This window comes from Protopterus annectens, chromosome 3.part1, assembly GCF_019279795.1.
Source record: "Protopterus annectens isolate FY-2018-M chromosome 3.part1, PAN1.0, whole genome shotgun sequence".
NCBI classification, from domain to species: domain Eukaryota; kingdom Metazoa; phylum Chordata; order Ceratodontiformes; family Protopteridae; genus Protopterus; species Protopterus annectens.
In genome coordinates, this window is record NC_056732.1 from 1,113,951,639 (window position 1) to 1,114,023,727 (window position 72,089).

Below are 72,089 nucleotides of genomic sequence, written 5' to 3' on the forward strand. Positions count from 1 at the left end.
AATATCCAAAGCCCAGGGGTGACAGGTGAAAGCCGTCCCTAGCGAAGCATCGTGGCTTGTCGAGCATGTCATCCCAGGCTGACAGGCATTGGATCCCCTTTGAATGACACCAATACTTAAGCCAATTGTTGAAATTGATAATCTTGTCTTCATACTGTGGCATCATTCTTGGTGAGGGTAAGATGCTACTCAAGGTCAGGGTCATACCGGCCTGGGCTACATGCTCAGAGAGTTCCTCTATGTCTCTTTTCATGTAGTCCAGGGAGGTACGTCTCAGGTCATTCACACCAGCATGGGCAATGACTGAGTCCTATTTGTACTTGCCTTGGAGTGACCTGAGTGCTTGTGTTATGTGGCGGATCCTAGCGCCCGACAGGCAGCTCACCGTGACCTTCTCCTTGTTCAGCCTGGTGAGTGGGACGTCAGTGTGCCTGATGATTGAGTCACCTATTACAAGTGTATCAGGTGTGTTCTTTAGCCTTAAGGGCTGTGACTGTTCAGCACACTGGCTTTGTGAGCTATGTGTTGCATGTGTTTTGTTTTGGGGGTAGCGGTTGCTTGGGTGTCTGCTTTGGAGGTATCTGCTGCTTAGGCAGATTTTTATTTAGAGCCTCCGAGTATGTTTTTGTGTGTTTATGTGTTTGGTTTGCTGTCGTTGTAGGTCTATGTGAGACTGGAATTGTAGTGAGTGTGGTTTCCTTCTCCTCCTGACTGGTTACGGCAGTACTGAGTTGAGAGAGCTTAGCCTCCAGTTTGGCGATATGGTTGCATCTCTCACATGTGTTGGAATTTAGCACACAAAATAGTGGCATGCCTCTAAAACAACACAAATTTATGTCTGTTTGAGTGATATAGGCAAATAGGTCAGGCTGCATGTATGTCTATGAACTGCTTTATTTGATTGCCCTTCATCTGTGCTGCCCATAGTTGTCTCTGATAGCTCTTGGCCATGACCTCATGTAGGAGACTATTGCAGGCTATGTGCATCATATTACTTCCCAGCTAAACATTGTGCTACCTGTGATTCATACATTTAATTGTTAGTACAGTTCTCAGGCTGACATATTACTACTTGTAAAAGTGACACCATTTTCTGAGGAGAATCAAGAGACAATGCCATCCCTGCTACTGCCTTCTGGAGGCTATCGTATGCTGTGTGAAGGAGAGCAAGATTACGCTCTAGTCCCTTCATGGCCAGTCCAGGGAGTCCCCACTGAATGCCTATGATGGTGCACTCAAAGAATGACTCGTCTGGTATGACTTGCCTAACTTTTGTTTAAACAACAAACATCTTTATTGACTTGCGTAATGCGTTGATCTAAATCACAAGCATTACTAGGAGGGGGAACAGAGCAAACATCAAAATAACTTCCTGGGGTGCTATGGCCATGATGATCCCTATACTTGGGGGGGGGGGGGCAAGCTAGGCTACATCTTCCCAAAGGATGTTGTAAATAGATAGCACTGTAACTTTTATTTTTTTTCTTGTTTTATGCCTGGGACTGTTCTTAACAACTGGCAGGCATTTTTCAAGTTCAGCTTAGGATATATGTGTAGACTGTTGTGTGGAGCTTCAGTGTCAGATGATGATGTTAGAGACACTTAATGAAATATAGCATCTATATTTAATATGGGTTTCTGAAGGAAACTGTTATGAGATACATGTTATGCTGCTCCAGCAGGGAGATTCTAAATGGTATGCAGGAATTAAGACAGTGCAGAACTTTGAAATGTTAAAGTGCCAAGAAATACACTTTTACTAGCTTCTTAGTTTAGCATTTTACCAGACTTCTTGTAGCAATTATTGTAGCACACAAAGTGCTATCAGCACTAAACATTCTACAAGGAAACAGCTCCAGTACTTATTATTAATGACCCCCCTCCAGGCATGTCTAAAGGTCAGTTCCCTGTGCTTTCTCCTATTAAACTGGTGAACTTGGGCATCTTGAGGCAATGTAGTAACTGCCTTATGTACACTGACAACCATCTCCTCTTACCTCCCAACACTCAGACTTGCAAGAGATGAAATTATATATCCAAATTGGAAGCCACACACTCTCCAGCCAAGACTGGAATAGCTCGTCAAGAGAAGAAGGTCAACACTTGCACCACACCACATGGAACACATAGCCCTCCAGAACACACACCAGCGCTGCCTTCACATAAAATCACAAACCACACACCAACCTTTGTGGAGGCTCTCAATAAAAATCTACCCAAACAGCAAACACCTCCAAGGCAGAAACGCACTCGACCACCACAACACAACACTAATCATGAGACAAATAACTCTCCTAAACAGTGTGCCACTCAACCAAAGCCCCTAAGGCAAAACAGCATGCCCAACATACTAGTCATAGGTGACTCTATAGTGAGACACACTGATGTTGCACTCACTAGGTTGAATAAGGAGAAAGTAACAGTCAGCTGCCTGTCAGGTGCCAGGATCCACCACATAACGCATGCACTCAGGTCCCTCAACAACAGGTGCAAATATGACTTTGCCATTGTACATGTGGGTGTGAATGACCTGAGACATACCTCCCAGGACTGCATGAAAAGAGATGGAGGAGCTCTCGGATTATGTAGCCCAGGCAGGTATGATCCTAGCCCTGAGTAGCATCCTACCATCTCCCAGAATGATACCACAGTACAAGCAGAAAATGATTGATTCAACAATCGGCTAAGTTTCTAGTGTCATTCTAAGGGGATCCAGTATCTGTCTGCCTGGGATGACATGACTGACAGACCTTGATGCTTTGCCAGAGATGGGCTGTATCTGTCACTCCTGCTTTCTGGACACTGGCCAAGGCTCTTGCACCACATCACATGGAACACATAGCCCTCCAGAACACACACCAGCACTGCCTTTACATAAAAACACTTATAAAACTATAGTGCCTTTTTTAGGTGGTGCTCCAAAGACCAAATTACCACCATAACAGCTACAAACAAATGCAATCTGAGAGTCATGCTGCTCAACAATAGAAGTCTAAATCTCAAAATCCACTCGCTTGAAGCACTCCTTAAAATGGAGAACATTGACATTTGTGCTGTAACAGAGACCTGGTTCAAGGCATCAGAAAGCACCCCTGCACTACCAGGCTATAACTCATTCCACACCTTTCAACCCCAGAACTTGGAATGAAGCTCCAAAGGCGGTGGTGTTTCCATATTCATAAAGGATGTGCACACCTCTACACTGGTAGCCCAACATAATGCATCTGAGATACTTCAGGTGCAGCTAACAATTGGGTAAGACAGAGATTCAGGTCGTAGCCTGCTATAGGTCCCCAACCATGTCCCAAGACTCACACTCCACATTCCTAAGCTCCCTGGAGAATATTAGAGTCCAACCTAACACTCTCATACTGGGCAACTTCAATTACCCCTCCATTAACTGGGAAAACTACTCATGCACCAATACACTTGCCCGGCGTTTCCTGGAATTCATTAATTCCAATGCCCTGGACCAGCTCATTCTTACCCCCACTAGAGGTAGCAACATCCTTGACCTGGTCATTACTAACATGGGCAACCATTGCTCTACACCAATAATCAACTCCTCCCTGGTTAGATCTGACCATAAACTAATCACCTTGGAAATCCAAATCCCTCCCACCCCTTCTGCAAAGGTAACCACCATGAAAAACTTCTCAAAAGCTAACTTTGGGTTCCTAAAAACAGAGGTGGCTAACTTCATGGCACCCATGCAAATGGAGAATAGTTGCATGACCACCGAATCATACACCAATGCACTGTACAAACACGTATAGAAATGCATGGATCTCGCCCTACCCAATAGAACCAAGACACTCTCCTCCAAAAAAAGCAAGCCAATCTGGTGGTCCCCTGCCATAAACAAACTGTACAACAGAAGGAGGAAACTGATGCGGACTAAGGTAAAGTCCCAAGACTGGAAAAACGTCCTTATCAGCCTCAACAAAAAGTTGAGATCCCTCATCAAATCCTCTAAAGCTAGCTATGAAAACAGAATTGCAGCAGATAGTAAAGACAACCACAAGACCTTCTACAGTTATGTAAAGAATCTCCACGGCAATACCCAGATTTGCTCTGAGCTACTGCACAATGGTACCTCCTATACTGAGCCAACAGATATTGCCAATATACTGGCCGACAGATTCAGTGCCAACTTTACCCCTCTCCCCCCCAAAGGACCAATCACAATACCAGTAGATTGCCAGGTACCCAGTATTACTACTGCACAGGTTAAAACAGCACTGTCCAAGGCCAAGAATACAGCTTCTATGGGACTTGACAATATCCCTGGCTGTGTTCTACATGAACTACAGAGTGAACTGGCACCTCACCTGTGTGCCCTGTTCAATCACAGCCTCACCTCAGGCTTTGTCGCTACCAAATGGCGCACTGCTATAGTCATCCCTTTCAACAAAGGAGGTGTGACTACAGACCCTGGGAACTATCTCCCAATTAGCCTGATGAGTCCAATATGCAAAGCTATAGAACGCATCATCATGGACTTAATAAACAAGGATATAGAGAATCTCCAAACTCTGGATCTTACACAGTTTGGTTTTGTGAAGGTTAGATTATGCCTGTTCAACATGGTCGACTTCTTTGAGTTAGGCACCAGAGCTATGGATGATGGTAAGATGGTTCATACAGCCTACCTTGATCTGGCCAAGGCCTTTGATACCATTCCCCACTCAGGAATCATAGAAAAACTCACTAAGCTAGGCATCAACCCCTATATCACTAGGTGGGTTGCAAACTGGCTCACAGATAGAACCCACAGTGTGAAAGTAGCTGGCTCCAAGTCAGACTGCAGACCAGTCACAAGTGGAGTCCCACAGGGTTTGGTCCTGGGTCCTCTCCTGTTTGATATCTACTTCTCTGAAGTCCAGGCCAACATGAAGGGACTCTGGCTGACAAAGTTCACAGATGATTACAAGTTGGGAGCTATTATTAACTCCCCAAGTGATGTTGGCATCCTACAGAAAGGCCTCAATGAGACAAACAACTGGTGTCAGAACGATGGCCTTAAGCTCAATGCCAAAATATGTGTCATCATCCCCTTGGGAAAAACCCAGTTCCCTTGAATTACCACATTGATGGTAGTCCACTGAACACAGAAGGCGTTATAAGAGATCTGGGAGCACAGGTTGACAGCAACCTCTCTTTTGACCACCACATTGCCACTGTGGACAGAAAGTCCTTCTGTGTGGCTCATCTCGTTACTCAGGGTTTTGCATCCAGGAAGAAAGAGGTTATTTTCCCCCTCTACTCTTCCCTCATTAGGCCACTCATCAAGTACAATGCCCCATTTGGCATGTACCTCACTAGACATCTGCAACAACTGGAGAGGCCGCAAAAGTACCTCACAAAGAAGATCCTAGACCTTAAACACTTGTCCTATATGGTCAGACTCAAAAAATTTCAACTGTTCTCTGTCTCATATCGCCTACTTAGAGGTGATCTCTGCTTGACTTACAAAGCTATGTCTGACCCAGCTCTTTTAGAAATGCTACATCTAAAGAAATCCCAATCCCTCCACACCACACACTCCAGAGACCTCAACCTCATTACCACAATCAACAGAACATGCTGGAGGGACAGGTTCATAACCCAGAGACTGCCCATGCTATGGAATAGACTTCCCATACACATCAAGCAGAGCACCTTACTGACCCTCTTCAAGAGAAATTTTGATGAGTATATGGGAAATAGAAAATTCACCCCGGGGATCACTCCAGTGGCTCTACTCAACAGAGGTACTGGGAACTAAGTTCGGGTGGCACGATGCCAGGGTAATCCTATGGGCTAGGCTTGTAAAGGTTCCAGGGCCATTAGCCTAGTGCACACCTATGAACATATGAACCTATCTCTCCATGTTTGCACATTATAGGTTCACAGGTTCATAGGCCAACGACCACAAGGGCCTTTGTAAGCCTAGCCATGCATCCCAAATCTCTGACGAGTTCTGATACCCTTGATAAGTGTACGCAAGGGCCTGGGAGATGAACCATTTACAGGTTGCTTGTGTCCATTAGAGACATAGGTGGCAAACCAGGGATGAATTTCCTGTTCCCAACCAACTGTCCATGTTGCACTTGAATTGGGTTAGGGAGGCACTCTGTTTTACATGGATGAGGAGCTTGTTCCAGAGATGGGGTAGTCTTTCGGATACATACCTGTCTCGCCAGCAGGTCCTATTTGTATCACAGGCAAGGTTTAAGTCTTAAGAATGGGTAATTCTGGTGCTGTTTGTTTTGTGGATATACAGGAGGTCCATCAGAGTGGTGTCTGACAATGCCCTGTATGTCAGGCATAGATCTCCTCTCAAAAGCCTGTAGGAAACAGAATACAGGGATAGGGCCTTGAGGTAGTCTGCACAGAAAATTTTACTTAAGCCCTGTATTCTTTTAGTTAAGAACCTCTGTGGACATTCCTGTTGTTGGATATGCCTGGTTAGGTACATACCAAAGGGGTCACTGTACTCAATGATAGGTCTGATGAATGCCAAATACAGTGGAACAATGACTTACTTGGACTTAGATGCCATATCTTTGTTTATAATTTGCACAACATAGAATGATTTCCTCACTACTGTAGACATGTGATGGTCAAAGGCTAGATTACTATCTATGTGTGTCCCTAAGTCCATGACTACTGGGTCAACTCTAAGGGGTGTGTTGTCAATATGATAGTTACCAGGAGTCGATGACTTTCCAAAGGATACTATTATGCATTTCTTGGCATTTAGCTTTAGTCAATGGCTTTGACACCAGTTGTTTGTCTGTGTCAGCCCCTCCTGGAGAACATTTGTGTCAGTATGGGATTCAATGACTGCTCCTAATTTGCACTCATCTGCAAAGTTAGTCAGCCAGTGACCACTGACATTGGTCTTGACTTCAGAGACATAAATGCCAAAAAGGAGCAATCCAAGGACTGATCCCTGAAGGACTCCACTTGTGACTGGCCTTTTTGTAGAGGTGGACTCCCCAATTCTAACTTCCTAGGTCCTGTCTGTGAGCCAGTTGGCTATCCACTGGGTGACATACAAGTTTGTACCTAACCTCGTCAGCTTGTCAACAATGCCCAAGTTGGGTATTGTGTCAAATGTCTTGGCCAGATCAAGGTAGGCAGTGTGAATCATTTTGCCCTCATTCATTGCTTTGGTGACCTTCTCAAAGAAACCCACCAGGCTCAGTAGGCATAATCTTCCCGTAACAAAACCAAACTGGGTTGGGTCCAGTGTCTGGAGGTTTACTATATCACTACTGGTCATTTCCATGAAACTTCTTTCCATGGCTTTACATATAAGACTAGTGAGACTTATGGATCTGTAGTTTCCAGGGTCTGTAGATGGCCCATCATTGTGCAGAGGAATGACTGTTGCTGTTCTCTGTTCATGAGGCATGAAGTCTGTTTGAAGGCTGTAGTTAAACAGCAATTCCAGCGGCCCTGATAGGTCATGTTTCATGCTATTTAGAAGGAATCCTGGGATATTATGCTTGTCCATTAATGCAGTGTTCTTGGCCTTAGAGAGAGCATTAAGGACCTTTCGTTATTTATATTGGGCCCTTTGTATGTGTTAGTATGTTAACATATGCACAGGGGAGAGCACATATATCTGTTGCCTGTCATGTAGCTAAAGGGATATATGTATAGGACTGTGACTTGTATCCACTATTCTGGCATTTTAGCATATACATACTACAGTTCTCTGATGTGTCCTGCCTCTTCCAGCAGGACACATCATGGTGTGTACCATATGAAGCAGGAGAAGCAAGTGGCTACCCATGGTTATGTCTACCTACAATTACTAATTAACATTTTAAATATATTCATTCCATTTTCAGGGTAGATTTAATTATGGAAAACTTCTCATTGTGTTTCCACCCTGCAGGTCCAGATGACAGCCTTTTCAGCAGACACTTTAACAATGGCCCATTCCAGCTGAGACTGTTGTTGAACACCAGAAGGGTGGTGAGGTTGGGAGAGACTAAGTAAAGGAGGAGTCTCAGCTTTCATTGGCAGACTGTCTGGCACTATTACCTGACATGGCACAGCCACACCTGGACCAAGTTGTGGAGGCTGCAGTGGTGACAGCTTTGAGCGAGTGTATGGCTCAGATATACAGATTCTTTAAGCAGTTAGATGATTTTCCCATCTGGCCAGCCCTTACCACTGGTTCACCAGTTGAGGCTGTGGACCATACCCCCCAGTCAGCCTAATCCATTATGTGATGATTGAGCACAGTAATGCCCCTCTGGGTCAGGGAAGAAGATAGCACACTGCTGCTCATATCCCACCCTATCCCCTGTCAGGTGTGCGCCCTTCCTCTAATCTCAAGCCCCATATTCTGTGTGTTTTCCAACCTCTCAATCACTATGTCTCTATCAGTCCCTCCTGTGACTCCTCATCCTACTATGTGTACATCAACCCCTGGGTGTCTGTGCTGTTCTACATATGTCTGTGAAAATTGAAACTCTGTTATACCTCTTTCCTCCTCAACTTTCCCTTTCATCCTTCCCCTCTCTTCCCCATCTGTATATCAAGAAACAAATGGTATACTATCAGCATCAAAAATGTTGCTCTGCCACCAAAATGCTGCATACTGTTATATGTTGTCCTTCTGTGAATCCCTTTGCTTGCTGCCTCTTATCTTTCTACTTTCATTTATAGTTCTTTCATCCTCTTTTATTTGTTAGATAAGTGTTCATTATTGTACTCATTTGCAAACACTGTATGGCTATGCAGCTTTATGCATTGCTTTGTGCTGTCCTGACAAGGGATGCATTATTGCATCCAACCTAGCTACAACATGTACTGATTTATTTTTGACACAGATCAATTCACATTTTTGGTTCTTGAGGTACCCATGTAATGCAGTGTGCAGCCAGACAATGGAATGTGGCTTACTGTTTTGTGTATTTTTTCATTGCATGGATGTGTTCACTTTAGTAGTTGCTGCACTATCCACTTATGCACCTAGCAACACAGCCAAATGCACATAAGAGCTGCCTGTCTTGATTTGGATATTTAATACCTCTCTATGTTACCATGGAGTTCCACCAGCTGCTCAAGCCTTGCACAGAAGTGCAGAGTATCACTATAAATTCAAAGCCATGTTACATTTTGCACCAGTGTCTAACTTAATCCGACTTCAGACCAGTGGCAAGTGGAGTACCACAAGGTTCAGTCCTGGGTCCTCTCCTGTTTGGTATCTACTTCTCTGAAGTACAAGCTAACACAGAAGGTCTTTGGCTAATGAAGTTTGCAGATGACTGCAATCTAGGAGCCACAATCAAGACTTCTAACAATGTGGACATCCTACAAAAGGGCCTCAGTGAGACAGATGCCTGGTGTCAAAGCCATGGCCTCAAGCTCAATGCCAAAAAGTGCATTGTCATCCCTTTTGGTAAAAACTCTGTACCCATGAACTACCACATAGGCAGTAGTCTGCTTAACACTGAAAGTGTGATAAGAGACCTTGGGACACAGGTGGACAGTAGTCTCTCCTTCGATAATCACATTGCCACAGTAATCAGGAAATCCTTCTGTGTGGCACAACTCATCACAAAAGGTTTCTCATCCAGGAAAAAAGAGGTCATTGTTCCCCTCTACTCATCATTCATTAGACCCATTATAGAATTCAATGCCCCTTTTGGTATGTACCTCACAAGACATCTACAACAACTGGAAAGGCCACAGAAATACCTCACAAAGAGGATTACTGGCCGCAAATAGATGCCTTATGCAGACCGTCTCAAAAAACTCCAGCTTTACTCTGTTGCATATTGCCTACTCAGAGGCGATCTCTGCCTAACATACAAAGCTATGTCAAACCCAGAGCTGTTGGACATGCTCCACTTTAAGAAATCCCAATCCCTCCGAGCTACACGCTCTAGGGATGTAAACCTTGTCACCACGATAAACAGAACATGCTGGAGGGATAGATTCCTGTCTCAGAGACTTCCCATACTCTGGAACAAACTACCTATCTATATCAAACAAAGCTCCTCATTAGCACTCTGCAAGAAAAATCTTGATGATTGGATGGGAGATAGGAAATTCACCCCGGGGATCACTTCTGTGGCTCTGCTCGACAGGGGCACAGGAAAATAATTTTCTTGGGTGGCAAAAGCCAGTGTACCTTTTTGGCTAGGCTTATATAGGCCCTAGGGCCAATAGCCTAGTACCTACCTATGAACCACTACAATCTAATTATTTATCTTAAGTTTTCCTATCTAGAGGTCTGACTTATTCTCCTGTTTTGATGAATGCTCATTTTTACACTATATTCTCTCTGAATATTTTAGTATCCACAAATAAATGTTTTTTTTAGCTCTGGTCTACCCACATATATTCTTTTGAGTTGCAAAATCATTCATATTTACGCAGTCTTGTAAAAGAAATTATTTGTCCACACCTTTTTATATAACTGAACTAGTGCAGAACACTTCATTTTTGTGGCATTTAATATCCTATCTCATGCAAAACTTGTTACATGTATGTTTTTCATGCCTCTTATTTCTCATTTTCTGTTTACTCTTGTCAAATTACTTTTAATGTTTCTCATAGCTTATTTCTTTCTCATCTTATTATATCTCTGTTACTTCCTTTCACTTACTATTTTACATACTTCTAACTCTTCTGTTAACAGTTTAATATTTTTCTACATACGACTTATGCTTTATTTAATGTTAAATGTGCCTCTCAAAGAAATCTTCAAATCAATTGATAATTTTGAGTACCACACACTTCATTCTTGTTCTAATGAATCTTGAAGCTTACCATACTATCTTTATTTGTCTGTATTCTTTAATTCGGGAACACAGTTATCAATATTTTTCGAAACAGCTTGTATCATCATGAAGAACCAAATTCAGGTGTGAAGCAGATTTTATAATTAATCTTAAGAAGAAAATAATAAGAAATGACTATGACAGAGCTAGGGTAGCCCCTTATTTTAAAACAAAGTGAGCAAAAATGAAAAGTGAAGAGATATTAATAGTTATGTAAAAACTACAGAGAAAGAAAACATCAGTGGATATTCTAAGCCTGCTAGTGTTTGATGCAGACTGTGATAGACATGACATAGGGCCATAATGGAAGTGAAGGGTGGCCAAATTCAGTAGTTAAAAAAGTGTTTCTAAGGAAAGAACAAAAAGCAACGTATAATTTTTGAGATGAAAGCTACAGTAACTAGAGAATACTAATAAAGATATCAAATAAAGAGGTGAATATGATAATAGACTCAGGAGCCTCTCTAGCATATAAGCTGGTGACATTTACAGCAAATTATCACTACAGCCTCAGCTAAGAATTCCATTACCACAGTCTGTGCATATAATCCATCAAAGCTGAAGCACAGGTCAAAGTAAACAAGAATGACAGACTGACAAACTCAATTTTCCTTGTACTGCAAAGAAAAAAAATCTTATCATTTAAGTTATTCCATAGCAGAGAGACTTGAACTGATAAAGATATCCAATCAGATAGATACACAAGAAGGAGAGGAAAAGGATAACGCAGGAGACAAATTTATATATATATATATATATATATATATATATATATATATATATATATATATTTATATATATATATATATATATATATATATATATAAGAAGGAACTATGATAAATACATACAAATATTTTAAGCATGGACATTAATGCTCCTCTAGCTTGCCAATATACCAAAACACTTGTTCCCATAATAAGTGCCCTGGCTGTTTTTAAAATATCTAAACTATTACTTGCTTTAATGTAATGTGGTAGTCTGTTCCATGCATCAGCTGCTCTCTCAGAGAATCAATTAGTACAATTCTCATTTCTATAGAATCTTCTATATAGGTTGTCTGACAATTATCTACTAATTTTTGATAGCCACAAACATTCCCAGAGGTAGACGTCTCTAAATGCCCTATATACCTGAAGAAAATTTCCTCTTAGAAATATATGAGACACTGTACAAGTTCAGATATTTTAGTCTTTCATAATAACTTAAATTTTCACATCCGTGGATGACCTTGGTATATTTCTGCTGTACTCTTTCCAGTTTACTCATGCTTGTTTTCTTATAAGGTTTCCATATTGTAATTCCATATTCAAGTTTGGGTCTAATGTAACTAATAAACAACGACTTCATCATTTCTGATTTCCTAGATTATATAAATCTTTTTATATAACATATACTTCTATAACTATCATTAAAAAGTTGGTGGATATGGCTAGAAAAACTCAAAGCTGGATCTACCTATATGCCCAGGTCCTTAAATGAATCTAAAGTTTCAATCAATGTGTGCTGTATTACATATTCAACTTTTAATTTATGTCTCCCGCATCTCATATGTTTAGTTTTTGCTGTATTTATCAGCATATTATTCTCTTGTGCCCAAATGGTCAATTTGGTCAAGTTCTTTTGCAGACATGCCTTATCTGTAACATATTTAATCAGTTTATCCAATTTCAGGTCATCAGCATATAGACTGTAGAACACCTCAGATGAAAAGGTTAGGTCTGAAAGATACAATCTAAACAAGTAAGGGCCTAGGACATAGCTCTGTGGGATACACTGGCTGTAACCAAGGATTTCACCCGTATAGTTGCTGTATGATACTTGGCATGTCCTATTTATAAGCCATGCAGCTATCAATATTATCAAGAGTACATTGACGCCTAGTTGTTCTAATTTATTGATCAGCGTTTTGTGTATGATCCTATCAAATGCCAAAGTTAAATCTATATAAATTAAATCACAGCACAATTTTTCATTCATAGCTGTTATTATATTGTTATAGAACAACATATTGCAGGTGGTAATAGATCTATTGTCAACATATACATGCTGATGTATGGTTTAATTTCTCAGCCTATCCAGTTCTGATAATAACGTATCCAATACAACATGAAAGCAGACTTAAGGGTTTATATGACTTTGGGTTTGTCCTACTCCCCTTTCTCTTAAAGGCAGGTTTAATAAGCATGCATCTCCTCTTCTCATATTTATATGACATAATAAATAATAGATGTAATGGTACTATAAGCTGTGGCTGAAGTGTGCTCAGGTTATTGTTACTAATTCCATCTCCTCCCTACACTTTGTTTGGATCCAGTTTATGCAGTTCTTTGTCAATATAATCTAATTTGATACCAGTATCTGAGGTTACCTGGATGTCACTAGGACAACTTATCACCCTCTTTGTGGAGCCAAACTGTTTTGCATAAGATTATGTAAATATATCTACAATCTCATGTGTCTGAGAATAAATTTAGAATCTGCACACAGTTTATCAGTTTGTAAACCTTTACTCCTTCCACATCTTATGTATCTATAAAAAGGTTTCCTATTATATTCAATATCTCTATATAAACGTTCTTTAAAATTTTCTTGATCTTGTCTCACACTATGCTTAATTTGTTTCTCCAGCTTGTTTATTTCAGTTTTCAAAGCTGTACTTTGAACTCTCATTCATTTCACTTTAGTCACTTTAGTCAGGTATGTTGTTCTTATGGAAATATATCCAATATCTCCCTGACATTGTATGCCTAGATCCTGATGTTAAACATTTCTTGATTTTTTTTGTACTCAAACAATTTCTCTTTCAAAACTTTCCACATTCCATCTGCAGTTTTCCCACCTAACACATCACTCTAGTTATTTTTACATACTGACTGTTTTTCTTCCATATAATCTGTAATTAATCTTCCATGCATTGGTTTAGATTTCAGTTTGGTAGAATTATTTAGCAACAAATTAACCTTTGTAACCCCATGATCATTGCACATAAACAGTGGTAAAACTTGATTTGAAGTAACAGTAATTTCTTTAGTAACACAAACAATTTCTAGTATGTTCCATTCCCTGGAAGTTTTTTTTATAATCTGAAGCAATTGTTGTTCCTGAATATACGTTGTGAATAAAATCCTCACTAATGTTGTTGAATCAATATTATTTCAGTCTGTTTCAAGTAAATTTAAGTCCCCAGCTAATATTATTCTCCCCTCCTGTGTTTCATGCAAGAAATGTATGAATTCTAGGTCATCAGCACTCAACTTTGGTGGTCTATACACTCCAACAATTGTTATATGTTCCAGTGTTGTCTTTATTGTTGCAGTTACACAGTCTATAGTATTGGTGTTATCAGTGAACATGTAATAATCACAGGGCTCATAACTATCTTTAATCCCTACTATAATATCTACACCTGATTTTTTTTGTTAGAATGATGGCACATGTCATGACTTTGAAATAATTTGAAACAAATAAATACTGTTAATCACAGCAAAACAGTGTATAACAAAGGTGTCTTAATCCCCTAAGGTACATGGCAAAATGTCAGCACAGACTTATGGACCTGTGTACAATGAAGACGATTTGCTAGTGTTAACTGGTGACAAGGGTGTGTCCAGAAATGTATAGTTTATGCTCCAACCTTATGCTGTTGTCATCATCACCCATCTCTCATTTAAAAAAATATACTCAACTCTCAGAATTCTGTTCTATGCTCTTCAGAAAGTGACACTTTTTCTTTTTGGTTGTTGCCACTTGTAACCATAAAAAGGTTATTTTCGAGGTAAATTCTCCTTAGGAAACTATGTTTTGTATAGCATTGTACACTAGACAGTAGTTCTGTTTGAATTATTAAGTTTCTGAGAGATGTTCAGAAAAAAATAAATTACTTAAGTACAGAGAGTATGCCTAACTATACCCCTAGTATTCAGGATTATCTGTTCTGAAACCTGTCATTTCTACATCAGTAAATGTTGTATTACATGTACTTGTCACTTTTGTAGTCTTACCCACTGTATCTGTGGTGCATTCTAAGTGGGTCAAGCTTCAAGGCCCTTAGGGATAAGGGTCTACACATTAGAGAGCATCTTAATAACATTAGATATAAAAAAATGAATATATGCTCTATATAAACACACCTAGTTTACAGTATTTACAGATACTTAATGCTAGTGCAAGAAGAACTGTCAGTATATTGTTCAAATAATTTATATATTTGATTGCATTTTTTTATTTTTTGCCACTTGCTGTTGAAATATATGTATCCCATTACATCTGATTGTTTGATTTAATACATCAAGAACGTCTGAGTTTACAGTTCTGATTTATGTGGAATTATATTATATACAATAAAGTAATTATTTGTTACATATTCTTAAATTAATATATCTGTTGAAGACTAGTAAAAGTTTTGATTTTAATATGGAGTGTCGGTGGCATTATTCTTTTGACAGTTTAAATGATGGTTATGGTGAGTGGCTGTTTTGTAACTGAAAAAGACATTTTACTGATGAAATTGTTCTTACTTAGTTACAATCATTTATGTATTTTATTACATTATTTTTCTTCCATATTTTGTGCTGGTATTTTACTTGTTTGGAGTTCTGTTGTGATGTGGGCAGTGAGAGTGTGTGTTTTGGTCCATGTAATTCTTCTGTTTGTTATTTTTTTTCCCCAGAATATCAGAAAACCACACAAAACAATGGCTTTAAGAGTACAATGATTTCAATGTCTATTACAGATGTGCTCTTTGAACAGACTGCTAGGCACACTGTGGGAACAATAGTAACATCTAACAATGTTTATCAGCACCTACTAGTAATAATGGACTAGTCTATAAAATTTACAGAAGCTGTGTCATTGCATAAGCTTAATGCTAAGGCTATTGTCAGAACTGATATTGTTACTCCTTACAATGGACATCTTTAAAGTGATGCTTACTGACTAACCACACCTTTTATGTCAAGGGTATTGCATTAGTTGTGTTAACACTTCACAGATAAGCAGTTAAAAAATCAGTATACCATCTGCATTGATAAAGAGCTTCAATAAAATGCAGGTGGTAAAATGGGGTATAGTTGTTACCTTACTTGCTGTTTGTGATGAGAGGTGAATAAACTTCAACTACAGCCACCAAATTTGAACTCTTATATGGCAGGTCTCATAAAGGTCTGTTTGATATTGTTAAAGAGACCTGGAAATAATAGAACATTATGTTAATTTACAAGATAGACTAATGCTCCTGGGAAGGAGAGACATGATTTAAAGGTGTGATGGAACAGTGCATCACTTTACAGGATAGAATATAGCTGGTTGTACCCATAGTGAAGGAGTACACTCAGAAAACTCAAGAATTGCAACAGTATGTCTATAATAATAATGCCCAACTTAGAGGATTTAACCTAGGGAGTCAGGTATTACTATTAGGATCTTCCAAACAGAAAATGTTCTGGTCAAGTGGCAAGACTTCTTTGAGGTAAGTGAATGGCAAAACATAGTGAACTACAAGGTCAGACAACCAGGAAACACAAAGATTGAGAAACTCTATTACTTTAATGTAGTAAAGCCATGGAGAGAAGTATAAAGCTCTGTGACTCGCTTGCTAGCTGAAATTCATACTCAAGAGACCAGAGGATCTCTATCTGAAGTACAGTTACAGGAATCCTTGTCAAATGATGAAAGCAGCAAATAATATAATTTTAGACATAATGAAGTGTTCTTAGAAATGCCTGGAAATATTAAACTGATAGAACATAACACAGAGAGAGCACCTGGAACGAATATTAAACCAAGACCTTGCAGAGTGCCAGAATTACAGAAACAATTAGTAAAAGAAATTCAAAGGATGCTCAAGTTAGGAGCAATACTAAGGTCACAGAGTGAAATAAACAGGCCAGTCATTACGGAACTTAATAAATTCTGTAATGAAATTAGAAAACTGAATACTTTTTTAAAGTTTGACAACTATTCCACAGCCAGAACTGATGGGATGATAAAGGAAAATAAAGATACGTAACTTTAGACTGGCCAAAGGGGTTTTGGCAGATACTGCTTTCCCCCCTCTGCTACAGAAAAACAATCTTTGGTCACACCTAATGGTTTATTTCATTACACAGTGCCACCATTTGACATACGTGGTGCTTCAGCCACCTTTCAGAGTCTGATGGATAAAATAGTGAAGCCACAGTCACAATATGTTGTGGCATACCAAGATGATATTGTCATTCATTTAGAGGACTGCGAGTCTCATTTACCAAACTACTAGCTGCGTTGTAGTCTATAAGGCAGGCAGGCTTGACTCTGAATGCTAAGAAAAGTAAGTTGGGGATGGGGGAACCAACTAACTAGGATGCCTTACAGAAGGAGGTGACAAGACCACAACTACAGTAAACAGAGGCTATTGAAAAAAATGGCCTATACCTATACTTAAAGACAGGTGAAGGCTATCCCTGGAATAGCTTGATACTACAGAAAATTACCTAATTTTGCAACTATTGCCTGTTCTTTCACATGAATCAGAAAATTAAACGCTTCTCTCAAAATGCAATAGTTTCTACAGGCAGACAGAACATTTAACCGATTGAAAAGAATATTACATTCTGAATCAGAACTAATAACTCTTGATTTTAGTAAGAAATGTACTCTGTATATGGATGCACCAGAAGTGGGTTTGGGAGTTGTATTATCCCATGGTATTCAAGGTTAGTGCTACATAAGTTAGAAGTTAAGTAATAGTGAGAATAGGTACTCAGCTACAGAATAAAAATGCTTGGCTGTGAAGTGAGCTTTCTGTTCTCTGAAATATTCTTGTTAAGTAGACATGTAAACCTAGTGACCAATCATGCATTGTTACAATGGCTGAATAAACAAGAAGGTGGCAAAATGGTTTATCCATCCACCCCTTCTAATGCATTATTAGTCACAGACCTAGACTGACTAATAAGAATGCTGATTGGTTGTCCAGGTCTTACAACTTATCAATATGAGTCCAAAACTAGTTGATATGTGATGGAAGGGTTTATCTGTGACATCTTGTGTTTGGAAAATAGGGTATATGACTTTAAATGTGCCATGTGCCTGTAAACTTCTCACAGCAATCTAGTTAGGCAGCTAGCAGTATTAGCAAGGTAACTGATGGGGATTAGTTCTGTGTATAAGGCTGTGGTCTGAAAAGCCAAATGTTCTAAATGCATGCACATGTTGATAACTCCATGCAGTTAAGTGCAAGCATTATACAAGTGCTTTATATAGGCATTCCATTGCAAGGTTGGATATCATTAGATATCCAATTATTACTGATCATATTTCCATATTTAGTACTCTAAAAATGTTAGAGAGATGCAAAATTATGAAAGTTAATATTCTATTTTGTATACATTTCATGTGTATTTAACTTATAGTTGCATGCTTTATAGATATTTTATCATGGTTTTAAAATAATATTGAATAGTTAACGAGTTTTATGGAAGGCTTTTTAAGTGTGTTGTTCCTTTAAAAAAGTTTAACATGTTTACTGATCACATGATGCTGTTGTTTCGTATAATGGTGACATACTCCTTGTTACAACTTATTCTACAGATGTCCTGTTATAAAATAAGGATGAAAGCCATAATTAAGTGTGATTGCTCTTTACTGCCTATGTCTTTATTTAAATTTGAAACTGTGTCGTTAAATTAGTGGATTATTATTGTTCTTTCAATTTTTTGAACTTGCTTATAAACTTATATAAACGAAAGGGTGAAAAGGTCATACAGATAAACCATTCAGTAAAAGCTAGCAGAAAGACCCAGCCATGATGGGCTGTAGAGGAAGCCCATGAGATATACGCAAATGACTCCTCAAGGACATGCCAGTTCCTCAGCTGCAAGTCTTCTGAATGCCCATGACGTCTTACTTTTCAAGTCTCTATATGCACACACAGACAAACAAGGCCAAACCTCACTAGCTGTGGGCATGCATGTTTTGGCTTTTTGTTTTTTTAACCTCATCAGTACAGCATAAGTGGATTGTTTGCCTACACTTCAGGAACACAGAGTTTAAAATCAAGCCTGGTGTCCATAAACATTACAGTGCCTGCAAAATATCCCACATAACATCCAAACCAAAGGGTAGAAAGATAATAGACAAAACATCCATTAAAAACTACAAAAAAGACCCCACCAAGCTAGAGTCTTCACTATGTAATACCTTAAACCTCTTGTAGTGGAGGCCCAGGGGATATATGCAAATGACCCCTCAAGAGCATACAAGTGTCTCAACAAAATTGTTTCTGAATGCCTGTTACTCCTTACTTTTTAAGTCATTATGGGCACACTCAGACCAAAGCCAAACCCCACTGTCTGTAGACATACATGTTTTGGCCTTTAAAAGAAAGGGCCAAAGCATACATGTCTACAGCTAGTGGAATTTGACTTTATTGTCTTCAGTGTGCCTATAAAGACTTGAAAAGTATGTCATAGGCATTCAGAAGCCAAGTAACTTGTGCACTGGTATGCCCTTGAAGGGTCATATGTATATATCCCATGGGCCTCCAGTATAGGAGTTTTAGGGTATTATACAGAAAAGATACTAGCTTGGCTGGATCTTTCTTGCAGGATAGACAGGATATGAACATGAGGTTATGCCATTCAAGGTTCTTGACAGGAAGTAGATTGCAAACTTGACAAATGAACTTATAAACCTATGTTAAATCTCTGAATGACTGCTTGGCTTTGCAAATGTACATATTCTTCTATTAAGTTTAAAGCATTGCTTCAAAAACAAATTTGATTAGTTCCAAATAATAATTATATCAGTGTAAACTCCATGCCAAATTAATGTCTGTCTGCCAAAAGTGTATGACTTAATAACTGCAAGTCCAGACATGTCAAAAATATAACTGCAGTTTTGAAAAAAAAGTATCAGTGAATCATGGAACTGTTACACATTTAAAGCAGGGAGGGCTTCACCACACACTGTTTAATGTAGGGAGCTGTACCCCCATGACCTGCTGTAGATATATATATATATATATATATATATATATATATATATATATATATATATATAATATACACATATATATATATATATATAATATACACACACACATATATATATATATATATATATATATATATATATATATATATGTATATATGGATTCACTTTAGAAACTCAAAATACTGAAATGTCAAAATTCAGTATTTCAAGCCCATAAAGTGGAATCCTGAAAAAAGCGAAAGCCCAGAAGTGCGAAATTCAAAACCTTGAATACCGGAGGCTTTGAATTTCGTGCTTCTGAGGTTCTGCTCTGGTTACATATTCAGGTAAGTGTGTGTGTGTTAAGGGTTTTGGGTAGGGGCTGTGGTGTGTGTTAGTGTGTTTTGTTGATGTGATGTGTTTTTGTGCGAGCAGAATGTAGCTTGTGTGGTGGTGTGTGTGTATTTGTAAATTGTGTGTAGTGCGACCTCGGAGTTAGAATATTTAAGTAGGGGAGGTCCCCCCACATGGGATGTGCAGGGGTGCTTGCCCCCCTGCTTTTATGTAATAGAGAGCTTGTGTTTGTGTGTGGGGAGGATGATGTGTGTGTGTGTGTGTGTGTGTGTGTGTGTGTGTGTGTGTGTGTGTGTGTGTGTGTGTGTGTGTGTGTGTGTGTGCAGTAGTAGCGCGAAATTCAAAATCTCAAGTTTGCGAGATTTTGAATTTTGCGGTTCTGAGTTTTCTATGTTTTAAAGATTCGTCTTTGGACATTTCAGTATTTCAAGGATATAAAGTGAATCTATATATATATATATATATATATATATATATATATATATATATATATATATATATATATATATATATATATATATATATACACACATATACATACTAACTCCATGATCACATGATCACTGTAACTTGGAGTAGTAAGAATATTATAAGATAACTCAGCCTTGGAATTAGTACGCATTCCCCCATTTGCACTTGAATTCTCACTGTTCTGATTTTCAACAGCATCTTGTTGAAACATACTGTTTTGATGCAATTTTTAGATGAACATGTTTGAAAGTTTTAAAATGGAGTGATTTCAAAAAAATTCTAATGGACTATTTTGAAGCTGAAGGTAAAGCTAAAATATATCTGTAGAGTATATGTGAAGAAATGTACTTGAAAGCAAGCATGTATTTTTGCCCTGAAAAAACGGGGTGATGTGATGAAGCCAACAAGCCGAATCCCTTAAAAGGATGCACATACTGCTTTAATTTAAAACTTAGTCCAAAGCAATGTTTACAGTAGCACTATGGCTGGGCTGGGGCTGATCTGTCACTGGTTTAAATGACAGGCACCCTAAATCAGATCCTACGTGATGGAAAACGTACTACTGGCTTTAAAGGACTACTACTTCCACAGTGCAGCACTGCAGTGCTTTGACTGGGTGAGATAACCTACTGTGAGATGTTGATAGACTGAGCTGAAAAATAAAGTTACAAGGTGAGGAAAATGTATGATTCATAAGCCTGTTGTCCCCGAATTACAAATATGTTATATTCTGTAATGGAATCCTGAAGTCATATGAGTAAAGATTCTGTTTATAAAAATGTAACAATTGTGCCTTTGTGTGTTCTTCTTTGTGGCCAGTTACATGCCTGTGTGTTTTTTTTTTTTTGCATGACTCCCAGTGGGTATGAAGCCTGCCTTCCCACCTATCCATGCATACCATTCATTCCTCCAGGAGGCATGACTGCTATGCCCCATTCATTCCTAGCACATATGAAGACCGTGCAGCAGGGTTGATGCCATAACAGGCAAATCATTGTTTTTCTCTTTCTAAGATCTCACTGGTCCGACTGCACATGCTCACACGGTCCTCTAGGGGCAATGTGCAATGGGCATCTCTCCCACTTTGAACAAAGATGTCTTCTTAATTGCCTTGTACTTCTTTGAAAGGCTAGCACCTCTAGTGAATTTCATTTTCCACTGGAGATTCTACTCAGCACATGCACTATGGGGTATGTATTCTCCAACCCTCACTCAGAGTGAGGCGAGAAGCCTTGTCATTCTTTCCCCCTCTCCAGCCACCTCCTGGTGGACCTGAGCTGCAAATCATGCTCAGGTCTGATGGGTCATAGTCAGGGCTTTATCTCTCTGTGCCAATGGAATTGTATGGTTCTGCTTTAATAAACTGAAAAATGCTATTTAAGCCTGTCATAGCCTCATGTGTAATTTATTACTGAAAAAAAGTGATTCTTATCTATGTGATCCCCACATATCATGCGATAATTAATATAATGCTGTTGTATCTATGTTTTTCATGGCCATCTTTGTGAAGTGAACTGCAGTGATTTATTGATGTATAAGTTCCCCTGTGTGTAACAGCTAGCTTCTAGTCTACAGAAACATTGTCAAAGTTCATTAACAAACTACACATCAGTTTTTCAGGATAGGCTTACATAGCAGCTTACAGAAGATTGTGAACAAGCTTTTGGGCAGTCAAAAAGAAGAAGTCTGACATATTTTATTACGAAAGTGGTGCCATTTAGTTGCAAGAAATTCCAGATAGTATTCAAACCCTCATCAAATAAAAAAATTCAGTTCTAACTAGAACAGGCATGACATATCACAGACCATCACTATCAAAGATAAAATTTGATTTCATATGCTCCCAGCTGCTTAAAATGTAAAACAGAGTTTACATGATGATTAACCAAGTCACAGTAATATAAATATTTAAGAAATACATAAATCGCCATCTGTAATATCATGCCTTCTCCCTTAATTGACACATAGAAAATGCAAAGTAATCTTTGTTGACAAGTAACCATTATCTACTGTCTTTAACTTACTTAATGTATAATTGCAGAGTGGGTTTGCATTTTAAAATAAGTAGCACAACTGCAGTGGTGGTGCTACGGTAGCGTTGTCTCACTGTAAGACGTTGTCCTGTTCGATTCTCAGCGAGAGCGTCTTCTGTGTGGTGACATGCATGAATGGGCGTACCTTCGTTGAAGGTTGTGCATCAGGGCTGGCAACTCGGCACATAAAAATCTATTGCCAATCATTAGAGGACCGGAGTTCCACTGTGGCGACCCCTAACCGGGAAAAGCCGAAAGACACAACAACTTTGTTAGGTCATATATACACTGAAAATAATTAAATACTGTGCATTTATAAAAATGATAAAACATGTATTTCAGTGACATTTTCCACAAATTCTACCAGATCAAATTATTTTTGAGTAAACTGTCATATTTTCCTTGTAATGATGAATGATTATTTGTCTTTAATTTTTACGTAAGTTTAATATGAAGCCAATGTAGGTAACTTACTTTTGAGAGCTATGAGCAGGCTTTTAGAAGTTTCCCACAACTTGTGTCTTAGCAAATCTCTAATTATATAAATATTTGTTTTAGAATTGATATGTTATTGTCAGAGCCCCATAGGCAAAACATAGCTGGTACAGAACGTTTAGGGGTCAACAATGGACATTTAAAAAAATCTAAAACAGTATATTAAAACACTACAAAGAAGTCATGAATACTTATTGTTTTAATGCCAATTAACACATCCGGATTGTTCTGAATGGCTAAAAATATTTAACATTTTGCCTAATTCCAAATGTTGTTTAATAAGGTTATGAACATTTCTAATTATATCTGTTAACAATTTAGAAATTGTTAATTTCTTTACAATTGTTAAAAAGAAAAATAATTATGAATTACATCTTGATTCTTTATTTCCTCATACATACATCCATAATGGCTTCTAGTCATGTTTACTAATAAGGTGGTTAAGAATTCTAAATAACTTTGATGCTCAAGCTATCCAATAGTGGTTTTTAAATTCGGAACTCTTAAATCTTCATGCAAATTTATGGGCATCTGGCTTGATACTGATGATCATATTAACTTACTAATTTCAGACAGTATTTACCCTAAATATAAATCTGGGATATTCTGAACTGAACCATTAATATAAAATCATTTGGGGGGGGGCTACATTAATGTTTGTACTTTAATTAATAGCAAAAACCATTGTAATAACCATATTTTAAAGTCAAGTTTAAAATTATTTAAGACATGAATTATATTTCTGTACTGAAAAATCTATGTTATTATGTGTAAACATAATCACAATTTATTTTAAATTCTCATTTGTCTTCAGAGAAAAAATATGTTGGAATTTAAATGTTAAGTGTTGTAGAGAGAGAAACCACTGAGTTATCCATATCGAATCTATGGGTAGAAACCTTAGCATCCATTTGAATTGTTTTAAGATAGTTTAATGTCGTTAGAAGGACACTGAAAATAAATATACTACATCACTGTAAATGTCTTGAAAGTTACTTAAACCTCATTAACTAGAAGAAATAATATACTAGTAGTTTAAGTTAAATAAAAAAAAATCGGTATAAATATTAAATAGGTTGGTAATAATGGGCACCATTGCCTATTCCCATATTTAAATCTAATTGGTTTAGAACTATGTTAATATACAAAACTGCTGACATTGCATTGTATAATCCCTTCATATTATTGGTTACTAGCTCTGGAATGTAAGCTTTTCCAGAACCTTGAATTAAGTTGAATATCCCACACAGTCACATAATTGCATGCATCTACTGAAACTGAGAAGAATGAATTATCCTTTTTTTTGTTTAATAAAAATAATAAAAATAATGACTCTGTATTAACTGTTTGGTCTTTAACTTGACTGATCTGCATAAATACAGATTGAAAGAATGAAATGATTGTCAGATTGAAAGGATGAAATAATTGTCACCATCATAAAAATAATCCTATTAATTAACACTGTTGCATAGGTCATAACAGCAATATTATTAAAGATATTGGGTCTACAATTTGCCAGATCTGTCACACCTGTATTGGGTATTTGAGTTAAGATAGTTGTGATGGATTAAGTTATTTATCCAAGTTATCATTCAAAGAAATAAAGTAGAACTGCATAAGATGTACTTACCATAGTAATAGATGCTCAAATTCCTCACTGCCTCAGTAGCCTTTGTTTATTTACATTGTATCATACACAGGATGCAACAACTGGCCAGTCTTCAAAAAGCTCTGGTTATCTCACCACCTTTGCTTAGACAGAAATCAGCAGTCATGGTGTAGACAACCTCAGGACTTTCTCATCCAAACACAAAGTGAATGTTTACTCATCTTGACACCTCACAAAGATATAAACATATACCTTTTTACACAATAACTAACTATATACAGCAGAAGGAGGATGAAGGATAGGTATGGCTAATACAGCAGCAAGGAATTTGAGCATCTACTGTTCCATGTATAACTTACAGAATTGTACTATGTTTATCATTCACATTGCTGTAGTAGCCCTTGGCTATTTTGGTTGACTACCAAAGTGTCTCCAACTTGGGGGGAGGAGGGATAAGGGTCCAGGAACCCCTGTAGAATTGGTCTAACAAAGCAAGTCCTGGACCTGGAAAAGGAATCTGCTATGTATTGCTTTGTAATGACTCTATTACAGTGTACCTTAATCCTGTCTGAAAATGTTTTACCATGGTGGGAATAACAAGAAAAGGTATAGTAATGACCAACCAACTGGCATTGTCTGAACTGACTCATTGTACTTTTCCAGTCCCATACTAGCAATTCCAAAGCTGTACATACTTCCTAAAGGACATAGTACTGATAAGATAATACCCAAGTTGCAAAATCATGACCAAAGTATATAGAACATATTTCCCTGTCATTCAAATTCTGAAAAAAATGAGGGAGATAAATGGCTAGATTCAAGTTATGCTCTGAAAGTAGTAAGGACCCATATAGGGATTTTTTCTACATATGACCCTCAATGCAAAGAAAAGCAAAACATTTAGCCCACCATGAATGACTGCAACCTGGATGCTCTCTTGTAGATGTCAGAGTAACAAACAAGTTAGTCAACAAGAAAAAAGAACAGCTGGAATAGCCAGTTCAAACAATGACAGAAATAACTTACTCAAGAAAAAAAAAGGATCCCAAGGAAGTGTCACTTGAATAATAGATGACCTTACATATCAACAGAAAAAAATCTTTGTAAAACAGCTTAAGTAAAGTTTGAATAGAAGAAGAAGATCCACAGGCAGGCATGCTGAAATGATTGATAAATATCCCTTGTCAAAGGAGTAAACTGCCCATAGAACAGTAACTCACACAAATGTTTAAGAACAAGAGGTAATAATCCTGGATAGGGCCCTAGCTATAGGTGAAGCACCAACTAGAAAATCTCTATGGTTAACCTATGATTTCTTACCAGCATGATGTCTTACCTCTAGTACCTGCAGTATATCATCAAGGAAAAAGGTGCATAAAAGGTATTAGAACTGAATCATCTGGGGGGGGGGGGCACTGTCAAGATGGCTAACTGAGAGAAGCAATTGATAAAAGCTCTATGAATGAAACCTTGTCTCTGACAGAAAATATAATCAAAAAGTTAAAAATTTGAGATTCTTGTTAGCTATTTGTATTCACTGATAGAGGAAAGATTTATATCTTCAAGTTCATCAAAAGCTGTAATTTTACTGTAAGAATTTCAACTGCTTGGTTAAGAGAGAAGAGACTTTGACAAGAGCCACTCAGGAAATGGCACTCAGGATTCTTGTGTTAAAAAAGACATTCAGTCACTAATATCTAATGTGTAGGATGTATTACTTAAAATGGACAAACTGAATGCCAAAACAGAAAGTTTCAAAGAAGAAACCACAAAGAAGATGGAACATTTAGAAAATCTTATGAAACAACAAAGTATACATAGCAGTATGGAAGAAGTTTTAAATGATCATGAAGGGAAAATAACTGAAGGTGAGTCTCAGACTAAATTTCTTTTCAAATAAAATAAATGACTTATAGATAAAGTTGATGATTTAGAAAATAGACTGAGATGAAATAGCATTAGAATTTAGAGTATACCTGAAAAGTATGACGAAGACAATATAATAAACGTCTTAACAACCTGGCTGCATAAATCTACCTGAAATGTATTGTTTGGAATTGAAAGTGCACATAGATCCCTGAGATCACCTTTGAAGAAAGAAAACTCACTACCACATTGAATTATAATTAAGTTTATGTCTAAAAACAGCATGGTCCAGCCCATCTATTAAAATAGGTGAACATGTAGTCAGATTTGACAATGATTATTCTAATAAAGTAATAAGTTAAAGAAAATCATGCTTACCACTGATCAAGGAACTTGAACAATATTAAAGGCACTTTGGCGTTTTTGAAGGAACTAAAATATTTGATACATTGGAGGAGGCATCCAATGTTGTCAACAAAAATAAAATCCTTAATAATACTGAATAAATTGACTGGAACAGTATATACCTCAAGAGACAGAGTGTGCTGAATTTCTGGAAAACTGCTTCTAAAATTAAAAAGCTTAAAAACAAGTGACTTTTATTCTCTGATTGTAGGAGTTTTATTTTCTGAAACAATAGATTTGCCCTTTAAGTAAAATGTTTGTATTGGACTTTAGCCTTCAAAACATATGCAACTGTGTATTTATATTTTAAGCTAAAACATTTTCATGATAAGGAATATAAATGGTTACTTTTACTGTTTTACTATACTTACAATGAAAAACTTTTTATATATATATTTAAGTTAATGAAACTTATAAATGTATTTATAAATGTTAAACAAATACTACCTGTAAGATAATGCTTATTTTGTGCATTTCTGGGTTTACTGTATACCAGATCTAAGTAACATGCTAATTAGAAGTGTTAAAGTGCTGGTGATTTTGTTTTATTTGTTCCTGTGTAACACATTCCTTTTACAGGTTATTTATGAAGAAGGTAACACTTAAAAAAGCTTGAGAATAAAAGAATGTTCCAGTTGTGTGAGAATGCTAGATTCTTGCCTTACTTCTTGCCTGCTTCTTGAGCTATTCTGAAGAAAATCTAGGTCAAAGTTCATCACTGATGTTTGCAAAAACAGAAAGGAACTTTCTTTTTCTTTCTTTTTTAATTAATTTATTTATTTAACATTTCTTTACTGGGAAAGTTTGACTTGGAACAAAGCCAATTTTCAGTGGAGGCCCGGGGAGAAATGCTCCAGACGTATGTCTTTGAAACATGGGAGGAAACCAGAGCACCCAGAGGAAACCCACATGAATGTAGGGAGGATATGCAGACTCCACAAAGAAGGCACTCCGGCTGAGAATCAAACCAGAGAACCTCTTGCTGTGTGGCGACAATGCTACAGCTGGACCACTGTGCCATCCAAAGTATATTTAAGTATAAGTATTTAAGTATATATGTGAGATATTTTTTTCTTTTCTTAGAAGTGAAGAATTGATCAAACAAAAGCTATAGTAATGTTTTACATTGAGCTGTTGCTGACATATAATTCATTTACATTTTTCTGAATGTTAATAACTTATGCTGTAGTGTTATTAACTCTAACTGCACATATTAATGGAAAGAAGTAAAGTTAGATTTTGCTACTGATTTGAACAGTTTAAAAGAATTAAGAATTAGAAAAGGACAGAGGCTTACAGCAGCTTCTGTGCTGTAAGCTGTCATTTTTACATACTGTAATAAGATTCTAATGTAAAGATGTAAAGCTTAGATCAGAAGAGTAGTTTGCAATGGCTAAAACACACATTCAAATTAAACAAGCAGGAATTCTTTTTACATATAGTTAAGACTGCTGGAAATAATAGAATTAATTAGAAGAGTAAACATCTTAGTAATAATATGCATATGCACAAGGAAAGAAATATCTACTATGTAAGATTACTAAATGAGAAGTATCAGTACATTAAGAAATATATACACACACTGTAATCTCTAATACAGAGCTGGTGAGAGTTTAGAAATACAAGTTATACAGACTAAGGTAGAATATTACTGGGCAAATAAGACAGAAAAACATATTTAAATAACAAACTGCTTATAAGAAAGATATGCATTACATATACCTGCATAATGCAGAAACATGAATGTACAAGATCTCATGTAATTTACATAGAAAATCATATAAAAATGTTTGAAAATATCCTGAAAGCTGAAATTTGAAGCTTGGTCATGTGAACGTTGACGTTTTTGCATATTGTGTGTTATTAGATTCACTAATACTACCTGAAATAACTCATTTAAGAAGTCAGAGTTGAAATCTGAGTGTTATATTGCTAAATAAGTACATCCATTTTAACAGAAAGAAAAGTAGATTTTTCTGTATGCTTGAACTCAGGAAGAGAGAATGGGATTTTAATTAATCACACTGTAACTTTTGAATACAATATAGATTGTAATTTTTTTCACTCTATAGAAATAGTAAAACATTTTCTTTGACCTCAATAATGTGCATATTTTCATGAATTAGTTTAATAAGTTAAAGGATTTGTAAATATTTTGATATTTATCGTATTAAGAGTGTTACACAATTTTGAGATATAGATACTTGTACTTTTAAAATTAATTCAGAGCATTTCTTAGATCTATAACATATGTGTGCATCTTTTAGCATGATAAATATATATGTGCATTGATTTTCTTTTTGTAAAATAGTTTAGTATGATAAGATTACCTGTCATCTGTAAGTTAACAGATATCTTTATCTCTTCAGGACCCATACTATTGAATGAGTGAAGAATTTAGGAATATTAATGGATAATCTATACCGCTATTAGATAAATAATTATACAGTACACTATTTGTTGGATGTTTTAATATTTGTGATTAATAGAAGAGGATTGTTAAGCTTTTAAGTAGCAATGGGGCAATAGTTTTAAATGACAACATATATAACTAAATTAATAGTCACATTATTTTTAACATATATAATATAATATTAACTATTTGTAAGTCACTGTAGCTTTTGGCTAGTTTTTTGATGTATTGTTATGTATTGTTAGGTAGAGAGATAATATAGTAGTTTGTCTATTTGATAGGTAAACTAGGAACTTTGGTATCCAAGGCAAGTTGTATTTTATTAGTACTATATACAGTTACAGTTGCAGATTTTTTATTTATGAGTTTTAGTAGTTTAATTTGTAGAAAGGAGTATTAAAAAATATGGAATGTTAAGATAGTGGAGGAATGCATTAGTCGTATATATACAATTAAATTAATATGGTGGATAAATATTTTATATTATTTTTAAAAGAAATCTTTTTAAATACACAGTATAGATAATTTTAACCAAGTATCTATTAATGTAAATGGATTAAATAGTGGCAACAAAAGAAAATAATTAATGACATATCTAAAATTAAATATAGGAGACATTATATTCTAGCAAGAAACTCACTTGATACATAAAGATATATAATATGTCTAAGGTCAAGAAATCCATTAATGATCCCAAACCACATGTATACATTTGTAATAATTAAATATATTGGCAAACTCTATATACTAGCTATTTTTTCCAGATCCCTGGAATAGGTCCCAAAGTGGCTAAAGATCACTTAAAATTACTACAAAGTCATTGGAAAGGTAGTTTATTTTTAGCAGGGGATTTTAACTGCATATCTAATATAAAAGATACAAGTGAACAGAAGAAAGCTAAAATTCTGGAATTTTATAAAGCATAAAACAGATGGATTAGTAATAATAATGTAGTTGATTTAATAGCAAAACCAGAAGTCATTGTTCTTCACTCATTATTGTTATGCACACAGGAAGCTTGATATACTTTATGCCTCTACAGATTTACTTAATAAAGTGAATTATTTTAAAACTATTCTTTGTCCTTTATCTGATCATAATGTACTAAGTATTAATATATTAATGGATATAAGGAAATTTCAGATTATTTATAGAATCCCAGTATATATATGATGACATTAATAGAATTTAAGAGTTATCTTAAGGAACAAATCAATATTTTTTTTAATCTTTGAATGATAATGTTAGTAAAGTCATACCATGTGACTCTTTAAAATGCATATTAAAGATTGAATGGGAAGATGGGCTAGTAATAAAAATGGGAGTGGAATAAAGAGTTGTTAGAAATACAAGATGAAATACATAAAGCGAGGTCTAAATAACAAAGACATTAGATGATACTAAAGTCATTAAAATTAATAACAAAATATCAAACGGTTTTAATGCATAAAATGGAGATAACTTTAGAAAACATAACATTGCACACTTATGCAATGACTTCAAAAATCTGCACAGATCAACTGGTAAAAGTAAGATGTTAAGCAAAAAGGCACAGATCTGTAATATCCAAAGTCCTCAAACTAATAAGCTTACTTCAGGCATAGAGGAAATGCTTAATATTAAAAAAAATCCACGAGGATCTTATTAAAGATAAAAATAATAATACTGATGATTACAAAACTGACAACTATTTAAGAAGAAAATGTTACTAATAAACTTAATGGCCAACAAATAACTCTACTGAATAAGCCTATTACACTAATAGAAGTTAAAGAAGCTTTTAAAAAGGGAAAATGGTAAAGCTCCAGAATTAGATGGTTTAACTATGGAATTATATAGTCTGCTTCTGTTAAATATTTTAGAATTACTGAGTGACATTTTCAGGAAAATTCACAGTGACACAATAATCCCTCCCTCAAGGAAAGTTTCTGAAATCTCACCAATACTTAAACAAGGAAACAATAATAAGTGTTCTTATATAGACCTATTTCATTAATAAAGGTATACTACAAAATATTTGCTTCCATCTTCACTGCAAGATTAACAGATATAGCAGATTAATTAATAATGATCAAATGGGATTTATGGTCAACATGGTCAAAAGATTAGTGTATTATGCTATAAAAACAGTAGTAACTTAGATTTAGCAAAAGGAATAACAAAGAAATTGGCCCTAATTAGCTTAGATATTGAGACAGTTTTTGATAATGTAGATTGGAATTACTTATTTAAAACTTTAGAAACATTTGCATTTCCATAACAATTTATTGGAATATTTAAAAAAAACTGTACAGCGATTCCAAAGCGTATGTAAAAATTGGATCTTACACTTCTCAAGGAATCACCTTAAACAAAGGCACAAAGTAAGAGTGTTCCTTGTCCCCTCTACTGTTTGCATTAGTTATTAATTCTTAACTAATAGTATAAGAAGCAATGAAAAAAAATGTTGGATTCTCAATTAACAAGGATTGTCAATCTAAAATATAGCTTTTTGCAGATGATATTTTGCTAACTATGGGAGATTTAAATTATTCATCTGAAGAACTAGATGAAAAAATTAAAAAGTTACAAGAAGTATTGCTGCTGAAATTTAATAATAATAAAACTGAAACTTTAGTGTTAAGTCAATTACTAGATAGCAAGGTTAAAGATAAAAATATAATTGAGATGGAAAAGAACTAAACTATTTAGTTATAAAAATCTATTAAGATATGAGTAAGATTATTAATAATACGTTTGAAAAAATAATTGAAGAAGTGTTCCTTCTTATTAAAAATGGAATTATTTTTTTTACTTTATAGGATAAGTTAGTACTTATTAAAATTATTATATTACCCAAGATTATACTCATATTGCATTCAATAGCTTTAATACCCAGCAAAAAACTATTAAAGAAAATGGAAAAAATGTTAACTTCATTGTTATGGCATTCTAAAAAGCTGAGAATTGCTGTTAGAAATCATACAAGATTATGGGAGTATGGTGGTATTAGTTTCCCAGATGTAGAATCTTATTCTGTTGCTACAGATTTTAACACCATTATGTTCTGAATAGACTGCGGTGGTGGTGCTGCGGTAGCATTGTTGCCTCATAGCAAGACGTTGTCCCGTTTGATTCTCAGCTAGAGCGTCTTCTGTGTGGAGGCATTTGTAAATGGGGCATGCCTTCATTGAAGGTTGTGCATCAGGGCTGGTAACCCGGTACGTAAAAATCCACTACCAATCATTAGCGGACCGGAGTTCTGCTGTGGCAAGCCCTAACTGGGAAAAGCCGAAAAACACAAACAAACATGTTCTGAATAGACTCAATGTATGCTAGTCAATAGAAAAATATTCAGAAGCAGATTTTACTAAATTCTTATACATTTATCAAATACGAATATGTAACAAGTCTTTCATCTGGTTAATAAAATTTACCTTAGAAGGAAATTTATTTCAATACTTTAGACTCTGCATATATGAAATCAATTCTTAAAGCAGTTAAGAAATATGTTTTTAAAACTCCATTATTATAAAAATGGAAATTTTTGTGCTTTCCCATTGCACACATCTCTAGATTTAAGGAAACGTTGAACACTGTTAAAATGAATTTACTAAAAAGAAATGGATTAATATTATGGTCTGATTGCTTTAAAAAAGGAAAAGTTAAGTCACCAGAATATTTAATGAAAGATTATAGTTGGACAAAATTGTAACCTAGTTAATACTATCCATCGGTAAGAAATTAAATAAATTGTAGATAATATAAGTGAAGAGGAACAGAACAATATTACCCCATTATATGAATACATGAATGATATCATCAAAAGTAAATTGACCTACAAAGGAAGCTTGTTCAAGTTATATACGTTAATTAATACAAAAAAAAAAAAAACACATCAAACCAGCTGAAAGTAAGGTTAGCGCTTTTGTTTACTTTATAAGCAAACTTCATCAGACAAATAATTAATTACAGCAAGCCTTTTATATATCCCACCAAAACACAGTAATTAAGACATTAATTACATATTTGAATTGTCCTTAAAGAAGCATAAACAAATATATATATATATATATATATATATATATATATATATATATATATATATTTATATATCACATTATTATTAAAAAATGCAAACATCAATGCTCATACAGCAAGTTAAAAAATAATGAAATCAATAACCTCCCATTAAATTCAACAAATCTAAGACATGATTTTAATTTCAACAGACATTTAATAGATAAGTTATCATTCAGCTCAGGAAGGGAATGTGCATTAAGCCTCAACTGCCAAATTAATTCCCTTTCATCTATATTATATATGTTAATTATAAATAATATTTTGATCCAAAATTCAGGAACTTTTTAGGTATTAGTGGACTGAGTAGATAGTAAGAACAAAACTTTGCTACTTAAATCAGTTAGTTAAACTTCTTCAAGTTTATACTGGAAAGATTTATGTGGAAATATATATATATATATGTATATATATATATATATATATATATATATATATATATATATATATATACATATACACACACACACACACACATATACATAGAATGTTTGTTACTCCCTATAAAATCTCTAAGCTTAGTAAATTGACTTCTTCAGTCTGTTGAAGATGTAGTAAAGATGTAAAAGCTGACTGGACACACATGTTTATAGGTTGTGAAAAAAATAAGTATATACTGGGAAAATATAATTATGTTTTTAAGTGGTTATATTCTGATAATTGTTCTTTAACTAGATCAATAATACAAATGAATGTGCCACTTCCTTTAACTGTAAAAGCCTAACAATAAAACAAGGTCTGTAGTCTCCTGGCAGTGGCTAGAAAAGTTATTACAAAAAAATTGGAAATTGAATTCAGCTCCTACATTCAAAGAATTTTTAATTTAACAGTAATACTACATAAAACTGAAAAAGAAGTGATCAGAATAATATCTATAAACCATACTAAGACTTGTAGTGGTTGGAATAGCCTTGAAATGTTGTTATTAAAATACCAAGACTCTTAATGTGTTAATTGTATAGGATTATTTTGATGATTCAATCGATTGCTAATATTTTATAATAGTATGCAATGCTGAATTTCTTCCTTTCTGTGTGTGTGTATATATATATATATATATATATATATATATATATATATATATATATATATAAAATATATATTGTAAATATGCTAAATTAATAAAAAATGTCTTAAGAAGTGAATCATCCAGGCTCCTGGCTAATTTCATATGAAGGGAGAACCAATGTTACCTGGACCAGAAGGGAGTTATCACAATCATTTTTTAAGAGTCCTTCTGAATCTTCAGCGTGACCCTGGAAATTAGTGGAAATGCATACAGGAATATTCTTCTACTAGGGGAATGAGAATATATCTGTTTTCCAGGACTGTCTGCAAGGAATCCTGGTGCAGCATTTACTTGGTTGTCCATTTTAAAAGGAGACAAACAGATCTATTTGAGGTATTCCCCAGAGCTGTATCCATTCCTGGTAGACAACCTCTTTCACTTTCATTAGTGAGGGTCTGTCCTGATCTTGTTCAGCTTGTCTGACTCTACATTTTGTTCTGATGATAAGCAAGATGCTTGGATGGTTATACAATGCTGCATAGCTAACTGCAAAGCCATCATAGCCAGACTGCACAATGTGTAGACCCAGTTCTCCTCTGTTTGTTTATATTCCACATCACTGTAGTACTATCTGTAAACACCTGTAATGGTCCATCGGGATACAAGTCATAAAGAGATTCTATAGCATAGATCACAACTAACATCTCTTTGACATTTTGTGCTTTGCTTTATCTGAACTGTCACATCCTACATCTTTACTCCAATAGAAACTGCTCCCCAAGCATAAATGAGGCATCGTATTGCTCCATCAATGCAGTTCTTCTTTCTTGATAAAGCCCCAAACTGGAATCCAATGATCAGAGCATAAGAGTGATGAGTCTGTATATTAAAAAAAAGAAAGAAAAAAAGAACGCTGATTTTTTTTTTTCTTTTGTATAACCTGGCAAGAGCAGCCACAAGAATCAATACATGCCATGAACCCTAGAATCTTGAGGTATTCTTTGGCTGATGTCTCAGACTGATCTGAAAAGTTCAAGAAAATTTCTAGATATGAACTGACATTTTCTTGTGTTAGCCACATTAGGAATGCCTTTGAAGAGATGCATCTAGAAGACAGTATAAATGTGCAATCCTGTGTGATGGAGTCAATGAGGATTTCTGAATGTATAACTGTAAGCCCAGATTGGTAAGAAGTGAAGAATCCCATGTTAAGGACTTCTGCCATCTGGCAAATGACTCTGCAAAGATCAGTAAATCAACTTTGCTTGTGACATAAATAGAACATGCTGGCAAGGCAGATATATGTTGCAAATGATCCTCATGCTGTGGAATAGGCTCCAGCCTTGGGGCTGAGTTTCCCTCTCTCTCTCTCTCTCTCTCTCATTCTCTCATTCTCTCTCTCTCTCTCTCCAGGGCCCAAATCAGACCCCACACTGACCACAGCTGTAGAGCTGAGTCCTCAGCTGAGTGTTCCAACAAAGTCCTACACTGACCTCTATGTGAAACCAGTGCTCTGTGTCCCTACTCCAAGTATCTGACAAACATACTCTTTGAGATTTGAATTTTACACACACACACACACACACACACACACACACACACACACACACACACACACACACACACACACACACACACACCTGGGAAAGGCTGGCACATGTTTACAAGCTATACCCCCTCTGCCCAGTCCAAAGGTCCGTACTGCTACCAGAACACTCCAAAGCCAGCTACTCTGAGGCTCTTACCAGGGAAACCAATTATACTAAGTAAAATTAATACTAATACAAATGGGAGTGTTTGACCAATGCAGCAAGGTTTTCAGGAGTGGCCACAGTGTCACCTAATAAATAGAAGTACTCTCAAAGGTTAAAATATTCTCTAAAAGACTATCCACAATGAAAAGTTTAAATATATTTCATAATAAATAATAAAATAATATGAAAATACTAGTTGTCTATTTACAATAAACAAAAGAGTTTGAATCACAGGAAATATTAAAAATAATACAGATGGAAAGATTCACAAAGATGCAAAAAAACAATACTTAACTAATCTCACTATATTTTCCTGACTGACTAAAGAATTGCTGTCCCCAAGTTCACTTACTAGAGCAAGGCAAGATGAGGTGGGTGAGCGATTTTCCTTCTTGTCAGGTTGCACAGAGTACCCTGAGACTTCTGTCTTATCTAGTATTAAAACATCATTTCAGTGCTGGATTACAGAATGACATTACAAGCATCTGTTCATCTGACTCTGATTGCCACAGAACCCCCTTTACTAGAAATTGAACCAGAATCTATCATGTGTGTGGCATAATACACACACACATAGAACTTTTATAAGATGTGTTATAGCATCTGGAAGCTATAAAACCATTTCAGCAATTTCCATCTTCCAAGGTAGTTCACCCCTAAGGAGAATGGAGTGAGATTAATAGTCCTGGTTTTTACAGACATTTTGTCTCCAGCTGTAAACAAAACTGTGAGATACAATCTTTATGGCCTAAACCAGGGAATTTAATTTCAGACTATTTTTCAAAGTTAGCTGGACTGAGATTAACCTCTTCTCTTCCAGTATATTCTGTTACAATGTATTTATTTCAACAGTTACAATACAGTCTGACATACAGGTGTATTTTTTTCTGTCCAGCAGGACTCACTGCTGGTACATTTTTAACACAAGCAGCTTTACAAATACATTTTCAACACAAGCACCTGTACAAATCAGTTTGATATACAAATGACATAAAATTCTTTACAAAAATCCAGCTAGCTTTGCTGGCATATGGTACACATCCACTGCAATATTTCTCCTAGCATATCTTGAAATACCTCACATCATCACACCCTCCCCTTCAAGACTCAAGCTAGTTTTTCAAATGGCCCTTGAGAAACATTGCTTGAAGGACATAAGCCTGTCTGGGAACATATTAATCCATACTCTGTCTTGATAACCAATCTGCATTGCCATTGCTGACCCCAGTACATTGCTGCACTGTCATGTCATATGCCTGCAACCCTAGGCTCCACCTTAATAACTTGGTATTTTGCTGGCTAGCTCGATGTAGCCATAGATCCCCCTGTCTCCAAGCTTGACTGTGTGTAACCATGCACACAAGGTACTGCATTATCAAAGTCATTCCTATAAGGACATCTACAGAGATGTCCTCAAACACACCTACTTGTTTGCTTCCTTTTCCACCCTCCAAGTCAAGATGAACCCTAGCCAAAGACATTTGGATTTGGGTTCTTCCTAAAGCTCTGACTGGAGTGGACTACCCAAGCAAGTACTGCTCCTCTTTAACCACTGCAGGCTTCACAATGATTATGTCACAGGCTGTGTCTCTCTTAGCAGTGGCCTTTTTCCATCCACTAAGATAGGATATAAGCTCCAGTGACAGTCTGGTACTCCTGTTGTCTCCAGACAACATACTACTGGCATTCCGTTATTCTTACTTGCTAGCTCCCCCATCTTTTGCTCCCCACCTTGCTTCCTTGCACATCTGTATGCTACATGACCCCACTGGTTACATTTAACTCATTCACTCCGGAGCAGCAAAGGAAAAGCTGCCTGCTTAATTCCACCATAGGAACAACAGTACAGCCTGAGCTCATTTTCAGAAAATCCATTTGTAAAACCATACAGAAAACAAATGCTCATAACTCTTTAACTATAAGAGCTAGACTAAACATGTAAACGCGAAAGTTGTTCAGCAGACACTGATCTTTCCAACAGTGTAAATGTTGATAGTGTATATCAAAGTCATTATTAAATATTTGGCAAGGAATGCTGATATTGTGCATATTTTTTACCTTTTTGGAAAAACAAAGCATAATATCTTGGTCAATGTACCATGCAGACCCATACAATTTGAATGTAATTTATTTGTATGAATGTCAGCTTTAAAATGATACATTAACCATTACTGTGTGATGTTCCTTTCTTGAGATATTCACAGAAATATGATTAATATATTATTTTTCATAATTGATAAATAAACAAAGCATAATATCTCACCACCTGTAACAGATAGAGCCTACATATCAGTGTAGAAGTTGTGCATCTGAATGTCAACTTCAAAATGATGCATCATTTGTGTGATCACCATGCTCCCTTGCAAAGATATGGGCATAATAATGAAAAGTATTGTAAATGTATAATTTTCATAATTGTACAAGACTAAATAAACTGTGATATCTGTACATGTGTAGAGTGCACAGACATAGTTGTTTTACCATGTTGTAAAGAGTAACACTGTCTTCATAATTATGTATTACTTGGCACACTGATATGCTCCCTTGCAAAGTTATTTACCAAAATATGAAAAAAAATCATAATTTCCATAACCTAATTCCAAACAAACTTTGATATCTGCCTATGAGTACAACATACAGGCACCATTCTTTTACCATGTTAGAACTATCAGTACTGTCTTCAAAATGAGGTATTACTTAGCACATTCAGATGCTCTCTTGCAAAGTTATTTACCAACATATGAAAAAAAATCATAATTTCCATAACCTAAGTCCGAAACAAACATTGATGTCTGCACATGTGTACAACATAAAGGCCCAATTCTTTTACTGTGTTAGAACTATAAATAATCTTTTCAAAATGGCGTATTACTTAGCACATTCAGATGCTCCCTTGCAGAGTTATTTAGCAAAATATGAAAAAAAAATCATAATTTCCATAACCTAAGTCCGAAACAAACTTTGAAATCTGCACATGTGTCAAACATACAGGCACAATTCTTTTACCATGTTAGAACCAGCAATACTGTCTTCAAAATGAGATATTACTTGGCACATTCAGATGCTCCCTTTCAAAGTTATTTACCAAAAGATGAAAAAAAATCATAATTTCCATAACCTAATTCCAAACAAACTTTGATATCTGCCTATGAGTACAACATACAGGCACCATTCTTTTACCATGTTAGAACTATCAGTACTGTCTTCAAAATGAGGTATTACTTAGCACATTCAGATGCTCCCTTGCAAAGTTATTTACCAAAATATGAAAAAAATCATAATTTCCATAACCTAAGTCCGAAACAAACATTGATGTCTGCACATGTGTACAACATACAGGCCCAATTCTTTTACCGTGTTAGAACTATAAATAATCTTTTCAAAATGACGTATTACTTAGCACATTCAGATGCTCCCTTGCAGAGTTATTTAGCAAAATATGAAAAAAATCATAATTTCCATAACCTAAGTCCGAAACAAACTTTGAAATCTGCACGTGTCAAACATATAGGCACAATTCTTTTACCATGTTAGAACCAGCAATACTGTCTTGAAAATGAGATATTACTTGGCACATTCAGATGTTCCCTTTCAAAGTTATTTACCAAAAGATGAAAAAAAATCATAATTTCCATAAGAGTCGTTTGCCAAGCTCAGAGAAATGAATTTAACACAACACATTTCATAATAGTGTTTTACTTACTATACTGGTCTGACTTGGTCATGGGTGTTTTCCATTCATCTCACAAGCTGCATGTTAGCAATCTTGCATGGCTCTCCTCACGCCATTGTGGAGGTTGGTCAAGAACAACGCAATGCCCTCCTCAGTTAGGTGAATGCCATCCATTCTGAACAGGTGAACACAGACGTGCCAGTGGAATATGATCGGCATCATAATAGTCATCCTCACTCTGGTTTGCCTTACGTTGTGAATCAAGGACCAATTTCATTTCGGACCCACTGGTATTACTGTCAGAATCAGTATCGTCCCCCAAGTAAACGTCGGTTGACTTCTTAGCAGATGGCATCTTCACTGAGGGGTGTGATGTTGGGTGATGTTGGGTGAATGCAAAACTAAAATACACAATGGTATAAAACAATATAATGTTACTCACCTGCACAGAGGCAGCTGCAAAGCAACACAACATGCAGTATGTAGTGATAGTTTGAGACATTCAACTGTTTCACATGTGGTTCAGTTACATTAATTCACAAAGATATGAACTGCATTAATAAAATGGATACTTGCATCTGTATGTTACTTGTGAAAAGACAGACTTACAGATATATAGAGATATATCTTTTTAGAATGAAGATCTGTAAATCAGGTCAGGTAGGTATACTTATTGGTATCACTGTATGCTGAACACCTTAGGACAAGATACTTCTTCCTAACAGTACAACATGTTTTAGCTGTGTAAACTAATATTTATGTGAGGAATCTAAACTCATACAAAAACCCAATCTGGCTTGTGCATTCATCAATGTGATAACGAGTTGTACTTATGTGAATAACAGTGACAGGTCCTGATAGTGTTACCTGAAAAGTGAGAATGACTCAGTGCTATATTGTAACTGACTTATTGCTAAGGAGATAATGACATGCCTTTCATTACTGCAAAGTTATGCATGCTCAGACACAGGTGATAACTGCTGCACATAACCTGTTGAGTAGGGATTCATTATATTATACCTTGTGCAGCTGTTATTTAAAACAGACTCATTATCATCGTTAAGAAGAAGACCTGAGTAATTCAGTAAAATAATATAACACTTAGCCCTTCCTCCCACCTAAGTTGCACAAATTACTGACAAAGGCCAGAAAAATTCCCAAAATATAACATAGCTCCATGCTGGTAGTAGTCAGCAAGTAATAACCTTTATCTCACTCAGACAACTACGGAGTATAATCAGAAATGCAAGAAGCCTAGACAAAATCTCAACCTGTAAGTAATAAGAAATACAGCTAATAGCCATTCATATAGTTTGGTAAGAGAAACGCATATATATCATATTCATATCATGATACAAGCTATTTACAAAAATAAATCTTTATAGTATATATATATATATATATATATATATATATATATATATATAATTAATGATGGAACCACAATGCGGACTAAGTTGTACTAAAAGGAACTAATGAGTGAGTCTGTTTACCAGCAGGCCTGCCAACGGTGGGGTCCCACAAGGGTCAGTGGTGGGCCCTTGGTTAGCATATAGTTCTCGTAAGTGCAGGCCAAAATGGAGGGGCTGTGACTACTACACTATTTTCATTCTTTTTTGTTGGCTTGTCAGCACTTGACATTATGAGTGCCAATATCTCAATAGGGAGCCATTTATTTTATTTTTTATATTTATCATTTGTTGACCGGGAAAGTCCGACTAGGTTCCACATAGCCTGTTTTCAGTGGAGGCCCGGGGAGAAATACTCCAGATGCATGTCTTTGGAATGTGGGAGGAAACCGGAGTACCCGGAGGAAACCCACGCGAACACAGGGAGAACATGCAAACTCCACACAGAAGATACCCCAGCCGAGAATCGAACCGGAGAACCTCTTGCTGTGAGGTTACTTGTTATTCAAGTTTCCTGTATCTTGAGTGTTAGCTGTGGCTGCACCATTAGATCATATACTAAGTTTATTATTGCTTTAGTTATTTTTATAACTTTGTGTAATCGTTATGTAATTATTGCCAAATAAAATTGTTTCAAAATAGCAGAGGATTTATGGGTAAATGACTGTTTAGCATCACATCAAACCACAAAGAACAAAAATGCTGTTAAAGCAAAGCAGTGCAACCAAACTGGCTGGCTCTGTCAAACAACCAGACTCAATGCTCTCAAGGCCACCTTATACAATAGCTGATTTTAGTTCCACTTCTAGCCAATCTGTGTTCCCCAACAAACAGCAATGTAAGGCCCAGTCAAAATATCGTGCCAACCAACCTTAGTTGCTTGTGCCTCTGTCAAGTAGATGCACTGGAGTGATCCCTGGGGTGAATTTTCTATTTCCCATCCACTCATCAAGACTTCTCTTGAAGACGGCCAGTGAGGTGCTCTGCTTGACATGTATGGGAAGTCTATTCCATAGCATGGGCAGTTTTTGGGTTATGAACCTGTCCCTCCAGCATGTTCTTTCTCCAGTTCACATGCCTGTATCACACTCCCTCATTAAAGCTTACCCCTGCACGAATTACATAGTTAATACTTCTATGAAATATTTTCCATACAGACCCACACACCACCTTTAATATATCTTGTTGCTTCTCAGAAAAAATTTGGGCTGCGACAAGAAAAATGTAATTCCATTACACCTTCAGTGCAACTTGGACATCCCCTGTATAGAAACAGCAACAGATACCAATACAAAACTAAAACCACAGCAGGTAATCTACTAAAGAACACACAGAAACAATTAACCGGTAATTTAAAGTGAAAAAAAAATCTAGTATTGCTAAGCGTCTCACCTACCAATGATGCCAGGCTGTTCAACCACCAGGTGGTACCAAAGTCACACACAGTGATGGCACTGTATCTTACGGTACACAGTTTTTGACCAAAACACTAAGAAAGCTGTGTCAACATGACTAAAACCTAGTACGACACACTAGCAAACACTTTGCTACCATATGAACGTTTCTAGTGCGACTTTTTTTCACCATCCATACACCAAGTATATGTTTTATTCATTACATAGTCCAATATGACTCTATATAGTATACTCTGCCAAGTGAATTTTTACACTCATGCTTGTCAGTAAAGAGATTAAAAGAAGTAGCAGATATTTTTAATTACATTTTCTCATTTCACTGTTAGCTGAGATAGGCTCCAGCTTCTGTTATCCCAAAACCCAGAGCAGGATAAAGTGGGTAACAAAAAGAAAGAAATGACTGTATAAGCAAGTTATGTAAACCATAGCTGATATTAGTACTTTTAAGAAATATAAAGTTTTCTAATGTAAATATTGTTATATTCTTCTTTAGTGCTGGGCTAGTGGCCAAAGAAGTAAGCAATCATAAAGGCCTATTAAATACCATGTCTATGTATATACTACAATGGAAAATGTACACATTCTTGAGAATTACTCTGCTCACGTTCGCCCACTCTAAATAACAAATGCAGGCTTTACTCCACTAGAATACACACACAAAAATAATGTATAATTAAAATTTCCTAAGCTAAATGGCTTACATGTTTTCCCATTTACTGTGCTTATAGAAAACTGTAGTGACAGTTTACAATCACCTACAGCAAATATAAGGAACTGCTGGAACCCCTAGTAAATAAAAAATAATCCTTTCACTTGAACCATAGCAGTGATCGCAGATGCAGCACTGGTGGTGTTGATCTGGTTTCAATGAATTCTGGTCTTGGCAAGTGCACCATGCTCGATAACAGTTGATGCCCTGGTCAAGTCTAGTGAGGGACCGGGTTAGCTACCGCGATTTTCGGGTTGACTATGCTGCAACATCACCCTTTTCACATCAAATTAAAAAAATCAATAAGTAACACGAGTAGACTTAACACGGTTAGATAAAGTCTCAAAAAACATCCGCTTGTAACAAAGAACACTTTATTCCATAAACCAGATGATAAGCACTTTCGCGTATAAAACTATACGCTTCTTCAGATCAGTATTCTAAAAAACATTCAATCCATTTATATATAAATCCTACCAACTCTAAAAAGATTAATCAAATGATTATTCAATTAATTAAGTCAGCTCATTAAAACGCATTAAAGTTACAGCACATTTAAAATCCATACCTCACAGTAATAAATTAAAGCAAACGACGTATGTATAGCTAAGCACAACATATTCAAACTTGTCGTAAATAAAATAAAATACAAGCGAATATGTGACAAGTACATATGTACATTGTTCTCAATGAGGTCTTACTGGTCATTGAGCCACATACACATTGAAACACAAGCTAACCAACACCATGGTTTCTTAATCCTTTCATACTCTGCTTACCTTCATCTTGGTCGAGACATGAGGACTAGGAGTCAAGTTGACCGATCTCTTTTCCTCCACCAACAGATGCACCCAGAATTCTGCAGGGCCACGCCATGATAAGCAGTTAGTGCTAACCACAGAAAGTTGATAGCAAGCAGTCTTACACTGTGTGCCCAGGCAGTTAAAGTAAGACTTCCACAATCCCCACAAGCTGCCCACAAGTTGGCATTTGGCAGCTGTTAACAACTAAAGTTTCTTTTTTTTTTGAAAGCTCCTGCCAGTCTCGCGTCATGGTGTCAGGCAGTCAGTACTGTTTCACAAAGCTGATGTCATGAATGCCCCTGTACTCTGGCAATGCATGCTGACATCAGTGATCTGAACAGCCATAAATTTAAAGTTGTACATAAAAAAATCGGGAATTAAAGGGGCAATTTGCCGTCTAGGTCCAGAATTTCTGAGCCTCAGAAAACAAAGACTATGACCGTGAAAACTCCTCCTAAACCCTCCACAACCCCAGTTTCAACTATGCAGACAAGAACCACTCGCACACAGCACCTCAGAGCACATTTATGAAACATAACACAAGATAAGCATATAATACAATTTTGCAGCATTACTTACCTAATAATGTCCAGCACGAAAAGAAAATCGTAGCAAACCAATTAGGTCGTAGTCCCAATTCTGTAGGCTGAAATACTTCACCGGGAAAAGCCGGTATCTGGTGCAACAGGAAATAGAGGGATCCAGCAACAATACAAGTCTTGCAATGTTAATAAAAAAAAAGGAGAATTTCTGTTGCTGGAACCCTCTATTTATTAATAAAAAAACAATAGAAATAGCACTGGGGGTGGAGGTGTTATGCAAGTGTTGACTTGGATTTTCGTACTCTGATTGGTTGCCAGCACTTGCTTCAGGAAATGCAGATAGAATAGGCTTGGTGTCAACGGAGGAAAGCACAGTACATTCTAAATGTGTTTACTCAAAATATTTCAATACAAACATATGCTTACTGCGATGTGAAAGCTAAGTTGAGAAGGCAACTGACAAAGTTAAATTACTTTCTCAACTTAGTTTTCACATTAAAGGACTGAAATGGGACCGGGAAATAAGTTGCGTTTGTGGAAGGCACTCGGGGGTAATGTCATGAAATTACAAACGTCTCATAGCGTGCTCGGATGTAACCACAGATGCACTATGGGACGTTAGTCGGGGTTAATGAGTTAAAACATCTAACCACCCACCTATTAAAATGTGTGTTTAACTCAGAAATATAATCACATACACTTTCATCTGCCTTGCGTATATGCTCATTAAACTTTTTTCCTGTAAGTTCAGGTGTTAACTTAAAACATTCCAATAAACATTGTTTACCTTTTTCATAGTTTAAACAATAATTATTAGACAATTTAGAAATAACAGATGCAGCTTTACCATGCAGCAAGGGGTCAGGAACCATACCCAGAGCCCTTGGTCAACATTATACTGTTTACATACTCTTTCAAATATATGAATAAAACTATCAAAATTATCACCCTCTTAAAACTGTGGAAGAACTTTCCTGACCTTTGCTTCTGGAGTTCAGTTATTCCCTTCACCATTACCTCCATGACCCTGATGAAGAGTCAGCATCTCCCTCTCATGTTGGAGCTGTTTTTCATTTTCTTTGGCCTCAAAATGCCACAGTCTCACTGCTGATTCTAATTCCAAACATTTGGCCTCAAGTTCAAGTCTCTTTAACTCCAGATGTATTTTTAAGACCTCTGAGGAAAAGGTGCACTGTCCTGTTTCTGAGGGCTGCACACCCCCATCAACAGGCAGGTTGTCTTCCTGGTTGCTGGTCTGGGCTACAGCTGTGACTAAGGCTAAAATCATTTTCTCTTTAGTCAGGTTGGCATGAACCATTCCTTTGGCTTCATACACCTTGGACAACTAGTTCTTTGTCAGCTTAATCCTCTGCTGACATCTTCGCCTGCTTTCCCTGACCAAACTAAACTAACAAAAAAATAAATAAAACTTTTGTGAAAATGAAAGTCAGTATGTTTACCTTGTAGCTGCTGAGAGTACACACACCTTCAGTGACAACTGCGACAGGCTACAGAAGTTCAATTAATAACCACACCACTGCTCACCAATATGTGACATCCCTTCTTTGTGCCAATGATCAAGGAGTTTCAGTCCTCACCACAGACACCAGTGAGGGATGTTCATTTGGAACAAAACTGGATACGCGCAGTATTTTCAGACGCATCTCTCTGCACCAAGCACAGTTTCCCTTAAGAGCATACATGGAACACACTCCTGTCCTGGGGCTGGGTTTCTCACTGTCTCTTACCAGGCCCCAAATAAGACCCCCACACTGACCACAGCTGTAGAGTTGAATCCTCAGCCGAGTGCTCCATGCCAAGTTCTCCACAACCCTCGCTGTGAAAGCACTGCTCTGTGTCCCTCCTGCAAGTAGCTGAAACACATGCACTCTTTGAGATTTGATTTACACACACACACACACGCACACGCACACACATACACACACACACACACACACACACACACACACACACACACACACACACACACACACACACACACACACACACACACACGCACACACAGGCACACACACAGTGTCACCAAATAAATATATGTACATTCAAAGGTTAGAATATTCTCTAAAAGACTAGCCACAATGAAAACTTTAATATATATTTAATGATAAATAATAAAATGACATGAAAATGCTAAATATCTATTTACAATACACAACAGAGTTTTATTCACAATAAATATTAAAAATAACACAGATCAAAAGGTTCACACAGATACAGAAAAACAATGCTTAACTAATCTCACTATATTTTCCTGACTGACTAAAGAATTACTATCCTCTAGTTCACTTACTAGAACAAGACAAGATGATGTTGGTGAGTGGTCATTCATCTTGTCAGGTTTCACAAACAGACTGTCCTGAGACTTCTGTCTCATCTAGTATTAAAACATTATTTCAGTGCAGAGTTACAGAATGATATCAAATTATATAGATCTGGTCATCTGACTCTGGTTCCCACACTACCCCCTTTAGTAGAAACTAAATCAGAATCTAGCACATATGTGTCATAATACACACACAATATAGCTTTTCTAAGATGTGTTATAGCATCTGGAAGCTGTAAAACCATTTCCTAAACTTCTACCCTTCCAGGGTAGCAATTAATTCACCCCTAAGGAAAATACAGTGGTATTCCTAGTCCTGTTTTTTACAGACAATTTGCCTCTGGCTGCAATCAGAACTGTAAGGTACGATCTTTATGGACTAAACTAGACAATTTAGTTTCAGACTATTTTTCAAAGTTAGCTAGACTTAGATTAACCTCTTCTCTTCCAGTACCCTCTGTTACAATGTATTCATTTCGACAGTTACAGTACAGTCTGACATACGGGTATATTGTTCTTTTGTCCAGCAGGACCCACTGTTGGTACATTTTTAACACAATTAGCAGCTTTACAAATACATTTTCAACATAAGTACCTGTACAAAGTTTAATATACAAATGACATATAATTCTTTACAAGACTCAAGCTAGCTATGCTGGCATATGTTACACATCCACTGCCCTACTTCTCATGGCAGAGATGGCAATACCTCACATCATCATAGAAGTTTTCATCCCTGTGGTCTAAAGGCACTGGTAGTATGACTCCTAGGGTAAGCATGTGCTAAAGAACTTGAGTACAAAACTGTGTTTGATTCTTAGGTTAGGTAGGAATGCCTCTGATAGCAGGTATGTGCATTCAGTGCCAACTTTAACCCTGCTGAGCCAGTATTACTAATCAAGAGTTTGAAATAATCTGTTGCCAAAGGGAAAGATTATGAACCAGTAAACTACACAGGAAGGAGACTGGGGAAGAATGCTGGCATAGTCATTCTGAAGAATTAGACAGGAATTCAATAAAGGCTACAAAGAGTAATTTTTCCATATGGTCATAGTGGCATGGAGCTTACATGGAAGAAAGCAGCTGTGGGATCCAGTAAACAGAACAGAGGGGCGTGCATGAGAGTGCTGACACAGAAGTGTCTGTGGTATGTAAATAACCTTATAAGCAGGTGAATTGCATGCAAATAAGGGTGCTGGAGTGATCTAGCAAGCAGATAACCAGTCATGCAAACCCTGTTTTGGTGTTCAAAGTGTACATGGAAAATTTCTGTGTACAACAAACGTAAATATGGAACAGGGGCTGTAAAGGCCCATTTAGAAGGTCATAAATTGCACAGTAGACACAGGTATGTGCAAAACTATGCCCTGTGTGTCCAAAACATAATGCAAATTAATGTAATAAATTATTTTTTTAATACCCATATTACATTTGTGTGGTGCACAGCAGCTCGCAAATGTGCTGTTATGCAAAAAAAAAATATTAAAAAGTTTAAAAACTAAAATAAGAAATATGTGAGAACAATGCATTATAGGGCCCTGCATAGTATGTACACTGGAGGATTTCAATATTTGCTAAGGAGGCAGGCCCTGGAATAGTGAAGTATCCAAGTTGTGTGCACAGATCTGTATGCAAATGAGCTGGGGTTACTGAATAGCAAAAATTGGCTACTGTGTCTGTAGATAAAATCTGTGTAGCCACAGAACCATGTTGGTGTCCACAGAAGAGCTAGCTATTATCAAAAGGGGGTGTGCCACTATATGTTTAAGCAGATTGGAGCTTAGCTGCACCTGTTTGCATGGCGTGCCACACAGCTAAGCATGGGAGGGGTGTCCAGTGCTGCTAAGCTTTGTTTAGCTGTGGGGTGGGTGTTTTAGCTGGTTTGAGCTATGCTAAGCATGCCCGTGCATGGTGGTGTGTCCAGACTGCTGAGCAGTGTTTATACTAGTGCCGTGGGATTGCACATCGTGCCACAGTGCTTAGCAGGGAGGGCAGTTAAAAAAAAAAGGAAATTGCCTGGGAAAGCCAACCATGTATAAATTACTGATAACCCCTGTTCCACTTACACTGGGTCATTCAAACATCTCATTGATGTTCCTGCAGGTGGAATGCATCATAGTTATTCAATCACACAGGCTGCATCTTTGGCAGAGCACTATAAAGTATGCATACACCTTACAATCTGATTTTTTCCCCCATACTCTGCACCATTGGCGTACAGACTTGGGATTTTAACTGACAGAATGCTAGGGGCTGCTGCTACATCTGTATGTGGTAGAGGCTGAGGTCAGTGCTGATGTTGCCACTGGAAATAGGCCTAGATTTAGAAGGAGAAGAGTGTTCAGGCCCAGGGTAACCTTCAAGGAGCTACATGAGCTGGAGATTGTAGAGTGCTACAGGGTGGACAGGGTCATATTACAAGAACTCACAAAGCTCTGCCACCCTCAACTCAGACCCAGAGCCACCAAAGGGGAACCCATCCCAGTGGAAACAAAAGCATATGTAGCCCTTAGAATACTAGCTACAGGTCCTTTTCAAAGACCAACTGGGGATGTGATGGGTCTCACAGGCATCTGCATCCAGGGTACTCCACCAATTCCTGGCTGCCAGGCAAACACATGCCAGTGCACATTTATTTACCCCACACCCTTGAGGAGAGGGCCAGCAGTATGCATCTTTTCTACCATGTAGCACACTACCCTGAGGTACTGGATGCCAAAGACTGCACTTATGTACACATTATAGCACCGCCCAGTAAGGAGGGTAGAGTCTATGTCAACCACAAGGGATATCCCTCCATCAACTGCCAGGTCATGTGCAATGCCCATGGCATTATTATGAGTGTGTGTCGGCAGCCCTGGCAGTTATTATGACTCCCATATCTGGCATGCATCCCAGCTGTACCAGATGTTTGCCAGGGGGACATCCTGTATGGCCATCTACTGGGGGATGCTGGCTATGCACTGGAACCGTGGCTGACACCCATCAGAAATGCATATACACCCACTGAAGAATGCCATAATGAGGCACATGCACAAACTAGGAACATCATAGAGCGTGTGTTTAGGCTGCTCAAGTTATGGTTCCAGTGCCACAATATATCTGGTGGAGCCCTGTAGTACTCTCCAGCTACATGTGCACAGATGTTCACAGTATGTGCCATGCTACCCAATATGATCCTGCAGAAACAGCTGCAACAGGATCATCATAGAGAAGGGACACACAGCCCCCCCATCAGTTCCAAGATCCCCACAGCCACAACCACAGGGAGACTCAGAGGAGGGGGCCTCCTGAAGCTGTCCCTGTAGGCAGATGTAGATATGCCCAGTGTACCCTGGCCTTGGCAAAGAGGCAATGCATAGCACATGCACTGACAACCTGGGGTCCTAGGAACTGACACCTTACTCTGACTCACATACATAATAAAAAGGATGTCAGCTACATCACACAACCTGTACCTTACCATGTATTGACTGTGTACTGCATGCATCAGACAGAATCAGCCCTGAAGCACTGTTGTCTCAACTGCTGCGTTCATAAGGTAATTCACTCTCCTTTACAACAAATGTATGGGGTACAAGACTATGGTAGCATATGTATGGAGCTGCTGCATGCATGCAAGAGAATAGAGTGCTACTGGGCTACATGCAGAGAACTAACAGCAATATGGGACAACAGGTACTCTGTTCAATATTGGCTGCCCCATAATATGCAGTAGGTTGCAAGACAGCAAAACCCACTGCAGTATGCAAGGGAAATGCCAAACAGTGGGGTCATAGGACAGACACATGACTTTCAATGCTAGAATCCCCTACCCCCAACACAGTCACATTCCCATACACCTGCAGTAACAGTATGTTTGCAAGGATATAGCAGCAGACCATACAATCCCAGGGCTGTCCCAAACAACCTGGCTACATGTTCTATTTCCATAATGTGCAGGGGTCAAAGTGTATGTCTGACTGCTCTTGATAGTGTGAGGAATTAAACCTCACTTTCTGGTGGCTGGTGTGGCTCAGTGGGCTAAGTACATTAGCATGATTGATAGTGTTCATGATTCAAAGCTGGCTGCATCTACAATTTTTGCATGTGAGGCACTCCTATGGTAGGAGTCCCACAGACTGTGAGTATGTCACAATCTGTTACTGCAAGAAAGCTGGACAAAGCCAGAGACAACGGAGGGACAGAAAGCCAAGCTTACAGACATTATACATGCTCTGAGTAGCCTAGAAGGTAGCTAGTATAACAGCAGGTTGTAACACGTCAGAGTAGCAGCAGGATCTAAAGGCCATCACATAACTCTGTCAGTACGTACAGCAATTCAGTGGGCTCCTTTTAGTAGTATATCACCAGAAAACACAATTGTCTGAGGAGTAGAGCAAACATATGGGGCAGAATGCTAGACATCCTGCAAAACATGAACTAATGTCCACCAATGAATTGGCAGCTATTTAAACTAAATGACAAAGTATTTTTCTCCATTAAAAGCGTTAGTTAAAGCAAAGTAGTAAACACATGTAATCCACATATAAAACTTTCAAGTTTTCAATACTAAGCGCTTTCGCCCAATAAAAAACAGGCTTCATCAGAGTAAAATACCATACTAATTAAATTCCTGAAATAGTAAAAATAACAGTCATGTGACCTCTTCCACCATTAAACATTTAAAGACACATAATTCAATGAAATAAATACATTAATACTTTCATTCACTTTATACTGACAATACAAAATTATATACATAAGTACAATGTTTCATTTCTATACTTTTCTATATACATCTAAATCCCACTAAACCCACTGTATTGAACCTACTATCTATTGCCAGTGCTGTTCTCATAATCCTAGTATTGTCAGATAACTTGCAATTTAAGTTTTAAAACATTCATAACTGTACATGCCTCATTAAAGCCAGGACTCAGCATGACATTTAATCTTAGTTGCCATACTAACTCACTTTACTCTAAAATATTTTTTATGACCCCAACACATTGATTAAATTCTACTTTGTCTATGATAAAAAAGAAAAACATTTTAAAGTTTCTACAGACAATACTGTGGGTGTATAGTGCATTGCTTTCTTTTTTATTTTTTATGTCCCTTACATGCTCAGCCATTCGATACTTAAGTTTCCCATTGGTCTTCCCTACATAGAATGCCGAGCATGAAATACAAGAAGCAACATACACCACCATTTCAGTGTTGCAATTACATCTACCTGGACATAGAATAGTTCTGTCATATCTAGAAATAACTACATATGGACCATCATTCACATATTTACACCATTTAAAATACCCACACTTGTTCATTCTTGATCTTATAGTGTTCCTAACTTTGAATTGCACTATGTTGGAGTTGGATTTAATATCAAATGGAAGACTATTCCATATTTTGGTGATGCTACAGGGGTAGAGGGATTCTCCAGTGTGGGTTTTATAGGTTCATAGGTAGGTATTAGGCTATCTGCCCGAGGGCATTTATAAACCTTGCCAGAGTGTGTCGGCTTTCGCCGCCCCATTGATTAATTAATTGAGCCTCTGTCAAGCAGAGCCAATGAAGTGATCCCAGGGGTGTACTTTCTGTTACCCATCCACTCGTCAAGGCTTCTCTTGAAGAGTGTTAGTGAGGGGCTCTGCCTAATGTAGTTAGGAATTTTGTTCCAAAGCATGGGGAGTCTCTGTGACAGGAATCTATCCCTCCAGCATGTTCTATTTATTGTTGTGGTGAGGTTTACCTCACTAGAGCACGTGGCTCGCAGTGACTTGGATTTCTTTAGGTGGAGCATGTCCATCAATTCTGAGTTGGACATGGCTTTGTAAGTCAGGCAGAGATCACCTCTGAGTAAGCGATATGCCACTGAGTGCAGCCAGAGTTTTTTCAGTCGGGCTGCATAGGACATATGTTTGAGGCCAGTAATCCTCTTGGTGAGGTGCTTTTGTGGTCTTTCAAGCTGTTGGAAGTGCCTTGTGAGGTACATCCCAAATGGGGCATTGTACTCTATGATGGGTCTGATGAGTGATGAGTAGAGGGACACTATAACCTCTTTATTTCTAGATGCGAACCCCTTAGTAATTAGATGGGCCACATAGAAGGATTTCCTAACTACTTTGGCAATATGATAGTAAGCTCAATCTACTTGGGTCCCCAGATCTCTTATTACCTCTTCTGTATTAAGGGGGGTGCCACCTATGTGGTAATTTGTGGGTGTTTTGTTTTTCCCAAATGGGATGACTATGCATTTTTTGGCATTTAGCTCGAGGCCATGACTTTGACACCAGGTGTCTGTCTCAGTGAGGCCTTTTTGGAGGATGTCCATGTCAGCCGGAGAGGAAATTATGGCTCCCAGTTTGCAGTCATCGGCGAACTTGGTGAGCCATAGTCCTCCTGTGTTTGCCTGTACTTCTGAGAAATATATGCCAAACAGTAGGGGTCCCAGAACTGAGCCTTGTGGGACACCACTTGCGACTGGTTTAGAGTCAGACCTGGAGCCTGCTATTCTTACCATGTGAGTTCTGTCTGTAAGCCAGTTGGCAACCCATCTTGTGACGTAGGGGTTTGTGTTCAGGCTGGTGAGTTTTTCTATAATACCCGAGTGAGGAATGGTGTCGAACGCCTTGGCGAGATCAAGACAGGCTGTGTGAACCACCTTTTCCTCGTTTATGGCCTTGGTAACTGTCTCGAAGAAGTCAACCAAGTTTAGTAGGCATGATCTTCCTTTAACAAAGTCAAACTGGGTTAGGTCAAGTGTTTGGAGGTTCCCAATGTCTTTGTTAATGAGTTCCATGATGATGCGTTCCATAGCCTTGCAGACCAGGCTAGTCAGGCTTATGGGGCAATAGTTACCAGGGTCAGTTGTGGCTCCTCCTTTGTGGAGCGGAATAACCATTGCTGTGCGCCATTCTATGGGCACGTAGCCTGTGGAGAGACTGAGGCTGAACAGTGTGTTTAGGTGGGGGGGTTAGCCATCTCTTGCGAAGCAGCGCATTTTGTTATCTCTAGTAATGACTTATTGTTAGAGTGAAGGGTCCACTTATCTGAGTAGTGAGACAGTAAGTTCTTTAGGGTTGGGGTTTTTTCAGGTTGGTTTATTATTTGGTGGGCCATCTTTTAGCTGATTGAATTTTAGCAATGAGGGAATTTCCAGCCATGAAAGTTTTCTTAGAGAGTGTCAGTGATGAGATCTGTAGTTAGCTCCTGTTGCAAATTTTGCTATTTTATTATAACAGGTTTCTAGTTTTATTAAATCTGACTTTCTAAGGTTGGTAAGGATGGGGGAAGCATAAAGTAGGGTTGAGGTAAGGTGGGTTCTAGCAATAGTAGCTCTGGTGTCTGCTGTAAGATAGTGTTTACATCTGTAGAGGCACCCTAGCTTTTTGTGAACTTTTTTATAGACTGGGCAATTTGAGTGTCAAATAGCATATTCTTGTTAATAGTGACCCCTAGCAACTTCGTAGTAGGAACTGGGGCTATGATGGTTTTATTAACAGAGGTGATTTTTAATGCAGGAGGGGTGTTAGAGGCTCTATTAGGGTGAAATAGGATTAGTTTAGTTTTTGGGGGGGTTCAATATTAGTTGAGCTTGGTTAGCCAAGCTTCTACAGCTGCAAATGATTGTTGTGTTATGTTTTCTGGTTGCTGGAGGTTAGGAATGGAACATATAAGGGTTGAGTCATCTGCATACTGTATGAGTGTGGCTTCCTTTGTAGCTGTATAGAGTTTGTTTGTGAAGATTGTGAAGAGAAGTGGGCCAAGGATATAACCTTGTGGGACTCCCAAGGAAATGTACAGAAGAGGGGAGATATTTTGTTGCCATGATACTGCTTGTTGATGGCCATTCAGATAGTTATGAAACCAGGTTATTGCTGACTGGCTGAGGTTTAGATCAGCTAGAATAGTTAATAGTTTGGTATGGGATACAGCATCAAATGCCTTTGACAGATCGAGGAAAGTTGAAGAGACTAAATTACCTTCGCTTCGGAGTTGGTTGATGTTATTGGTAAAGCTCATTAGTGCTGTGTTAGTGCTGTGATTAGGGTGGAATCCATGTTGTGTGGGTGTTAGTAGATTGTTAGTTAATAGATATTCTAGCAGTTGTGTATGAATGTAGAAAGGGGAGACAGAATGGCTATGGGGCGGTAGCTTGAAAGATCTGTTGAGTTACCACCTTTGTGCAGTGGGATTATGTGGGCAATTTTCCGTAGTTTAGGTATATTATTTTCTGTGTAGAGCAGCTTATTAGGATGGTGATGGGGACTGCAATGGCATCAGCTGCTAGTTTCAAGTATTCTGCTGGTAGGTTGTCTGCTGCTAAAGTAGTTGGCTTGAGTCATTTGAGATATTTTTTTACAATAGAGGTAGGGACTGGTTGAAACTGAAAGGTACTGAAATTGTGAATGGGAGAGGGTGCAGTGGGTGAGGGAGAGACATTGTTATTTATAAGGTTTAAAATGGATTCTGTAAAGTATTTATTGAAATGGGTTGGGATATCCCCTGTGAAATGGATAAGCTTGGGGGTAGAGCGGTGGTTTGCCCTGGCTGAAGAATTTTATTTATGGCAGACCAAAACTTTTGGGGATTTTTTTGGTGTTTTGTTTGGATATTGTTATAGTAGTCTTTTTTGTCTTGTTTGATTTGTTTTTCTGGCTGAGTTTCTAAGCTCGAGGTATTTTTGATGGTTTGCAGTGTTTTTTTCTTTGGACCATTTCTCCCAGGATTTATGTCTTTCTTTTAGTACAGATCTGGTGGACATAGTGAGCCAGGGAGAACAGATGGGTTTTATCCAACACATTCTGAGGGGGAGGGGGGCTAATTTATTTAAGATTTTGCTAAAAGTGGTGTTAAAATGTTTTACATCTTCATCCAGAGGGATGTAGTTAACTGGGGTCCATTTAGAATTTTTTTAGTAAGGTAGTGAATTCTTGGGTATTAACATTTTTGGTATTATGGATCTGATATAATTTTGGGATTTTAGAGGGGTTTATAAGTTGCCTGAGAAGAAAAGTAGGGAGGTGATCACTGGGACTGTCAGATAGACAGCCTGAGAATAGTGCATTATTGAGATGGCTACCTAAGATCCACTCTAATACTGAATCTTTATTAGTTTTTTTTTCATGTCTAGTGAGGGTTTTGATTAGTTGTGAGTAGCTATGAAGGTTAATATGGCTAGTAGGGGTAGATGTGTTACACGCATTCCAATCTATGTTAAAGTCACCTGCTATGACAGTTTCCTGAGGAAGGGTGATTGAAGCCCAGTGTAATATAGTAGGGATATTCTGGCCTAGTTGGATGTAAATACCTATAATGTTTAGATGCTTGTTTGGGTTAAGATAGAGTTTGGTTAGTATTAGTCCAGCATTTTGGAAATTAGGGGTGTCTATGTTCAGGAGGTGTAGAGAAAGTCTGTTTTTAAATAGGATGGCTACTCCCTGCCTCTTTTACTTTGTCTATCTTTTCTATGTATATTATAGCCGGCGGGAGTTATTTCATTATCACTAATATCTGGTTTTAGCCAGGTTTCAGTTAACAGGACAATGTCAGGATCATAGTGAATTAGGGTGGCATGAAGTTCATGTACTTTGTTAAGGACACTTCTAAGGTTGATGTTTAATATTAGGAGATCCGAACTTTTCTAGTTGAGATAGGGTGAGCAGTGGGGTTGACAGTTTGGGTTGGATGAGGGAGTTGTGGGTCCAGGGTTGGGATGAATATCACCACTACACAGTAGCATGGGTGCCGGAACCATAGAGCGCAGGGGGAGGGGAGCCCTCTCACTTTTGCAGATCATCCATACCTCTCTGCCCCTTTCGTTTTCCACACGATGACATCAGCACACCTGTTTCCAGCTGTTTTTGCGAGTGGGAATGGATGAATTTAATGGAGTGGATTAGCTGCTGCAGGGCAAGAACAACAGGATATAATTGCAGAGTGGAGCAGACAGACGCTGGAGCGGGAACAACTGCAGAGTGGAGCGGACTGCTAGTCTAGCAGAGTGAGTACACACTACTAGATAGAGTGAGTGTGTGTGTGTGTGTGTGTGTGTGTGTGTGTGTGTGTGTGTGTGTGTGTGTGTGTGTGTGTGTGTGTGTGTGTGTGTGTGTAAATGCACACTGCAAGATACATCTGCTGGCTAGAGGTTCTCAGGCTCAAACCCTGTACCTTGGGTACAGGTAAAAAGGAGCCTAAAGTCCCTAGCCACCATCACTTGTGAATTTATGTTTCACAGTTTTGCTCTGTTCCTCTGGTTTGCAGAAGTGGTAAAACATTTTATTCTAGCAATTTTCTAAGGTTATAAAATCAGTATTTGAAATGTGTCCCTATTTTGGGGCTGTATTCCCCCATTATTGGCTTTGTTCTGTATTTTTGTGCTAAGATGTCTCTTCCTCCTATATTTGTACCCTCTTAAAAAAACTTAAACCAACCACCCTGGCGGCTGATCACCTCCCAGCGGAATACTTACAAATAGCATCCGAAGCCATCGCCTACCCCATATCCATCCTGATCAATAGAACTATAACTGAAGCCAGCATCCCCTCTTCTTGGAAGATTTCTTATATCATCCCTCTTCATAAAGGAGGTACCTCCACTGAAACATCCAACTACAGGCCAATAGCAATCCTGTCCCCAATAGCGAAAATTATGGAAAGATGTGTTCACAAACAACTCCTTCACTACTTAACCCTTAATCGTCTCTTATCTAACTCCCAACATGGCTTTCGCCCCCACCACAGTACAACCACTGCCCTCCTTTCCTTTGTTGACTCCATTAATAACAATCGTAACAACAAACTAATATCCTCCGCCCTCTTTCTTGACCTATCGAAAGCGTTCGATATGGTCAATCACCAACTCCTACTTAATACCCTAGAAAGCCTACATCTTAGCACCCCAGCACTAAGCTGGTTTAAGGCACTCACTGGTAGGCAACAAGCTGTCCTGTGGCAAAACAAACAATCAGACCTGCTCCCAAATACCATCGGTGTTCCTCAGGGCTCCATACTTGGTCCTCTTCTGTTTTCCATCTTCATAAACGACCTTCACTCAGTCATCCCCAAATCCACCTGCATACAATATGCTGATGACTCCACCCTGATCTGCTCCGATGTCTCCTCTCAAAACTCCAAACAACTACTCAACTCTGTTTTACTTTAGTTGAGAAATGGTTCACTGACTTGAAACTCCTACTCAATCCAACAAAAACTAAATTACTCCTATTTTTCCCCAACGCCAACACACCCCTTGGCAACGAACTCCCAAATACTAACATTACAACCTTCCATGTTAAATCCATCAACGGAACCATCATAGCCCCTGTCACCAGTACCAAATTACTAGGTGTTACCATTGACCATAAGCTTAAATTTGACATCCACGTTACCCAAACCATTAAATCGGTTAACAAAAAACTTGGATCCATGTACAGAATAAAAAACTTCTTAACCCTCTCTACCAAACTAACTATTGCCCGAACGCATCTCCTCTCCACCCTACTATATGCCTCCCCAGTTCTTTCTTTCCTCAATAAACGTGAACTTAACATGCTCTCTCTTGCTTATAACCATATTGCTAGATTCATAACAGGTTCCCCATATTGCACCCACCACTGCCTTAACCTTAGGAAACTCGGTTGGTTGGAACTACCCAATCTTCTCAAACTTAACCAACTCACAGAAGCCTTTAAAATAATCCACCATCCAGACAGAACTCCCTCACTGTGTAGTATTTTGACCCCCTACTCCAACCTTAACTCCCTTCGATCAGCTAATAACGTCCAGATCTTAACGATTAAATCTAAGAACTCGGGTGGTGATGCCCTGTATGCCAACTCCATTGGAAAGCCTTGGAACTCCCTGCCAAACACCCTTAGACTCATGACCTCACATAAACAGTTCAAAAATAACCTCAAAGAACATCTTAAGTTACAATGGCTATGCCCATGTACAGAACCTGACTAACTTATCAAATCTCCTGTACTCATAATGTGCCCTGATAATTAGTTACCTAGACCATTATTTCCACTGTGTTTATCCTATACAACTAGTATGTTTAACCTGTTGCTTTGCTACTTGTGCTTATATAAAATCTATGTTATTCCTATTCTTATATTGTAAATGTAACATGTTCTCATCATGTATTGCCATTATGCTGGAGCTTTTCTCCCCGGGCCTCTACTGAAAAGGGATATGTATCCAGCTGGACTAGCCCGGTCAACAAATGTGAAATAAAATAAAATAAAATAAAATAAAAATAAAATAAAACTATGGTGAGAAGTGAGAACTGAATTCACTAAATTATATGATAGCCATTTAAGTTTGTCTTCCTGTTTTTCAAGAAACTGTTGGTTTAGCTTAGTGGTATGTTGCTCTGACTGTAGTGCACAGGTTTCTGTGTTCAAGACTTGGCAGTGAAATGCATGGTGGTAACAACATTTTATGCAAGCAACTTTCTAAACTTATACACGCAATGTTTAAAATGTGTCCCTGGTTTTTGGCCTTTTGCCCCCCCCCCAATTGAAAATAAGTTCAAGAAGTTGTGCAACATGCCTATAGCTTACACTCTACTGTGATTCTGTATTTATATATTGTGTGTAGAAGTAGACTGTTATGATGGAAATGTTCTGAATAGGGCAGTTTTGTCATTATTGGTGCATGCATTTTGCTTCATTGCCTACTGGAAAAATATTCAAGCAATAAATTTAAAATGCAGTTGTGTGTGGAAGTAGACTGTTATCATGGAAATGTTCTGAATAGGGCAGTTTTGTCATTATTGGTGCATTCATTTTGCTTCATTGCCTACTGGAAAAATGTTTAAACAATAAATTTAAAATGCGCTCTAATTTAAGTCTAACAACTGTGCTGTTTTATACAAGGAATATAATTTAATACAATCAGGAAGGTGAATCAAGGAATGCATACATGTATGCATCGCCCTAAAAATGTGTTTGAAAACAGCCCAGAAGAAAGTGTGAAAGGCTCAAAATCATGGGCAAATTTTAAGCTTTACTTTTGTTACCAAAGCAGTGGATGAAGGTAAAACAGTTCACACCACATTACCTTGACCTGGCCAAGCCTTTTGACACAATCCCCTACTCAGGTGTAGTACAAAAGATGAATAATGTAGGAGCAAACACTTACATCACCAGCTGCATTGCCATCTTGTCTCACAGGATGCAGGAGATCAAAACAGGGGACGAGACCAGTCACCAATGGAGTCTCCCAGGTGCTGAGACTTTTTCTGTTTGGCATATGCATCTCAAAAGTAAAAAGAAATACCAAAGAGCTTTGGCCAGCTAAGTTTGAGATGACTGCAAGCTAGGAGAAGTTATTGAATCCCCAAATGACTTAACCATCATGCAGGAAGGTTTGTCCCAAATAATAACTGGTGTCAAAATCATGACAATGCCCTCTGAGAACTGATCCAATTGTTTGGCATTTGGGAACTTGTGTGTACAGTGATCTAACTTTTGACCAACATGTGCCCAGAGTCATAAAAAAGCCTTTCTATATTGCACAGCTTATAAACAAATTGATTGTGACTAGATGTAGAGATGTTGTTGTCCCCATTTACAAAGCTCTCATTATGTCAATCATTTTGTATAATTCCCACTTTGGTATGTATCTGTCCAGCCCCATGCAACAATTGGAATACCTTCACAGATACCTTACTAAAAGGATACAAGTCCTAAACAATATGTCTTGCATGGATCACCTCAAAGATTTATTACTATACTCAGTATCCTACAGAGTGCTTAGAGGTGACACGTCTGGCATACAAAGCATCCTCCGACATAATACAGATGGACCTAATGAACATCAACAAGTCAAATGGCATCAGAAATACTCAGTCCAGGTATCTAAACTGAATGTTGTGGAGAGATGGATATATATCATAGAGGCTACCACTATTCCAGGACAGACTATCCATAAAAATAAAGCAAAGCTCATCCATCCATATTCAAATGCAACTTAGATCTAAGGATGGGTAATAGAAAATGTACTCCAGAATTCCCCTCATACCACTAATGGATAGAGGCAGTTCCTAAATGCTGCATCCATTACATGGCCCCCTCATATTATCTATGGTATGATCACAGTTCTCATTAGGGCTAATATACAATTATCAGCCATGGGGATAGCTAAGACCAATCAGAAAATGTTAATTCAAGTACCAAAAGGGAATTGGCTAAGCTTAAAATGTCCTCCAAGTGAACCTATGTTGTCGTAGCAAATAGTTATAAAAAATTACCCTTTTTAGTTTACTAAGTGCCGCTGTCACCCTCTGCCCTCCCCCAGTCTTTAACAGCTTCCGGCACCTATGCACAGTAATCTTGTTGTTATTAGATGCAGCATATTTTTATTAGTTTATTCATGGTTTTATCATAATGTAGAGAAATGGGATGCTGAGTGGAGAAGTAGGATTGTGAATTTTGCTTGTGAGATTGGGGTAGTGTTGTACATAGAGTGGGCAATTGGAATGTTGGGGTGTGGATTGTGTAGTGGTTGTGTCAGTGTGGGGTGTGTATATGGAGGTGGATACAAGAGATATTGTGGGGGGATGTGACATGTAAGTAAAGTTAGATATAGTGTTGCAGCAATGTGTATAATTAGTGTGTTTGTGTAGAGTAGTGATGTGGGGTGTAGAGATGAGCAGTGGTTGAGTGTGATGGAGTTAGTACTGGGAGTGGAAATGATTAGAGATGTTGGGATTGGTTAAAGTGAGAGAGGATGTGGCTTGTTCAAAATAAATGTAGATGTAATGGGGGCGGGTGGAATTTGGGGGCAGGGTAGGGGAGCGGAGTGAGCCCAGAGTGAAGTGAGGGTGAATGGAGCAGGATCCACCCACTGTCTTACTTTTTGTATGATTTCCTTATTTTTGTTCTTTTTTCAAGCACTGCTGAAATAAACAATTTCAAACAGCCCAAAACAGATGAGTAAGCGGGGAAAGTACACAGGCTACAGACTATGCCGTAAGTATTTTCATAGGTTCATAGGTTGGTACTAGGCTATCAGCCCTAGGGCCTATACAAGCCTAGCCATAACAATTCCCTGGCTATTTCTTCCCACACTATTTACTTCCCTAGACCCCTGTCTAGCAGGGTGACTGATGTGATCCCCAGGGTGAATTTCCTTTCTCCCATCCAAAGGGCCAAAGAGGCGCACTGCTTGACATGTATGGGCAGTCTATTCCAGAGTCCGGGGAGTCTCTAGGTCAGGAACCTATCCCTCCAGCATGTTTTGTTTATTGTGATGACAAGGTTTAGATCCCTGGAGCGTGTGGCCCTGAGGGATTGGTATTTCTTTAAGTGTAGCATGTCCAACAGCTCTGGGTTTGACATGGCCTTGTATGTCAAGCAGAGATCGCCTCTGAGTAGACGATATGCAACAGAGTATAGCTGGAGTTTTTTAAGACGGTTAGCGTAGGGCATCTGCTTTAGGCCTGTGATTCTTTTAGTGAGGTATTTCTGCAGCCTTTCCAGTTGTTGCAGATGTCTTCAGAGGTACATGCCAAATGGGGCATTGTATTCTATAATGGGTCTAATGAGGGATACGTTCAGTGGGACAATGACCTCCTTTTTTCTGGATGAAAAACCCTTAGTGATGAGGTGTGCCACATAGAAGGATTTCCTGACTGTTGTGGCAATGTGGTTATCGAAGTTGAGACAACTGTCCACCTGTGTCCCTAAGTCTCTTATCACACTTTCAGTGTTTAGTGTACTGCCACTTATGTGGTAATTCATGGGTACATGTTTTTTCCCAAAGGGTATAACTATACATTTCTTGGCACTGAGCTTGAGCCCATGGCTCTGGCACCAAGCATCTGTTTCTGTAAGGCCCTTTTGTAGAATATCCATATCATATGGTGATTCAGTAATGGCTCCCAGTTTGCAGTCATCTATGAACTTTGTAAGTCAGAGTCCCTTAGTGTTGGCCTGTACTTCAGAGAAGTAGATGCCAAACAAGAGCAGTCCTAAGACTGAATCCTGAGGTACTTCACTTGTCACTTGTCTGGAGCTGGATTTGGAGTCAGCTACTTTTACAGTGTGAGTTCTGTCAGTAAGCCAGTTGGCAACCCATCGAGTGATGTAGGAGTTAATGTCCAGCTTAGTAAGTTTATCTATGATTCCAGAGTGGGGGATGGTGTCAAAGGCCTTGGCAAGGTTCAGATAGGCTGTGTAGACCACCTTACCCTCATGCACAGCTCCGGAGACTGATTCGAAGAAGTTAATCAGGTTCAGGAGACAAGATCGGCCCTTCACAAACCCAAACTGGGTGGAGTCCAGTGTTTTAAGGTTGCCAATGTCTTTGTATAAGTTCCATAATAATATGTTCCATGGCCTTGCAGATCAGGCACGTCAGACTGATGGGGTGCTAGTTCCCAGGATCCAAGGTGGATCCCCCCTTGTGGAGTGGGATAACTGTAGCTGTGTGCCACTCAGTGGGCATGAAGCCTGAGCTGAGGCAATGATTAAACATGACACTTAGGTGAGGTGCCAGTTCATTTTGTAGTTCATGCAGTACACAGCCCGGGATGTCATCTGGTCTAATGGATACTGTATTCTTATCTTTGTAGAGTGCGTTTTTTACCTGTGTGGTCGTTATTATCGAAATGTCAATTTTCCAGTATTGAGATGGGCTGTTTAGGGGATGAGAGGGGAGTGAAGTTGGCACTGAATTGATCTGCCAGGATATTGGCAATATCCTTGAGATCAGTCTATTTAATGCCATTCTGTTGTAGCTCAGAGCAGATCTGAGCATTGCCATTTAGATTCTTGACATAGTTATAGAATGCCTTGTGGTTGTCTTTGGATTCTTTGGCAATTTTATTTTTGTAACTAGCTTTGGAGGATTTTATGAGGGATCCCAGCTTCTTACTGAGGCTGGTAAGGGAGTTTTTTGCATCCTGGGATTTTCCTCTTTTCTGCAACAGTTTCTTCCTTTTGTTGTAAAGTTTGTTTATGATAGGGGACCACCATACTGGCTTCCTTGTTTTGGAAGAGAGCATATTGCTTCTATTTGGAATGGCACAGTTCATGCATGAGTGGATGTGCTCATACAGTGCCTTAGTGTAGGATTCAGCAGTCTAACTTTCAGTTCTCGTCTGCATGGGTGTCATGAAGTTTGTCACTTCTGACTTGAGTAGCATGAAGTTGGCTTTTTTATGAAAGTTTCCTTACTGGGGGGTGGGGGTGGGATGTGGATGTTAAGGGTGATTAGCTTATGGTCAGACCTGACCAACGAGTGGGTGACCATAGGTGTGGAGCATCAATTTCCCATGTTGGTAATGACCAGGTCTAGTATATTGAAGCCCCTGGTGGGACTATGGATTAGTTGATCCAGGGTGTTGGAATTTATGAATTCCAAGAGCCGTTGGTCAAAGGTGTTGGTACATGAGTAGTTTTCCCAGTTAATGGCAGGGTAGTTGAAATCACCCATTATTAGGGTGTTTGGTTGTATCTTAATATTTTCCAGTATGTTTAGAAAGGTGTAGTGAGAATCTTGGGGCATGGTGGGGGCTCTGCAGCAAGCTACAATTTGGATTGCAGTCTTACCTAGCATTAGTTGCACCTGGAGAATTTCAGATGCATTGTGTTGCGCAACTAGCCTGGTGGTGTGAATATCCTTGGTGAATATGGACACTCCTCCACCTTTAGTGTTTTGGTCCTTGTTTGGTGGCCAAAAAGTGTGGTAAGAGTTGTAACCTGGTATTGCAGGGGTGCTCTCTGCAGCCTTGAACCAGGTCTCAGTTACTACACAGATATCGATGTTCTCTATTTTTAGGAGTGCCATGAGAGTGTGCATTTTGAGGTTTAGACTTCTAGCACTGAGTAGTATTACCTTCAGAATTTGCATGCTTATACCTGTTATGGTGGTGGTTTTGTCCTTTGAACTTTGCTTAAAAAAAGGCACTATAGGGGTGGCAAGAGCCTTAGCCAGTAACCTGAATCCCAGGGGCAACAGGTGCGGACCATCTCTGGCAAAGCATCTTGGACTATCGATCATGTTGTCCCAGGCAGAGAGATACTGGATCCCCTTTGAATGACACCAGAAGCTTAGCCAATTGTTGAAGTCAATCATTTTGTCCTTATATTGTGGTATCATTCTGGGCAAAGGCAGAATGCTAATCAGGGCTAGAGTCATATCTGCCTGGGCCACATGATCCAAGAGCTCTTCCATGTCTCTTTTCATGTAGTCCATGGAGATATGTCTCAAGTCATTCACTCCAACGTGGACAATGACAGAGTCATATTTGTACTTGTTGTGGAGTGACTTGAATGCATGCATTATGTGGTGGATCCTGGCACCTGACAGGCAGCTGACTGTAATTTTCTCCTTGTTCATTTTCTCCTTGTTCAGCCTGGTGAGTGGGACATCAGTGTGCCTGACTATAGAGTCACCTATGACTAAAGTGTTAGGTACGTTGTCTTGCCTTAGGGGCTTCTGCTGGGTGGCACACTGGTGTTGTGAGCTATGTGACACTTTAGTTGTGATTGGTGTTTGTTTGTTTTTTCAGCTTTGGAGGTCCTTGTTGTTTGGTTAGGTTACAGTTAAGGGCCTCCACATATGTGGATTTAATGTTGCTATGTGTGGGTGTTGGTTGTGGGTTTATAAGGGCTATGTGTTGCTTGAGGTGTAGTGCAGGTGTTAACCTTCTCCTCTTGACTGTCTAGCACAATCTTGGGTGGAGAGAGCTTTGCTTCCAGTTTGGCTATGTAAGTTCATCTCTCACAGGTTGTAGTGTTGGGTGGTAGAAGGAGAGGGTTGTCTGTGTATATGATGCAATTGCTGCATTGCCCCAGTATGCCCAGATTCACCAGGTGGACAAGGAGAAATCACCGGAAGCTAACCCTTGGACATGCCTGGTTTGGTGCTTTTTTTTGTAAAGTACAGGAGCTGTTTTCCCTTGCCTTAGCAAGGTACTTTGCAGTTATAAGCTGTTTAGTGCCTACAGTTAATTTTTCCTTATTAACAAGAGTTGAGTGCTTGTATAAGTTTAAGGCTTCCTAATGCTTTCCAGCAGGTATTAGAACAAGTGCTAGTCACAGAGATGCTTAAAGATAAGATGAAAAAAATGGTTTATCCTAAACACTGCAGTGTGCACTAGATAAGTTAGATGTGAAAGTAGGTAACTTAAGTTTTACCTGTCTAAAAAGTTAAGTTTCAGTGGAGAGTGACTATTTTTAAAACAGCAAGATAAATTGAAAGGGGGTGGTCACTTTTGTATTCTGGTACTATGGAATACAGTAGGATGCTCAATAAATTTAAATAGCTGAAGGGGAGTGATTTCACAAAATGATAATTTTGTGCTTATTCACACAAGCCAGTGAAAGCAGAGAGGAAATGAGATATATGGTCAAATTAACATAAGAGGCAGGCAACTAGAAAGACAGTGGTATTTAAGAACACATTAGTAACACAGTGGGAGGGTGGGGAAAAAATTCTGCCTGACTCACAAGAGACAGAGCTGTGGTCTCTTTTCAAGTATTAATATGCAGTTAAAAGCAGAATACAAGTAAAACACAAGGTAAAGAAAACAAATCACAGTATTCAAAATATAAAAAGGCAATAAAGTAATACAAAATACAACAAATAAAAAGCAAACTAACCTTTCCTTCACAGCAAAGTGTAGCAGTGTCTGGGTCAGCTATTCTAGTAAAGCTCTGAAATGTTTTATTTTTACCCCTTAAATAGAAGGTTTAGTTCCTAGCTCCACCCCCTCAGTTCACAAATGATTAACCTTAAGTGACCTCTTCTATCTTATGTATGAGTCCTTAATTGATCAGTTCTAAATTTTGCCTGACTCACAAGAGACAGAGCTGTGGCCACTTTTGAAATTTTAATATGCAGTTAAAAGCAGAATACAAGTAAAACACAAGGTAAAGAAAACAAATCACAGTATTCAAAATATAAAAAGGCAATAAAGTAATACAAAATACAACAAATAAAAGGCAAACTAACCTTTCCTTCACAGCAAAATGTAGCAGAGTATGGGTGAGCCTTTCTAGTAAAAAAGGAGGTGCACTTAGAAGAGTGTAGACTTAGCAAGGGGGGAGAACTATTGTAGAGAAGGGTTACAACTGGGGGAAGGGAGTACGGTTTGCTACTAGCATTCATAGCTACAAATAATGCCAGTACAAGCACTAATAGACAAATAATGGTTTAATATAGGGAAGGGGGCTTAAAACTAACACAACTAAGGGTAACAGAGGTCCCCAGAGGCATGCTCACTATACAGATTACAGAGGCATAATTTGTTTTACAGGTACATACATTAGCTAGATACAGCTTTTGAGAGGGGAGGCATCCACACCTACATGCGGAATGCTGGGGTTATTTGCACCTACACACATGACTGTTGTCTGATGGTAAAAGATCACAAACACATAATCCACCCAACCACAAAACCCTGTGCCTGTGGCATGTCACACTGTAGACAGACAATTATATGCATTAAGTACATTCTAGTCTTATCAAAAAGTTCTTATAACTCTGTGTGCATAACAGAGTTGTTTTCTGTACTTGTTGGATATTTGCAAATCCAAAGTTCCTTCAGCACTTGATTTAGTGCCAAAGATTTACTTAAAAATAAATTTTCCAACTGCAGTCCTTTGTATTTGTGAGATAATTTCTCCAAAGTATTAAGCTGGTTTCTAATTGATCCACGATCTCTTGCTTCATTCACCAAGCTGTTATGCACACATTCAGGTATCTTAAACCAGTCACTGATGTTATACTCCATCGTTATATTCTGGCCTGATGTGCCTGTCACTGCCGCTGAAGATGTTACCATGATGACATCATTGGAATTTGCGTTAGGGGGTGTGTGCACTGTTAATTCCTCTAACTGGGATGACGTCAAGGAAACTTGACTGAACGAAGGTAGAGCACTTTTCAAAACTGTAGACAAGGCTTTCATTTGCCCCAAAATTTGTTGCATTGACAACATCCTGCAAAACATGTACAGTCAGAGGTGTGAAGACTGTAACTCTGTGTGTGGTGTTACATCGTGTACCCCAGGCATAGCATACCTACAACCAGTTACAGCAGGAAATCTAGACAAAGCCATAAACAGGAGTGAGACAAAGGTCCAAATATAAGGAGAAGGATTAACTACTGGTCAGACAAATGTAGGCAGTGCAGAGAATAACAGGTAATGCAGTAGCATGGGTTTCTTGGTGTGTATGGAGACAGTAACTCATATGTCTGGCATAATTTCCTAACATCAGTCTACAATGATATGCCACTGATATACCACAAAATCACAATGCTATGTAAAATGTACCATACATATGATGCAAAACTTTATAATAATATGTATATATATATATATATATATATATATATATATAGAGAGAGAGAGAGAGAGAGAGATAACATATATATATAGGTAACATTTTATATATATGTGTATATATATATATATATATATATATATATATATATATATATATATATGTAGGGTCTATGTTAAATGTTCGAACAGCCAAAATGTCGAACATTACATGGTCGAAACCAAACGTTCGACAGTTGGATGTTCGAACATCAAATAAAAAAAAAGAAAAACACACTTTAACAGTGTGAGCAGGGGGGCAAGCCTCCCTGCACCCCCCCACACCCCCCACTTATATATACCAACTCAGAGACCGCACTTCAGTGCAGAAAAGGGAAATTCTCCCTATCTGCACCATACGGCGCCGTTGAAAGTCAATCTTCGAACAGTTAAAATTTCGAACGTTTGGTCTCGACCATGTAACGTTCGAAATTTTGAGCTTTCGAAGATTTATATATATATATATATATATATATATATATATATATATATATATATATATAGTTACATAAACGTGTAGAGTGATGTATACCCTCCACATATATCTATATAGTACATTTGCATAACACATACAGCTACATCTAAGTTGACATTCCTGTGAAAGATATATATATATATATATATATATATATATATATATATCTATATGGCTCTAGAACTTTTGATCTAAAGAGCATACTTACGCGAAAGTGCTTTTCACCGAAGAAGCACTTTTGCATAAGTATGCCTATTGCGGAGGTCGTACTACAGTGCAGATAAGGGAAAATTCCCTTTTTCCCACTGTAGTGCGATCTAGGAGGGCGAATATGAAAGTAGGGGGGTGTGGGGTGCAGCCCCCCTGCAAAAATGTTCATTTAGTGTTTTTTTAACACACTTTAATGAAAGCGCTTTTTGATCAAAGCGCTTTTGTTAAAGTGTGTTCAGTGGTAATGGATTCAGACTTTTGATCAAAAGTTTTAGATATATATATATATATATATATATATATATATATATATGTATATACATACATATATATATATATATATTTATATACACACATGTGTATATGTGTGTGGAGATGCATGGATGTCCACATCTACATGCAGAATGCTGGGGTTATCCACACCTACACACAATACTGTTGTCTGATGGTAAAAGACCACAACCACATAATCCACCCAACCACAGAACCCTGTAGACAGAGAATGTTGAGCAGGTAGTGTAATATGCAATAGCTGCAACACAGGCTTGGACAGGCCATACTATGACTAGCCAACCGTCCAACTAACAAACTGCAATGGGCCAGAAATTATGATACTGGTAACTGTACACAAATAGCAGGGATATTAACAGGTACCCCACTGCTACAACACTAGATACAGTGACAGCATAAGGCAGGTTCATTCTTCAGGCCACACAGGCTAAGACAAGGCCACTTTGTGTAGCCCACAAGTACTGTGGCTGCAGTCACATGTACACCAGATGTAACCGGTGGCACTTGCAATTAGTACTGTGAGCTGTAGTGCGTACTAATAGTAGATAGGTAGGGGCTCTAATCTCACATCAGCCAACTTGTGTGCGTGCATGTGTATGTAGGTATTTCCCTTACAGTAGTACAAACATGCCCATCAGGCCTATGTCTGTGCACTGGTTAATCATTTTATGGCCCTGTGACTAGCTTCCTCCTCAACATCGACATCCCTGTCAACAACTGCTGATGTCATCCACCTTAACAGCACTGGATGACACTCTCAAAGCAGATAAGCTCTGTGGCATATGTGATAATTGCTTAGTGTTATATTATATACAACTAGAGAGGTAGGGGTTCTAATCTGAATAAAGGCAAGGGTGTGTGTGTGTGTGTGTGTGTGTGTGTGTGTGTGTGTGTGTGTGTGTGTGTGTGTGTGTGTGTGTGTGTGTGTGTGTGTGTGTGTGTATGTGTGTAAATGTATCCCCTGTTGTGCCTGTCTCGCCTATCTGTGTGTGATGGTTATACATTTCAAGTTCCTGTGCCTACCTGCCAGCCTCCCCATTGGCCTCCTTTACATGGTATGCTGATGTCATCCACTTTAACAGCACTGTCTGACAATCTCAACACAGATAAGCTCCATGGTGCATGCGATACATATATAATGCTATAGTGTATACTAATAGGTAGGGATTCTAGTCTCAATAAGGGCAACTCAGTGAGTGTGTGTGTGTATGTGCATGTGTGTGCATGTAAATATATCGCCTGGCAGTGTTGTGCCTGTCTCACCTATCTGTGCACAATGGTTATACATTTTAAGGCCCTGTGACTAGCCAATGGCCCTAAGTAGCCCACATCTACCTAGGCGTAAATGTTATCCACCACCACCTACATCTGTAGGTACAGAACACCCAGGTGACACGTATCAAGGGTAGCATGCCTTGTCACAGGGTATACATGCAGAATTACACTGTCTGCCCCTATTGTCCCTAAGACACTGTTGTAAACATACGCACCTAGGTAACCACACACATATACAGCCGTACCTTGCTGATGTCATATTTCTGCTGTGCTGCCATGCCATCCTGAGCAGCTGTATTGCCAGCAAGTCTCCACAGCACCTGTCATGGCATAACACTACCGCACTACAAAACGTCATGTAATGTAATATAGTCACCCTGTGCATCAGACATATCTTTGTATGTCCCTGCATCGATGGTATGGATGGCAGGGATGTGGCCCAGGTATCATCACATGCACAGGGTGTGGTGGTGCCAGAGGCCTAGGCTGTACCAAACAGTTGACATCATGTGTGTGAGTCAGAAAGGGGTGCTGGGCAGCTGGGCCATGGAGAGGTGCCATGTGTATCTGCTGGTGACCTGCATATGACAGTGATGTTTGAATGTGTGTTTGTTTACAGTCAAGCCAGGTGCTAGCCCTACATGTGGGTATGTGGACAGGTGTGGACTGTACATGGCAGAGTGGACAGTTCACCACCTCTGGCCATGAACACAGGAACTGGCTCTGTCAATGTGTGGTCAAGGACTGACAATCTCTCATCTCACTGTCTGTCCAATACATAAGTGGAATGATCCATGGCACCAGCAATGTGGTGGAGGGAGTCACGGATGACAGATTGTGCTGCATCCATGATCCTGAGCAAATGTCTGGCGTTGCATATGGAACATGCCTGTGCCTCTATGATGGACTGAAAATTGCATTGAGTGACACGTAATGTGGCACCTGTGACAGGTGGTGGATGGGCAGCAGTCCTCCTTCAAGCACCCCTGTCAATCTGCCTGTTTGGGACCTTGCCAGCTCTCTGGATATGGCTAGTGTCTACACTCATTGATGCCATTGTTGCCACACTCTCCTGTTTGATGCCACCACTCTCTGACTGTCTGATATCTGTGGCTGCAGGGGACTGGGTATGTGTGGGTATCATAGGTGCCAGAAGCTGTTGAAGACTGGGGGTGCAGAGGGTGAGAGGGGCATGTAGTGCTTTAAAAAGGGCAATCTTTTAAAATTATTTACTACCACAACATAGGTTCACTTAGAGGATATGTTAAACTTAGCCGGTTTCCCTTTTGATGCTCAAATTAACATTTCCTGATTGGTCTTACCTATCCCATGGCTGATAATTGTACATTAGCCCTAGTGAGAATAACTATGATCATACCATAGATAATTTGAGGGGACCC